The sequence below is a fragment of the Anopheles arabiensis genome, chromosome 2 (assembly GCF_016920715.1).
Source record: "Anopheles arabiensis isolate DONGOLA chromosome 2, AaraD3, whole genome shotgun sequence".
NCBI lineage: Eukaryota > Metazoa > Arthropoda > Insecta > Diptera > Culicidae > Anopheles > Anopheles arabiensis.
In genome coordinates this window covers 63,142,866-63,212,524 of record NC_053517.1, presented here as the reverse complement: position 1 = coordinate 63,212,524, position 69,659 = coordinate 63,142,866, and the positions used below count along the sequence as shown (strand labels likewise).

The window sequence follows — 69,659 nt, the reverse complement described above, 5'->3', positions numbered from 1 at the left end:
AATATCACGTTTTCCGCCAAGATCAATTTGACGAATAGATTTTGATCAAGTTTAGTGCGTATATACACCTTAACTTTTATTTTACCCATTAAAGGGCTGTGATTTTGTTCTCCGTTTCGATTCAATTGTCGCGGAGGAGATGAAGGGAGATAAAACATTGATACATTTTGTACACTATCTTTAATGAAAAGCTACGGTGTGTAAAATAAGTAAAAATTAGTTTCTTTCATTTACGTTTTGCCAGTATCTGATTATGGATTTATACATTTTCTGCAAACTTTAGGCTGGAAATAGACGAACCGAGATCGTCGCGGTACCGCGAAATTCGCGCATTGTTTATAACAGTTGTATAACAGTAGAGCTGTCAAATCTTCCGCGCCTCCAATCACGCCTGCTGTTTCGCAGAGATACCCAACTTCGGTATTGCTGAGATTTTCGCGGTAGCGCAAACCGATTATTTTTACTTTTTCTGGCGATTTGTGTGAAAACTCGTGTCGAGAAATGAGTTTTGTATTTTATTTTGCATAAACTATGTGAAATAAATAATTAGATTCGCAAATTGATAGAAAAATATTTGCTCTTGGCACATTCAATCGTCACCAGACCTCGGATGGTTCCATACACGAACCGCGATTATCTCGCCTATCTGTCAGATGTTATAACAGAATTGACAGCTCAAGTCATACGCGATTTTCGCGGTACCGCGATGATCTCGGTTCGTCTATTTCCAGCCTTAGAACTGTCAAAAGGCTTTTGAGTGGTTTATAAATTTTGGCGAAAAAGCATTTTATTTTGCATTTGACAATTCTTGAAAAAAAAAACTACTTATTTGACACACGAACTTTCATTTAAAAAAACACGTATCTTCGAATTCGCATAAGTCGAAAACCTCTTAACTCAGGAACAAACAGTATACAGTTTGATCTCACTGGTTAATTTTCGATTACTTGCCAACTATTAAATTTTTGCTTTTTAATTGGCACGTTTTTCCATATAATAAACCGATTTTTTTCTAAACAGGCAATGAGATTATTGATGAAATTTTCAAAATCCGGCTTTTCATACAAACGTACGCTTTTTAATTTTTAACTGTCAGCCAACTTAAACATGCCAAATAAAAAGCGTTCAACTATTGAATTCTGACTGTAGCTAAATTAAAATTAGAAAGACATAATCAGAATTCAATAGTTGAACGCTTTTTACTTGGCATACATTTTAGTGTAACCGCAACGCCAGACGAGGTGAAATATACAGTGAAATGAACTATTTGACGTGTGAAATGTCTGTCAGATAACGCATCACAGCAACCAGCTAATGTGCCATGTAAACAAATAACGTGTACAAAACGCAACTAAATCCATGAAAAAACTTCAATATCAGCTATTTCATTAATTTTCAGTCAATAGTTCATCATTTTTTCCCATTTGTAAATGTTCCACATAAGAAGATACTCTTTTTAAGTGATTTTCGAAAGCGGAAATTGTATCTCTCTCAACCCTTCAGCTTTATCTGTCAAATATTTCGCCTGTCAAATATTTCATTTCGCTTTGATTTCATCTCGTCTGGCCACGGTAACGCTCCTCAAGCGCCACAGAGTAAACTTAACCGTTATGTATACGACCGCCTACCCGTGTAAGTTTCGCATCTTTATTCCAAAAAACTTTGCATTAAGAAGTCGTACTAAATTCAAATTTAAAAAATGCCACAGAAAAGATGTTTTCTAACCATGTGCAAAAAATAAAAAATATCAATAAATTTTTTATTTCATTTACGTTTCATTTCATTTCATTTTCATTTCATTCAATTATTTCAGTTTAAATACCCATCAGATGAGCAACATACATTTTATATGGAAGTACAGTGGAGCGCCGTTTATCCGGGCTTCTCGGGACTTGACCTCGACCGGATAAGCGAATAACACGGATAATGAGTCAAATGATATATTTTATCATAAATTTCTGATTAGTTTTTTATAAAATCCTATTTTTGATAAAAATAACCTAGTTTTTATTGACTTCATGTTTTCCCATGAGAATATTTGAAATTTGCCATGAATTATAGTGTTTTTTGTTATGATAATGTGCTCTTATAACCGCTTTTTTAAATATCCTCCTCATAACGCAATGTCACCTTTGTATTGAACTGTCATTTCTCAACAGCACGGATGAACGGAAAACCGGATAATAGGTACCCGGATAAACGGCGCTCCACTGTATGATGTTCTTTGTGCATAAAAGCGTATATACTTGTTAGATTTGATTGAAAACTGTCTTATATCCAAATAGCCAGCTCGTACTCTATAGCTGATTTAGGGCTGTTTAACGAAAAATCGTTCCGATGTCGTACTTTGTGGCTGATTAAGAGATAGACGGTACTTTGCGGAACTATGGAGCTTTTTAACAGGCACATGGTACTCTTTGGAACTTTGCGGCTGATTAGCACTATGTGTAGGGTTCATGATGGAACTTGAAGGCTTGTTAAGAAAGTGTACTGAACTTGGTGGAACTTTATAGCTTTTTAATGCATGCCATCGGTACAAGGCGGCTCTTGTCAAAGTGTCAAAGACGGACGCCGGCAATAATCTCATTACTGCTGCACAAGTTAGATTCGTTAATTGAAGAATGAATATTGAGTGAAGTGATTGTGAATTATCAGTAAATTGTGTAAAATTTTGTGTAATTCATCAATACACAGGATTTAAAAATATACATATGTGTTTAAACGAAACAAATCTTGTTGATTATTTCATCGATGACGCTTGCTTGAAAATAAAACACAAAGAAAAATAATCCCTGGCATCGTGGCATAAGGAATCTGCTTAGGCGCTGTTTGAATGACCCACATAGAACTTTGATGCTGTTTATCTACTGCAAAAGGCGAATTAGAGCAGCGATCTTTAGCGTGCCAAAATGAGCTGCTTAAGCAATTCTGGCTATTTGGGTAAGATCATTATCATGTTGTTACGTCCGGTGTTGGGGTGATATAGGACGGAGGCCGATTAAAAACTCCGGACACAACGTTTAAACTTTTACAAACATATATTAAAAAACTGCTTAAAGCTAACACGCTAAAACGCTGTCCGCGGCACGTCTATGTTCCCTCGCTGCTGAACCCCGAAGAAGGCACGATCGGCTTTCGCGCACGATCGCAGCCTCCCGACCCACCGGTCACCAGCACTCAGAGATCCGCTGAGATTGAAGCTGGCTTTGAAGCTGAGTTGGCGAAATTATTCAACCGATCCGTCGGGTCCCGAAGCCGAAGCAAACCCGAAGCCGAAGCAAAACCCGAATGGGGTTCGGCACGACCCTTCGTTAAAATAGCCCCCTCCCCCTTTTTGCCAGATTTTCTTTCCAAAATGAAACAGTGTCACACACATGTAGTAGAACAATTTGATTTATTTAAGAAAATAAATCGGTTTAATGAGACGTACTAACAACTATTTCACACACGGTCAACATATCGCAAATTACACAAATTATGGCACATTATATTAAAAACACTTTTATCAACTGTTCCGTGAATAAAACGCAACATTTTCACCGTACTTTCTGCACTCCACCGCTGTTGATCATGGTTGTCATCTTTCCACTGTACCCGTCATTTGCACCAACATTTGCACATCACAAACACAGGTTTTGTTGTCTTCGTTCGCCGTGAAACACACATGAAATGGAAGAAAAATTATATTAATTAGAAGGGGGGATGTTGGTTGATAATTTTAATCTCTTTTACTTACCTCCAATTAAACAAAACTCCATTTTTACGGGGTTTATCCGCTGACCACCAAGAGCTGAAACACCACACAAGCACCAACCTCACTGGACTGAAAGTAAAGCCTACTGCGTGAATGCGCTTCTGCCAAGCCAACCGCGCCGTACTGCGTGTGTAGCCAAGTGCGTGTGTGTGTATATTTGCACCACTGGACACAGAACACAAATCTCACCGCACAGCAGAGCGTGTGTCGCCAAGTGTATGCATGTGTGTATTTGCACCACTGAATTCTGAACGTCCACCACACAGCGTGTATCGCCAAGTGTGTGGCTGTGTGTAGTATCACCGTGGACTGCAGAAAACTACATGCACTAGAACAGAGCGCTGGTGTGGCCAAATGTGTGCATGTGTGTACTTGCTCCACTGAAAGCCGGTATCGCACCAGATTTCGGGTGTCGCCTTATGCGTGCGTGTGTGTTATTGTCACAGCACACTCGTTCATAATTTTTTTTTTTCGTTTTTTCGCTTGAGCCACTCGATTTCGTTCTTCGCTGATTTTGGCAGCGCACGAGGGGGTTTCGGCTTCAACTTCCAACAACAACAACCACACGAGGAGGCTCGCGGTCACTCATCAGGGGAAAATCGCTCAAATTAGAGCGAGAGACAGATAGAAAAAGTGAAAGGCCAATATAAAATCTTCGGCTTTTGACCGTTGGGGATCGCTGACACCGAAACGTCTGACAGTTGTCGCACGGTCACGACAACCCAGAGTACCAATGTCGTGCGGCGCTGCAACATCTCCCCTTTAGGATACGAGTCAAACCTTCGTGGAACTCTTCTAGGCCTAGAGGAGCGGCGAGGTGGCGGTATCTGTTCTGCTGTACTCTGCTCTGGAGCGATGAAGTTGTCCTGGTGCTGATGACGAATCTCTACTGTCTGTTCTGGCATCTATGATGATGATGATGATGACTCTGCCGACAGCCAAGAAGCAGGCGAGGATGTAGATGACGAAGACGATGACTTAAGTGACGAAGACGATGACTTAGGTGACGAAGATGATGATGGTACAGGCAATGATGTGGATAGACCCCAAGTATCCAGGACGTTTAATGGCATGCGACTCGCCAACGTGCCTACTGCTTGACGAGCCCCAGCTATGACCCTTTTACGCATCTGATTTACATGGCTTCTTAATACTCTTTGTTGCGTATTGGTTTTGACTAAATACATAAGGCTGGAAATAGACGAACCGAGATCATCGCGGTACCGCGAAAATCGCGTATGACTTGAGCTGTCAATTCTGTTATAACATCTGACAGATAGGCGAGATAATCGCGGTTCGTGTATGGAACCATCCGAGGTCTGGTGACGATTGAATGTGCCTAGAAGAAATATTTTTCTATCAATTTGCGAATCAAATTATTTATTTCACATAGTTTATGCAAAATAAAATACAAAACTCATTTCTCGACACGAGTTTTCACACAAATCCGCCAGAAAAAGTAAAAATAATTGGTTCGCGCTACCGCGAAAATCTCAGCAATACCGAAGTTGGGCATCTCTGCGAAACAGCAGGCGCGATTGGAGGCGCGGAAGATTTGACAGCTCAACTGTTCTACAACTGTTATAAACAAGGCGCGAATTTCGCGGTACCGCGACGATCTCGGTTCGTCTATTTCCAGCCTAACGTTTCCGCATCGTTTGATAATTACTGCTGGAGTCCAACTCCACGAATTCCGCTGGTACACCTTTACATACACTGGATCGTTAATTGCAAATGCTCTTAGCTCTGTATCGAATGATCTGTACTGGGATTTTGTTGGTGGGCGCAACAGTTCGAAACTTGTTCTTAATCTTCTTCCAAAACATTGCTTCTGCTGGCGTTTTGCATTCTTGTAATTGTGCGTTTGGTGTGGTTCTATAAGACAATAAGAATATATCAATTGCTTCTTGCAGAGACGTGTCTCCGTTCCTGATTCACTAGTGCTCTCTTGAATGTATCGAAAAAAGCTCGGCTTGACCGTTCCATTGCGGATGAAAGGGTGCTGTTCTTATATGATGTACTCCATGCGCTGTGCAAAAATCATGAAATGTTTCGTTTGTAAATTGTGTTCCGTTATCTGTGACTAATGTAGTTGGCATTCCAAACCTAGCGAATAAACCTCTTAGTATAGTTACCGTTGCTGCAGTTGTGATACTATTTGTTTTAACTATGTCATTTTGAGTGAGCATCCACAACAATTAGAAAATGATCCCCGTCAATGGGACCTGCGTAGTCCACATGGACTCTCTGCCATGGTACTATTGTTTTCTCCCAAGGGTCGGCTGACTAGGCTGCAGTTGCACAAGATGAGCAAGTACCCACACATTCAGCAATGTCTATATCTAAGGTGGGCCAATATACATAACTGCGTGCCAACGCCTTCATTCGGTGCACTCCCGGATGCCCTTGGTGAAACTGCTCTAAACATCTCTTCTGCAGATTCTGTGGAATAACAAGCCTTTCACCAAATAAAATACTTCCATCCACTATGGAGAGTGCATCTTTTCTGCTATAATATCGAGCAAACTCCACCCCAAAAGTATTATTTTCTGGCCAACCTTGCTGAATATACTGATATAATTTTCGTAGTAATTTGTCTGTTTGAGTGGCGTTTGCAACATCTCTGAAGTTTAACGGAAGCGTACATAACGAGCTCACGGCAACTGATCGTATATCTTTTTCCAACTCAATACTTGCTACGATATACTCCTCCTCCGGCTGAGTTCGCTTTTTGATTAATCTTGATAATAAATCAGCATCTCCAAAATGATCAGTGCGAACGTAATCAATATCGAAATCATATAGTTGTAATGTAAGGGAAAATCTTTGTAATCTGTTAGCTGTGTACACTGGGATTCCCTTCTTTGAACCAAAAATTTGGAGTAATGGTCTATGATCTGTTTGTAACTTGAAATGACGCCCATATATCATTTTGTGAAACTTTGTCACTGCAAATACTATCGCTAGTCCTTCGCGATCTATCTGACTGTACTTCTTTTCTATCTCTGTCAATGCCCTTGATGCATGCTGAACGACTTTGACGCTGCCGTCTTGAAACTTGTGGCTTAATGTGGCGCCTAGACCAACTGATGACGCGTCGGCTGAGACTATGATGTCTGCCTTAGGATCATAATGCGTGGGTAATAGGTCTGAAGAGAGAGTTTTCTTAAATGGTTGAAAACTTTCCTCGCATTGCTTTGACCATTGAAAATGCTTACCATGCTTGAGTAGACTGTCTAAAGGGTAGCGGAGGTCTCTCATTTTTGGCACAAATTTGCCGTAATAATTAATAGCTCCTGTTCAGGCTTAGGCACGGAAGCCCTGCCAATTGATCCGTGTTTAACAAATCACGAAGATCATTCGTTGAGTTCGGAGCGTTCGGGCACGATCGATTAGTTTATAAGTATAAGTGAATTGCGTGAAATAAACTCTCTTCTAATTGTGCAATACAAGGAACAACACCCGGTAATTATAAAACGCTAGAAAAAGTTACACCGAAACGCGAAAGAACATTATCCAAAATCGTAAGATTGATCATTGGTGCCGTGACCAGGATAACGACGGATTCTGGTTGAAATAGTTTTACGGATTCTCGCGATATTTGTGATTATTGTGCGTGTAACTTTGCTTTAGTCGCAACACCGTCGACCGAGCTCACTGTGTTCGTGAAATTTAGCGTCATCCTAAAACCGAACTATGGCAACCCTAACAACGCATCCTATCGTCCAGAAGGACAGCGTTGCTAGCGATGTTACCGGATTACGAAAAGTTTCTCATAGACTTTTACCTAGAACGGGATGCAATGCAGATCGACCCTCTCATTGCAAAAATCGAACAGCTTTCCATCGACTTGGAAACTGTGCAATGCCAATTAGAAGACGCATCGTTTGATACGCATAGAAGCCGTGTTAAAATCAAAGAAAATGCGTTTGCCGTGAAATGAAAGCGCAGGCATAATTTCTTTGGCAGGAACAAAACAGCCCACCATCGCGCTTCCCGGGTTAGCTTGTGGTTACACTCGTGTAAACAATACCGCGGCGAAACCTAGCGGACAAATGTCCTACCAGCATAAAAAAGCTAAACCTTTACGCGAAGCTAATTCTCCGGCTACGACTTACGCACACACGCACATGCCCTATATGCTATTCGCAACACTCTATAGCGAAATGCCCGCAATTCATGCTCATGAATTCGGATGAACGATATCATAACGCAAATACACTCAAGCTCTGCCTAAATTGCTTGCACGACAATCACCATACGCGTGATTGCTCGTCGCAACACAAGTGTAAGCACTGTAGTTCAGCACACCACACACTGATACACACACCGCACTACACCAGCACATTTGCCACTGCACCGAAGCCAGCTGCGCCAAATGCTCCTGCGTGTAATACACAAAACACCGACACATTTTCCACTGCACCGACGCCAGCTGCGCAAAATGTTCCCGCGTGTTACACACATAAAATCGGTGCATTTTCCACTGCAACCAAGCCAGCTGCGCAAAATGCTGACACACACACACACAACACTGACGATCACACGGCAAGCACTCAAACAAACAGCGAGGCAGCACTGAGACAAACTTCTGAGAAAGTTCTGTCTCAAACTGCGGTTATGCATGCTAGCGATGCACATAGTATAATGCATCCGGCAAGCGCACAGTTAGATGGTGTAGCTCAGCTTATGCCAATCATCGATCGATTCGCTTATACATCAAATACAAAACATATTTCGATCGACATCACTCTGACTGGTGCGGATCAATTTTCCATCCCGGTGCAAAACACGGTGCTTGCGAAGTTTGCGTCCAAAGCCACCCACTACGAGCTGGATGTTGATGTTTTGATGATCCCCAAACTGTTCGAAATCTTTCACATGCCATCGGTAGCATGCATGGCATCACGAAATGAATCCACCGAGCGATTCTGTAAAGAAGAAGCACAAGTTAATGATAGATATTCACTCAAAGTACGAAAGCACGAAAAGTTTCACGAAGTGACAAAACACCAAGCTGTTCACTTACCTATTGAGCTACATTTAGATAAAACGTATGACGTATCCAATTCACTTAATGTGATCGCCGCTTTATATGCTGAACAGATCGAGACACGCTCGGCGCGAAAGTTTTTACTATACGAGGAGCACCTTTCGCTCCAGCGATCGTGGAAGCATTTATCCTGCGCGTATTATCCTGCAGATTTCGTTTCTCACGGTATGTCAGCAGAATTCCTGAAAAGTAAGCTGCGGAGCTTCGGTCCGGATTGGTTTTGTCTACCCGCTTCCATCTGGCCCAACTCTAACCCTGAACCAACCGAAGAAACGAATCTTGAGATTCGTATGGTGAGTGCTGCCGTAATGATAACGCCTACTAATTTTCCTTTGTTTACGTGTTACAGCTACAAGCGATTGTCGCGTATCGTTGCATACTGCATTCACTGCGCACGTAACACTAAGGAAAGGTCACGCACTCAACGAACAGCAGCACACCACCACGCACCTTCAATCATCACTACAGAGCGCATGAAAACTGCAAACACTATGCTACACCATACAGCGCAACTGGATGCATTTTCAATGGATCTCGGACAGCCCGAAAAAGGCAACGTGGTGACGAAACAAACACCCTGGCGAAATCTAGCTTCACTCCTAGACGCTCTAGGAATCATTCGAGTAGGAGAAATATTACGGCATACTCAGCTGCCCTACCATGCAAAGCATCCTGTCCTGCCTCCTAAAATACAGCCGTTTAAGCACATGATCGACAAGTGCCGTTACACGGAGCATCAGCGAGAAGGAAGATCATTGCTCACGACGGTACGGGCTGAGCATTGGCCGTTAGATGGAAGGCTAATTTTGTATTGGTCAGATGAGATAATTTTTTGTCGATGCACACGACAGCAACCGACAGTTTAACAACTACAACTTTTATCACTACCACGATTGACTGCGCGACGCGGTTTACCAGCACACAACGTGAGTGCTGCAAGCGAGCTTCATGAGCTAGTTAATCTGTTCCGTGGCGAACAACTATACTTATTCGTTACAGATTGCAACCGAATTTGCACTTGGCACTTTCCTCTACCCACACCACCACCCTTTTGCGGATTGTGGAAGGCAGCAGCGAAGACCGTCAAGCGATAACCACCTACACTGCAGCTTTCATCTGCACTACCGGTCTAAACTTAATCGAGGCAGCGACGCGTTCGCGTCCTCTTCTATCGATGCCTGATGACCTATCAATTAGTCGTCACTTACACTTAGCGCATATCCTAGTCGGCACATAGGTTCAGCATTTGTCGACGGCTTGCCTACAAGAAGTACAACGCGTTTATTCTATGGCGATGATGAACAACAGCTTAGCTTACCTGGCAGACAGATTATCCCGGAGATCGGTTTGCTCCTTCGCAACACCACACGGCATGCGCACACCGAAGACGATAAGCTGGCAAGGGTAGTAAAGCTGAAAATAACGAAAGGTATCGTAACATGCCCCTCATAAGAATTTGTATCTTACCTGCATCTGAACGCGAAGGCACATACTTTTAACTTCCGTTATCTTTATTTGTTATTGTTTTGATTATTGACTTGCGTCAAGGGGGGGAGGATGTTCAGGCTTAGGCACGGAAGCCCTGCCAGTTGATCCGTGTTTAACAAAACACGAAGATCATTCGTTGAGTTCGGAGCGTTCGGGCACGATAGATTAGTTTATAAGTGTAAGTGAATTGCGTGAAATAAACTCTCTTCTAATTGTGCAATACAAGGAACAACACCCGGTAATTATAAAACGCTAGAAAAAGTTACACCGAAACGCGAAAGAACATTATCCGAAATCGTAAGATTGATCAGCCAATAAACGAACGAAGCCCTGATATATCTGTTGGCGGTGGTAGGTTTAAAATTGCTTCGATCTTTGCCGGGTCTGGACGAATACCTTTTCCATCTATAATGTGACCAAGATATCGGATTTGCTTCATGCCAAATACACATTTATCCGCTCGGATTGTGAATCCGTATTCCTTAATGCGGCTTAAAACTTCTTTCACATTCGTGTCGTGTTCTTCTTGTGTCACACCTCCAACTATCAAATCATCCATGTACCCGCATACCTTTATGTTGTGGCTGCGAGTTGTACTCCCCTGGCTCATGATCGGTGTCGGACCATGATGCTAGAAAGGCGGCTAATTAGGTGTAATTGTGTAATGAGAGCGTATTGATTAGGATTGGAATTCGGAGAGCTGTGCAGGGCTTCGGAGATGGACAGATCGGTCTCTCTTGATCTCTCTTGATCGGGCTTGGTTGCGAGCAGACGTGTCGTGATAGTTGATTTCATTGTTAATATATAAGTTTTAATTATATTAATTGTGTTCGCGTCACATATGCAAATCCGAACACAACACTTTACCATGCCTGCTATCATTGTATCTATAAGCTGTTGGAATATTGCAGGGGCTACTTTTATTCCTGGCGGAAGGCGGTTGTATTGGTATAAGCCACGATGTGTATTTATGCTCAGTACTGGCCTATATTGTTCTTCTACTGAGACTTGTGCAAAAGCATCAAAAAGGTCTATGGTTGTAAAAATATTGCATTGTGCCAGTTTGGTAAAAATTTCCTCCGGAATTGGAAGGGGATACTCGTGTGTTTGAAGTGACTGATTTAAACCTGTCGAGTAATCACCGCATATACGTATCTTTCATATACGTATCCGTTAGATTTGCGCGCAACCACAACAGGTGCTGCCCAGTCTGAATAGTTAATGGGAGTAATCACACCGTTTTGCTCAAGTCTATCAAATTCCTTTTCGATTAATTCTCTCATAGCATAGGCCACTGACCTTTTGCGTCGAAAAACAGGGGTAATATCATCTCGAAGCTTTAATTGCACCTGAACTTTTTTACATACTCATGTTCCATTGAAAACTTCTGGAAACTGCCTTTGGAGACTTATCATCGCCATCTTTGCTGAATTATTACTGATATTGTTGCAAAACACATTCATTGGCACGGACCACAACTCGAAAAGTTCGATAACATCTGCATCTAACAGCTTTACGTCTGCTTTTGCCTCCCGAATTACTGAAAAACGTTCAACACCATGAATTATGATATTCGCCGAGAACTCTCCGATCAATTCAAAATTCGTGCCTGCTGCTGTTAGTGCCTTCACTGTTGGCCTATTCAATTGCGGTTCGCCTATCTGTCTCCAGGACTGCTGTCCTATTACCGTTATATCAGAAGCAGTATCAAATTGTAACTGTAACGACCTTCCGTTCACGCACACTGTCACGTATTTTCTTTTTTTCGTTATGCAACACGCATTCACACGTACCACCCTTACGTGTGCATTAGAATAAATTGTTTTCTGAGGGCTCTTTCGATTTCTGCAAAATCCTTCCTTGTGACCTACTGTTCCGCATTGCTTGCACTTGTGATACTTGAATGTACAATCACGCACCCAGTGCTGTATACCACAATACCAGCATGGGGTTTTTGGTTTGATGCCTGATGGACCTCCTCCATTTTGCAAACGTTGCTGACTACCATTTTGAAAACGTTGCTGAGTACCATTTTGGATTTTGAAATCGTTGCTGATTGCCATTTGCTTTTGGCAGAAATTTCGAGTTTGCTGACGGCCATCTTCTTATCGCGGCTACCTTTCTATTTGCACTATCTTCAATCATTGCGCTATCTGCGTGCAAATTAATTATGCCTTGACATTCGGTAGATAATTGTTCCAGGGAAATTTCTTCGTGCTTTTCGATCATATTTAATAACCGCGTTCGGTACTCTAAATCATTTTCGTTCTTGAGACCACACACGATTACTAATGCCTTTAGTTGATTTTCCGTCATAGCTTTCAATTCAAAATCTTCACACGCACGGTTAACCCTACACGCATGCGACATAAAGTCTTCCGCTTGAGTTTTCACTATTTTCAGACACTTGTAACGCTTGCTTAAAATTGTCTCTTTCGCACTAATTAACGCCTTTAGTTTGGTCACTGTTTCCGCAAACGAAAAATCTCCGGGATGCTTGGGAAGCACAAAGTTCATGTAACGCTCGTGTTCACTTGTACTAAGCTTCCTCAGAAGCACCCTAACCTTAGCTGCATCCTCTATGTGTAAAGCATCTTTTTTCAAAAAGCTCCTCATAACGTGCGTACCACGCGGTAAACGTTCTGTTTTCTTCGGATTCATATTTGTACTCTCTGATTTGTCGCGCTGATTTGTACACTCCTGAGGCAGCCCCGGTACCAAAATCCATGCGACTTTTCGCTAACGGATTGATTCTAATCAATTGATTCTAATCATCTCCACACTCAGGGTACGACATCTTCCCTGTTGCTGTTCTGGACTCAGACAAAATTTGTGTTTCTACACTTATTGTTAAAAAAAGTAGTAGCTCCTAGGATCTAAATTTACAAACAAATATCAAAATGTTATGTTCTGCTAATGATATTGCACTAAATTTAATTGCACTACATTAAGTTTTTACATATCTTTCGTAAAAGTTCGTCAGAGTATGAAAATGTCGATTCAATTTGTCATGAATAACTTGAATTTTAAGATTTTCGCGCATAAAATTATGACGCGCGCTGTCTGTGCGGCGGCGTAAGTCGCTACTCGTATAGCCGTCTCGCTTCTTCTTGTGTGTGCTTTACCGTTGCTCACCGCTTCAAGAACATTGCTGCTCACACACACGTCAGTCTGTGGCAAACAATTGGAGGGGGAGGATGTGTCGGTTTGCTCCAGAAATCGTGTGTGATTTTGTTGCTGGATTTGGTTCCATCGCTGTTTGTTTTGGTGAAATTGAAAAGGTAAGAATCATCAACCGATGTAAAAGTGTGAGAGTAAGATGATGCTGATGGTGACTGATGCTTTTCTTTGTTTTTTTTCGGCTTTTATCCACTGATGGCGTCGAGCATCGCCGAGGATGTGATCGAATGCGGAATATCCTAAACGAGGAGCTTCATTCCGGATTTTGTTTGCAATAAGGTAAGTTATGATAACACACAAAGCATACGAAAAAAGAGTGAGTAATCTTATTCTTAACTTTCATTTCTTCAACAGCGCTGAACTCATCCTCCAGCTTACAACGAACGGTCAACGGATGAGGAAGGAGAGGAGGGACGGCAAAGGTACACGCACAAACGTGCACACATCAGCCTTGTCGGAGAACGAGAACACGGGAGGGGGAGACCGGCAACGTATAGAACCCGCAGTGCAAGTGACAGCGATTTGCGAGGGCGCGCGAGGGCTCGCACGCCATACAAGTTCACTGCTCCAGAGCCCTCGCATTAAAGAGCTTGCGAGCCTTGGAAGTGTCATATGAGCGAGACAGCTGTATGTCAAGTGTATGGCTATCTCTTTCTGGCAAGAAAAAAGCTCCGAAATGCAACGGTGTTGGTGGACAAAATTTAAATGGCCAAAAATTTTGACCACACACACTCTCTCCCGGTGCCTTCCCCTGTCCTCTCTTCCTTCAGGCCCCTTCCTCTTATTTGCGCGCGCCGCTCGCTTGTGTGCGATAGCTCATCAGCTGGTACTGGTATATGGTAGGGTTGTAGTTGTATCTTGAATGGGCGATTGGTTCATATATATATAGTGTATTTGGTTTTACCTGTGACCTTGACGATGCGAGAGCCGATCAATTCTGGTGTTGAAGCAATATTTGTGCTATGCTGGTGGTTGCTGTTCCGTGCCGTTTCCGATGTGGCCATTTGATCGCCATGTCGATCAACGGTTATGAAGCCAATTTCAAACGAGCGAAAGTGAAGGAATAATTACGTACCGGAAATTTGATTTTTTATCAAGTGTGATACTCCAATGTTGATCTCAACCCGATGTAAGCTGGTTTTAACGGCCATATGAGATAATGTACTCATGTGTAAAAAAATGTCGCATTTTTTTCTTTCCTGATATTCCCGAAAATTGACTCATAATTCAATACGATTTGACTATTTTCATTGATTCCTCATACAACGCATGGAAAGAGGTAAACTGGCTTCGCCAATTCATTCATCTCCGCTCCCAACCATTCATCATCCGAACCACCCACAACCTCATCATTCCATCCACATGCAACGACATTTCCCTCTTCTTTAACAGCAAAGGTCTCAACCGAAGCTTCTACTAACTGCTTCTTTCCATTTTCCCTTTTCTTCTTCTTCTATTTGTCGTATCCATCTATCTGGTCATGCTAGCCAATGCAAGCTTTAGCGACTTTTTTAGTATCACACACTCGGCTGGCCAGTCCTTACTACGAGGGGACCGTCTATATGAGGCTTAAACCTATGACGGGCATGATATTATCATCCTTTATGTATCCAGAGGTGGATCTAACGGTAGGCGGACTAGGCGGTCGCCTGGGGCCCCGCCGATTAAGGGGCCCCGTAGATCGTCATTCTATAGTATGCCGTATGGACAGAGTACCAGCGACAAGGGCCCCCGGAAGGATGGACGTTGGGGCCCCGAGGCTGGCGAATCAATTTTAGAGCCTGTGACTGATGATCGTAGGGCCCCCGACGGCGTTCAAACTCTCAACAGCCAGTTTAATGCCGCTAAACCCCCCCCTCCTCCCGGACCACCATTTACCATTTACAGGGCGCCTCAACTCGTCTTACCGCCAAGGGCCCCCGATACCCTTAATCCGCCACTGTATGTATCCTGACCACTCTGACCACTCTCGGTTCTGTGTCAAGATCCTCATTGAGGACATCACACGCTGACAGCGCCTTTTTCAACGGTGAGCCCTCAGGATCGGGCCGTGATCTGTGCACATCCATTTGAACGTGTCACCAACTGATAATAAAACGTTAGAAACGGACTCTCTCACCCGCAGATACCCATATTCTACCATCTACTACACATTATTTGACACACCATGAACAGCTTCCTTTTGTCTGTCCTTGCGAACGACGAAGGGCTGGATCGTTCAGTACCAGGGGTATGACATAGCCTACCCATCGCGAGTATGGTGCGCTACAAGTTGGTGGATCTGGTACCAGCTTAATTCAATGTAATGATGGCAGCATCCTTGCTGTTGGGGTTTGTAAAACACAAGACGAGGCAAAGCAACATGCGCAATCGAACTGCAGTCCGCAAAAATCCAGACAAAATCAAAAAGTGAACGTGCATACCAACCTTCTAACAAACTAAATATATGTCATCATGTTCATTCCCCTTTTCAAAATGCGTAGTGTTTTATGAGAATATAAACTATATTTATTTATCTTAAATGTTGTATAAAACCCGCACATACGAGTGGAGGCAGTCTCATAAATGTAGGTTTACAAGCACAAATGTAAATTTTACTAGCGAGCGAGGGGTGGGTTCCATTTTTGGGGCCCCCCAGACCACGGGGCCCTACGCGGCCGCTTAGTTTGCTTAGCGCTCATTTCGACCCTTCGCACACACGCGCATTTCATAACGCTTAACCTAAAATTAGGCATATCGATGTATGGCTTAAAGCGCACTTAAGATATAATCTTAACTCATTAACGTAATTTATTTACAATTTACACAATAACACTATTATCATGATGTCGTGTAGATGTGCGGATTGATGTTAACAATTTGCCGCTGGAGATGAGTGCTTGTCGCCTTTCCGGGGTTATTCAGTGGCATGTTGGTGCCGTCAGCGAGCGGCCGTCGATGAAATCGATACACCTGAGGGAATATAAAACATTTGCTTTAGAGGGAAGATACAACAACAGATCTAGATGTAGCGATAGTGCATCTAGAAGGAATTCACTTGTGGGGTTTTTTCTCCTGCCAGGAAATTTGACCGCAATCAGTAGTGCGGTCGGTTCGGTCCTGTTGCTGCTGCAGCTATTGTGAGGCAGAGGATAATGATCCGAAGGGTTGAATTCCTGCCCCGAACGTTGTTAACGAGCGCGCTCGACACCGTCTCACGGCGCAATCGGGGCACCCGGTGCCGGCTGGGCCTCTAGCGTGTTGTGCTGGTAGAGCCCGACTCGTCGCCGTACAGCTTCCGGAGGATGTTCTTAAATTGTTCCTCGTAAGCCCACGTTCCAGGATAGAGGAAAATTGGCTGCAAAAAAAGGAAAAAACACCATGATTAGCATCCTAATGCCTAGCTTCGCCAAACAATCTTCTTCTTCTTTCGTGGTCCGCTTACATACCGAACATACCGCATCACATATACAATGCAACGTACAGTGGCAAACACCCGCGGCAGGCCCATATCGTTTCTGCATTTTATCTGCAAGTTAAAAGAGGGCATAGTCTATTAAAAAAGTGTTTCTTTATCATGATAATCGCTGGATAACACTTACCCGCTGTCCTGTGCTGTGTTGTCCACCACACCACTTTTCTATGCCGGTACATGCACGTACCGCTACGTGCCGCTTCCGACGGAGCCAGCACGCATTGGGGAGGACTTCAACTACTTACTTTTGCTAAAATGGCACTTACTTACGTAAAATTAAGAACTTAATTATTAAAAAAAACTTACCGCACTTGATCAGCCAACAACACTGTTTACGTTTTTTTACACACACACAACCTAACTTCTACAGTGACAGCAGCCGCAGAGCACCAACACAACTAAAGGTGTCAGGCGAGACGTCAGACGATCTTAGGCGAGGGGTAGGAAGGAGATCGGTGGTGAGGGACGTGAAAGCTCAGCACGACAGAATCGCTATAGGAGGAAGCGAGGCAACTAGACTAGACTAGAGAAATTAGAGCGAGAGGTACCTCACCAACCCTCGCATTGTTTGCCGGGAACCTTTAAGCTCCCTCGTGCGTTCGTGCGTGCGTGCGCGCGTCTATGTGTGTGTATGTGTGTGCATGCCTGCGTTCGTGGCTGTGTGTGTTTTTGCCTCTTCGCATAACGAGATCCTACGGGATCACCTTGCGAAAAACACCAAGAGAGGGGGAGGGGTAGGTGTATGTGTATGTGTGTGTGTATGTGTGCTTGCATGCGTGCGTGGCTGTGTGCGTGTTTTTTGCTGTTTCGCGATCTCCTACGGAATCACCTTGCGAAAACACGAGGGGGGGGGAGGAGTGGGGTGTGTGTGTGCTTGCCTGCGTACTTTGTGTGTGTGTTTTTGCGTTCACGTTCTACGGGATCACTTTGCGAAAAACACCAAGGGGAGGAGGAGGTGTGTGTGTGTGTATGTGTTTTTTTTCTTTGCCGATTCGCACTCTCTCGCGGATCTAGTTGTGTGCGTTAGTTTTTTTTAGTTTCTTCGAAAAATCTTCGAAAAATACCTGGGGGGGGATGTGTGTATGAAAGAATGTACTTCAGAAAAGAAAGTGAAAAAAAAACGAATATAAAATATGTTAAACGAAGTTTTAAGTGTGTATGAACTCATTGCAATCCGAAAGGAAGCGAGGGGGGCTCTTAAAATGTAGTACACATGTATGCAACATGTATCGTGTCGCCGCGACGGTGTATCTCGCTCAATCCGTTAAGCCTGAAAAGTGCTTCTATCGGATCGTCTAATCGGGCGCCATTTAATCAATCCGTTAGCGAAAAGTCGCATGGGATGCCGGTACCGATTAATGCGATTTTTCTTTTGCCGACAAGAATCGTCGCGGCGACACGATACATGTTGCATACATGTACTACATTTCAAGAGCCCCTCGTTTTTTCGGATAGCAATGAGTTCAAACACACTTACGAATCCGTTGTTCAATATTTTTTTATTTTCTACTTTCTTTTTCTAAGCACATTCTTTCATTCATACACACACCCTCCCCACTGGTATTTTTCGAAGTATTTTTTTTTCTTCTTGAAAAACAAAAAAACTAACGCACACAAGGAGACCCACGGGAGAGTGCGAAACGACAAAGAAGAGAAAACACACACACACACCTTCTCCTCCCCATGGTGTTTTTCGCAAGGTGATCCCGTAGGAGAACGCGAACGCAAAAACACACACACACAAAAACCACACACGCATGCAGGCTAGCACACAAATACACACCTCACTCCTCCCCCGTGTTTCCCCCCCACCCCCTTTTGATTCCGTAGGAGATCGCGAAACAGCAAAAAACACACTCACAACCACGTACGCATGCAAGCACACATACACACACATACACATATACCTACCTCCCCCCTCTTGGTGTTTTTCACAAGGTGATCCCGTAGGATCTCGTTAAACGAAGCGGCAAAAACACACACAGCCACGCACGCAGGCATGCACACACATACACACACACAGACGCGCGCGTGCACGCACGCACGAACGCACAAGGGAGCGTAAATGAAGAACGTATAGAACCTACGTTGCCGGTCTCCCCCTCCCGTGTTCTCGTTCTCCGACAAGGCTGAGGTGTGCACGTTTGTGCGTGTACCTTTGCCGTCCCTCCTCTCCTTCCTCATCCGTTGACCGTTCGTTGTAAGCTGGAGGATGAGTTCAGCGCTGTTGAAGAAATGAAAGTTAAGAATAAGATTACTCACTCTTTTTTGGTATGCTTTGTGTGTTATCATAACTTACCTTATTGCAAACAAAATCCGGAATGAAGCTCCTCGTTTAGGATATTCCGCATTCGATCACATCCTCGGCGATGCTCGACGCCATCAGTGGATGAAAGCAGGAAAAGAAACAAAGAAAATAATCCGTCACCATCAGCATCATCTTACTCTCCCAGTTTTACATCGGTTGATGATTCTTACCTTTTCAATTCCACCAAAACAAACAGCGATGGAACCAAATCCAGAACACCAAAATCACACACGATTTCTGGAGCAAACCGACACATCCTCCCCCTCCAATTGTTTGCCACAGACTGACGTGTGTGTGAGCAGCAATGTTCTTGAAGCGGTGAGCAACGGTAAAGCACACACAAGAAGAAGCGAGACGACTATACGAGTAGCGACTTACGCCGCCGCACAGACAGCGCGCGTCATAATTTTATGAGCGAAAATCTTAAAATTCAAGTTATTCATGACAAATTGAATCGACATTTTCATACTCTGACGAACTTTTACGAAAGATATGTAAAAACTTAATGTAGTGCAATTAAATTTAGTGCAATATCATTAGCAGAACATAACATTTTGATATTTGTTTGTAAATTCAGATCCTAAGAACTACTACTTTTTTGAACAATAAGTGTAGAAACACAAATTTTGTCTGAGTCCAGAACAGCAACAGGGAAGATGTCGTACCCTGAGTGTGGAGATGTGTGTGTGTATGTGGTGAACGTTGCCGCGTCAAGCGTGCTGTAGGATACAATGCGTGTAGGAGGGGGTAAAATCGCTTGGCTCATTAAAAATACAGGCAAAGTTGGCGCGAAGAAAACGCAACACTGCGGATTGTATGGAAAATGTTGCGCGTTCAATCCGATTGCCATGCGATTGTCCTGGGGGAAGACTCGCACACCACAACATTTTTGTCGGTACATTTCACTTTCAGCCCAGAAACCATTTCATTCCGAATCAATTGCTCAATACTGCGCACGTTTAAGTGACCAAGACGCTTATGCCATAATTCCAGCTCTTTAGACACTCGACCTGTCGTCATCATCGAATATTCACCACGCTTCACATAACTAAAATCTAGTTGATATAATTTTCCAACCCGTGAACCACACGCGACAATTTCCGAACCACGATAAATCTGTACCGCTCCGTTTGCATATACCACTTTCATACCAGCAGCATCAACACGCATTACTGAGAAAAGATTACAACGCAAATCAGGCACATATAAAACATTTCGCACCACGCACTCAATTTGCTTTCCGAACACATTGCTGATGATCTTCACGTTTCCAGAATATTCCGCACGAATCGTCACATCATCCTTAGCAATCGCAATTTCATTCAGATTTTCCAATAGCCACATTTCATCGAAAAACTCTTTGTTATTCACCAGATGATCGGAACAGCCCGAATCTATATACCACTCCATTTTGTTAAAACATCCCGCATTTACACCAACAAAACTTACACTTGCTTCACCGACGTGTGCCTTCGATGTATTGGTGTCACTTTGCCTTTTGTTCGGACACTCAGATAACTTATGTCCGATAACCTTGCAGCCAAAACACCTAACCTTACTTTTCTGCTGCCAATTTGGCCTCGTGCCAGAGAATGCAGCTTCATTTTCCGGTGCGCGAAGATCTACACTCTTTCTTTTTGTTTCTTCGTCAAGCAACCTACATTTAACGAATTCGACGGACAGACTCTCCTCGGGCATTGTTTCCAATGCTGTTGTTAGAAACTAAGGCGCTCTAACCAAAAAATAAGAGAACAAAGAGAATTTGTTAGGTAAGCACTGAGGGTGCACCAAAAAAATAGTTTATTTCTCTATTCTCCGTTATCTTCGCTCTTGGGTGTTTTTATAGCAATGTTTTCACAAAATACACGCGTATATTGTGCTTTTATTGGTAGACGGTGCATCGTTGATAACCCTAAATCACACCGCCGCTGTCATTTCCTCCCCGCTAGGCGTTATTGTTCGTCCAGCTTAGTTAAGTATATGTACCTTCCACTCGCTGCTACAGCTAAAACGAAATTATTTTAGTTTTAGATTTAACAACATTTCATACCATGGGGTGGACTTGAGCTTCTTATCATCTCATGTTTGCGTTTGATGGCTCCGGTCCACATGCAGGGATTCCGAGCTTCCTCCAAAGACGACACATACTAGCACAGAAGCTAAAATAACATCGCTCGCTACCTGCTCTGATTGAACCATTAGCGGATCCGTTGCGTTACAGTAAGCCGGATGCGCCGCTTCGCCTGCTTCGCTTGTACAAGCTGCTGAATTTGGGGCTGAATCCGAAGTAGCTGGCTCGCCTCTGAATTCACTGCTATACTGCTCGATCTAATGTAGCTTCTTCTGTTGAGGAATAAGTTCCTTTGTGCCATCGGATTGCACCGGGATGGGAGCCAAGCCGGTATCACTAAGCAGACCATTAACCAGCTCAAACGTCCATCGATCAACACCTTCGATGAGATTGTCCTTGTTTTCATCCAATCAAAGCATATTGGTCGAGACATCATCGTCATACACCCGTCCCCGATGCTAGCCATTTGTAAAGACTGTGTGGGGAGCCTTGAGTGTGAAGTGTATTTCAAGTGTACCGCGGACTGGTGCTTATTTTTCCTCGTGCGTGATACGTGTGCGGAATGTGCTTTTTTTCTCCGGTGTGAGTTTTATCTCGAGCGTGTCACGTTCCGAATTTCACATTCGTGGTCAGTGGAATAATCGGTGTGCAACATGTGTTGCGATTGTGTTGCGTTCTCCAGATGAATCGCACTTCCCCCAGGACAATCGCATGGCAATCGGATTGAACGCGCAACATTTTCCATACAATCCGTAGTGTTGCGTTTTCTTCGCGCCAACTTTGCCTGTATTTTCAATGAGCCAAGCGATTTTACCCCCTCCTACACGCATTGTATCCTACAGCACGCTTGACGCGGCAACGTTCACCACATACACACACACATCTCCACACTCAGGGTACGACATCTTCCCTGTTGCTGTTCTGGACTCAGACAAAATTTGTGTTTCTACACTTATTGTTCAAAAAAGTAGTAGTTCTTAGGATCTGAATTTACAAACAAATATCAAAATGTTATGTTCTGCTAATGATATTGCACTAAATTTAATTGCACTACATTAAGTTTTTACATATCTTTCGTAAAAGTTCGTCAGAGTATGAAAATGTCGATTCAATTTGTCATGAATAACTTGAATTTTAAGATTTTCGCTCATAAAATTATGACGCGCGCTGTCTGTGCGGCGGCGTAAGTCGCTACTCGTATAGTCGTCTCGCTTCTTCTTGTGTGTGCTTTACCGTTGCTCACCGCTTCAAGAACATTGCTGCTCACACACACGTCAGTCTGTGGCAAACAATTGGAGGGGGAGGATGTGTCGGTTTGCTCCAGAAATCGTGTGTGATTTTGTTGCTGGATTTGGTTCCATCGCTGTTTGTTTTGGTGAAATTGAAAAGGTAAGAATCATCAACCGATGTAAACATGTAAAGTGTGAGAGTAAGATGATGCTGATGGTGACTGATGCTTTTCTTTGTTTCTTTTCCTGCTTTCATCCACTGATGGCGTCGAGCATCGCCGAGGATGTGATCGAATGCGGAATATTCTAAACGAGGAGCTTCATTCCGGATTTTGTTTGCAATAAGGTAAGTTATGATAACACACAAAGCATACGGAAAAAGAGTGAGTAATCTTATTCTTAACTTTCATTTCTTCAACAGCGCTGAACTCATCCTCCAGCTTACAACGAACGGTCAACGGATGAGGAAGGAGAGGAGGGACGGCAAGGTACACGCACAAACGTGCACACCTCAGCCTTGTCGGAGAACGAGAACACGGGAGGGGAGACCGGCAACGTAGGTTCTATACGTTCTTCATTTACGCTCCCTCGTGCGTTCGTGCGTGCGTGCACGCGCGCGTCTGTGTGTGTGTATGTGTGTGCATGCCTGCGTGCGTGGCTGTGTGTGTTTTTGCCGCTTCGTTTAACGAGATCCTACGGGATCACCTTGTGAAAAACACCAAGAGAGGGGGAGGGGTAGGTATATGTGTATGTGTGTGTATGTGTGCTTGCATGCGTACGTGGTTGTGAGTGTGTTTTTTGCTGTTTCGCGATCTCCTACGGAATCAAAAGGGGTGGGGGAAACACGAGGGGAGGAGTGAGGTGTGTGTTTGTGTGCTAGCCTGCATGCGTGCGTGGCTTTGTCTGTGTGTGTTTTTGCGTTCGCGTTCTCCTACGGGATCACCTTGCGAAAAACACCATGGGGAGGAGAAGGTGTGTGTGTGTTTTCTCTTCTTTGTCGTTTCGCACTCTCCCGTGGGTCTCCTTGTGTGCGTTAGTTTTTGTTTTTCAAGAAGAAAAAAAATACTTCGAAAAATACCAGTGGTGAGGGTGTGTGTATGAATGAAAGAATGTGCTTAGAAAAAGAAAGTAGAAAAAAAAATTGAACAACGGATTCGTAAGTGTGTTTGAACTCATTGCTATCCGAAAAAAAGCGAGGGGGGGGCTCTTGAAATGTAGTACACATGTATGCAACATGTATCGTGTCGCCGCGACGGTGTATCTCGCTCAATCCGTTAAGCCTGAAAAGTGCTTCTATCGGATCGTCTAATCGGGCGCCATTTAATCAATCCGTTAGCGAAAAGTCGCATGGATTTTGGTACCGGGGTTGTTTAACCGGGAAGCAAACACGGAATCCGTTTCCATCGCGTAATGAAAAACGATCGTCGCGAGTGTTAAAGCTCATTCATTCGGATGTTTGTGGTCCAGTTACTCCAGTTGGTAACGGTGGTGTGAAATACTTCGTGTCTTTCGTAGACGACTGGAGCCATTTTTGTATGGTTTTTCTGATTCAGTTTTTTGAAGGATGAGGTGTTCAAGCGTTTCTGTGAGTACGAGGCTATTTGTTATTTTTTATTTATTAATTGAAATTCAACGGACCGCAAGTGGCTCACTTGAAGCGAATTCATTTACATTCATTCATTATAACATAGTCACATTTCGGTCATTCATTTGTCACGCTTAGTCTTAAGTAACATAATTAACATGTAAAAGGTCGCACGACACGAATACTATTTAACAATACGGTGCGCGACATGTCAGGTTGATGACGATCACAAATAACATTAAACTCACGGCACATACGAATAAACGGATCAGAGGAGCCAAAGCGAGTGCGGCGTTCCTCCACGTCAAGTAGCGATCTAGCTCGGAGCGATCTAGGCAGGACATACATGTTGAGCCTCGAAAGAAGCGCGGGCGAGTCGATCCGATTGTCAAGAAGTCCCGCGACAAACAGCCTCTGAGCGTTGCAGTTCCGCTGCTTCAGCGTCTCGATGCCAAGCAACGCACAGCGTCCCTCATAGTCAAGTTGGACACTCCAGGAGCGCAAAGCGAATAGCGTGAATTTGCGCTGGATCGACTCTAAACGAGCTAGGGGGTGAGCAGCTGTAGGCCACCATACTACTGAAGCGTATTCTAACACTCGTCGCACCAAAGCACAGTATAGCGTCTTGATGCAAATCGGGTCAGTGATGTCTCGTGCTATTTGTTTTAGTAAGCCGATCAATTGGTTACCCTTAGTGACAACGTGCTCTAGCTGGTCGTGGAAGCTCAACTTTTCGTCAAGGAGCACTCCTAGATCCGTGACACAGCTTTTGCGACCAATGGTAGATCCATTTAACGCATAGTCATACACTAAGGGGCACCGCTTTCTTGCAAACGTAACGACAACACACTTCTCGACGCACAATTCAAGACCATTCAAAGAGCACCATGACTGGAAGGCACTTAGAGTGGCTTGAAGGCGGAGTTGGTCTGACCGGTCACGGATAGGCAGGAACAGCTTCGCGTCGTCTGCATACAGTAGGTGGCCGTCAGGAGGGAGCAACCGTGTTACATCATTCAGGAAAATGACAAACAGCAGCGGTCCAAGGTTACTCCCCTGCGGCACCCCCGAAGAAGCATCGATACGGCGCGACGTATGGGGTCCCATCTTCACGCAGTATGTGCGACCAGCAAGATAGGAGCGCATCCAGGCCAGCAGCTGCACAGGCAGACCAAGCGTTTCGAGCTTTGCGAGCAGCAAGGCGTGCAGAACGCTATCGAAGGCAGCCTTGATGTCTGTGTAGACTGCGTCGATCTGCGAGCCGGCATCGATGGTCCTGTGGCAGAGGCTAACGAACTCAACCAGGTTGGTGGTGGTTGAACGCTGAGGGACAAATCCATGTTGAGCTGCGCTAATGTAGTTCGAGGCAGCTGCGAGGAGAGGTTCGTACACCAGGAGCTCGAAGACCTTAGCGCAGGCACAAAGCGATGTAATGCCACGGTAATCACATGCATTTGATTTGTCCCCCTTTTTGTGCACTGGAACAAGCCACGAAGTTTTCCACCAGGCAGGATAGATGCCCGAACGCAGTGAGTCGCGAAAAATCGAGGCCAGGATAGGCGCGATGGTGGTGCCACAACGCTTAAGCGTGGAAGCCGGGATCCCGTCAGGCCCTGGAGCAAACGAAGATTTCAGCCTGTCAATCGCTTTCGAGACTGAATACTCATCGATGATCGGCAAGTTTGGGGCCATAGCACCCACCGGTACGTTTGATAATGCGTCGGCTATATGCCTCTCATCAGTTACAGCTGGAAGGAAGGTGGCGGCAAAGCGCGAGGCAAAAATATCACATACAGCAGACGGATTGTTGCCGTTGCGCCCGTTGTAACTGACGGAGCTAGGAAAACCGGAGGATTTCCGACGATTGTTTGCGAAGTTCCACAGTACACGTGAATTGCCGCGGCAGCGCAAAACCGTACGCCGTACGTGCCCCAGGTAGCGGAACCTGTTATAGCGCCGATAGAGAGAGTGCGCAGTATTATAGTTGCGCAATGCTGCGGGACACCTACGCAAAAAATAATCGCGATACGCGGCAGCTTTAGCCGTTTTGAGCCTGCGCAGCGTTCTGTCACCCCAAGGGGGGCCTCGTTTAGGTCGTTTCACCGGCGTGCATTCATTCAGGGCTTGCAACATGAACCGCTCAAAATCTTTCACAGCGAGGTCAAGAGTGGTGTAACGGGAACAATCGAAGACATTTGCGAACGAGGCGATCTTCGGCAGGAGCCTGTTAAAGTCCGTCCGCGCGTAGTCAAGGCGTGATGTTAGCGCAGGAACGGCTGATTCCTCTCGTGGTAGCGGGATGGCCAACTCAAGCGCAAGGTGATAGGTGTCAATTGCTAACAGCGGCGTGAGGCAAAGTTCAAGCGGAAGGCAAACAGAAGCAACAGCATTATTTGCAAACACCAGGTCTAAGACGCGTCCGCTGGTGTTAAGATGACCATTGATCTGGAAAAGTCCGCTATGATGCATCTCGTCCATAAACAGAGCGGAGAGAGCCGATCACGTACGTGGCTCATAATGCAGAAATGGCAAATCCGGATCATGCTGAGCGGCTGACCAGGAGACGAGAGGTTCATTGAAGTCTCCTAACAGGAGTAAACCGTCTCCGGGATGCATAGTTGAGCATAATGAGCGAATGCAGTTTTCGATTTCACGGAGCGTGGCAGCATTTGCGGCAAGTCTAGGCGGGAGGTATGGAGCAATGATGAATAGTCGGGAATTGCCTAGTTGTATTACAGCGCACACTAGCTCAAGCGATGGATGCACCGTTGTGTGTTCCCGTGACGTCAGAGACTGAGAGCACGCAATCAACACACCTCCACCGCGGGAACATGTACTGTTGTCAACACTACGATCGCATCGGTAGACTCGGAAGCTATCGTCAAACAGCAAAGCCGAAGGTAGACTAGGATCGAGCCAGGTTTCCGTAAGCACTATTACATCGAAATTGGATTCCAACACCGACAGGCGAAACTCATCGACCTTCGTGCGCAGTCCCCGCACGTTTTGATAGTAAACAGAGGCAGTGGAACGGGCAGTGCGAAGCGCATTAGCAGCAGGAACAAAACAGGTAGGTGTTTGTGCAGACTTAACAGAGGTTCGTCTATTCGTGAAAGAAACGGTCAAGTGTGGTCTGTTGTAAGTTGGTGTTGGAAGTGCGGCGAATTAAAAGCGGGCCGTCAATGAATGTTGAATTAGGACCATGAGTGGTGTCGTTCAGCGTGTGTTCTCCCAATTGTGGTGATGTTAGTGTTTGAGCCAGTGATGTTGATGCGTGTGCCGGTGCGTGATAGACAGTGGATGTTGGTGTGCGAGGCATCGATCGGCGATCGATGACAACAGGTGTGCGTGTGGGAGAACGGTGTTTGATGGTGATTGGTGACGATGAGTGTCCATGCTCTCGTTGACGGGATTGTACAAATTCACGTACTCCAATACCGACAGGCCAGGACGATGGGGCGAGTGCTGCGTCACGAAGGGCGGCCGGTACTCTCACTTTGAAAGAAAGCCAGTTTACGCTGTCAACACTGACTCCCTTCCTCAGCAAGCAGTATGCTAGGACGTCATCGGTGGCTAAACGGCGTTTCACAGAAGCGACCACTTGCTCCACGGTGACGGCAGTGGACAAGCGAGATAGTCGGATCCATATTCTGTCTGTGGCCGGCTGGGGAATCGCTGCTCGAAGCGGTGACGATAGCGAATCGGTTCCCATGAGTTCTTCCGGTAGCGTAGACGGGGGTGGGATGCCGACGGTAGTGTTAGTGTACGCGCTTGGCGATGACGCTGCATACATGTTATTTTGACGAGTGTTTACGTTTTTGTTGACATCAGGGGACATAGAATCCTCGATGATACGCCGCCGCTTTCTACCCGTAACGGGCCGAGGATCGGTATTGCAAAGCTGAGGTATGGGTGCATTTTGCAGTAGAGTAAATCCGCTGCGCACCTCGGCGATAATCGGTTCAATAAGCTTCCCCACAGCCGCAACAGTTGAGGTGAGAGCAGCTTGAAAACCGACCTGAGCCCCGATCTCTTTGACTGATCGACATCGCGGATTTTTCAGGATATTGGTGCACCCAGTGCAGCTCCAATGCAGATCGATGTGAGTCAGGACCGCATCAATCAGCTCGGAAGGCAGCCTGCAAAAACCGCGGTGAAAAGTAGCCTCACAGTACGCACAGCCGACGATACAGTCGGCAGCATCCAGTGGCACAGCACACGCGAAACAGATAGCCGCCATCGCGAAATTATGCGCGGTTTTGATCACACCACCGTTAACCCGGATTAAAAACGTTAATACACAGTCGTGGGTCAATGAAATAACACACTAACGCGCAACAGTAACAGGAAGCAGTTTGATAGTCAATTGAACGAGTATTAACTGGGTACGTTAGAAAATACACTTAAATATTTTTGGAAAAACGCGGAGCACAGCGATATGCGACCGAGCAGTTAGACGTCAGACGTCGAATCTGTTACCGCAAAGTTTGGTCAACAGATCAGCCGTTTACGTTGTGACAATGGCGGTGAATACCGAAGCAAGCAGTTTGAGCAATTCCTGAAGCAGAGTGGTATCGTTGTGGAGTGGACAGTTCCACATACACCTCAGCAAAACGGGGTTAGCGAGCGGATGAACCGTACCTTGGTTGACAAGGCCAGAACAATGCTGCAGGATTCCGCCCCACGAATGCGATCGATGGCAACAAGACTCCATACGAAAGATGGGAAGGTAAGAAACCTGATTTGGCAAAGCTCAGAATTTTTGAATGTGATGTGTACGTTCACATTCCGAAAGAACAACGTGCTAAGCTGGATGCCAAAGCTTGGAAAGGAGTTTTAGTAGGATACTCTGTGAATGGGTATAGGGTTTGGAACCCGGAGCAGCATGAAATTGTGCACGTGCGTGATGTTGTATTTTTGGAAGGCTATGTCACACGACGATTTCTTTTTGACACCAATGAATAGAGAAAGTTCATCAGATGATGTTGAGTTAGACGATGAAGCAAGTAACAATGACCATGACATCGAATCTGCGGAAGGGTATGACACGGCTCCTAGCCTGATTTCTGATGTTGAAGTGGTTCCTGATGATGAAACTTCAAAACGACAACGGACGGTTCCTGTGTGGCACAAAGACTATGCGGTGGAATATGCAGCATACGCATTGAATGTCGCAAGTTATGTTGAGAATCTACCGACCTCACTAGCAGAAGCTCGTCAGCGCGATGATTGGAACGAATGGAAAAAGGCTGTTGCTGAAGAGATGCAGTCCTTGGAAAGGAATAAGACATGGGAGTTAGTAAAGCTACCGGAGAATAGGACACCTATTTCATGCAAATGGGTGTTTGCAATGAAGCGGAGCATGGATAACCAACCTTGTCGTTATAAAGCCCGCTTGGTGGCTAGAGGTTTTAGCCAGCGTTACGGTTTCGATTACAATGAAACATATTCTCCGGTTGCTAAATTGGATACTCTGCGCATAGTCTTGGCTTATGCTAAGGAAGCAAAGATGATAGTGTTGGACACCGAGAACAGCTAGCATGCGACTACACAGTTTTATTGAAAGTCATTTTATTAAAGGGTAGGAGTTTAGTTAGTACTTTATAGTAGTGGTTCGTGCGAGACACAGCGAGATTCCGCTTTACAACGCTTATGTTGAAAAAGTATGCTTTTTGGCAGTTAATTGGTTGATATACTTGGTAATTTAGTGTTGAAATTGAAATAGAAATCGATTTTTTTTTACATTACTATATACATAATTCATAAAGATGACAAAAGTTGTCGCAACAACGGTGATTCAGCAGTGCTCGAGCTTCTGGGCTTTGCAAGAGCATGTGACGCTATGTCGTCAATAGGCATTGTGTTTGCCATTTTGTAAACTTGTCTGGATCTCGTTCTATAATCTACATCTAATATCATCCACAAAACTTTGTTTAACTTGCCCTGGAGTTTTTTTTCCGATTTGATACAGCACAGCTAATCCAAACCGGTATACCGTAAGTTATTGTAGGTAAAATAATGGTTTTGTAGATTGCCAGTTTGTTGACCTAATGCCATTTGGATCTCCTTTTAATAAGGGAATATAAGCTTTTAACTAATATCTGGCATTTATGCATACAATGGTTTACGTGATCTCGAAAGTTAATCTTTTGATCAAAGATAACACCAAGGTATTTTGCAGTACGAGACCAGTTAATAGTGCTGCCTAAAATAATGATTCTATGTCTGCCAGAAGGGCTCAGTAGTGATCTACGCATTCTGTGTGGAAAGATTATTGCCTGAGTTTTATCCTGATTAATTTTAAGTTTCCATGCTTGTACATACTTTACGATGATGTCAACACATTTTTGAGCTCTAAAGCGTAGTTCATGAGGTTTGCGTCCCTTAACGGCTACAGCTGTATCATCCGCAAAGAGGAACAATTCACACCCTTGTGGTAGCGAAGGTATGTCAGCCAGGAAGATACAGAATAGAAGTGGTCCGAGTATACTACCTTGGGGAACTCCCGCCGAGATGCTGATACTATCTGATATTGTGGATCCTAAAGCGACACGGAACGATCGATCCTGAAGGTAACTCCGAATCATTTTGATGAGAAACTTAGGTAGCCCCTTGATTGACATCTTGTGAAGCAGGCCATCATGCCAAACGTTGTCGAATGCCTTTTCAAAGTCCAGCATGACAACGGCTGTGGACTTCGACAGACGTTTGTTGTTCAGGATGGTATTATGCAGTCTCAGCAGCTGATGGGTAGCAGAGTGTCCAGCGCGGAATCCAAATAGTTCAGGTGGCAAGAGGTTTAGTTCAAAGACAGCATCACGCAACCTTCAGTAAATTACCTTCTCAAATAGCTTGCTCAACGCTGCAAGAAGGCTGATAGGTCTGAAGCTTGCTGGAAGTTTCGGGTCCTTCCCAGGTTTGAGAACTTAGTTCAGGTGGCAAGAGGTTTAGTTCAAAGACAGCATCACGCAACCTTCAGTAAATTACCTTCTCAAATAGCTTGCTCAACGCTGCAAGAAGGCTGATAGGTCTGAAGCTTGCTGGAAGTTTCGGGTCCTTCCCAGGTTTGAGAACAGGAATGACCTTGGCACACTTCCAGCATGACGGGAAGTAGCCTAACTCAAAGCACTTTGAGAAGATGTTGGCGAGTAGCTGAAGTGCTCGAGAGGGCAATCGTTTCAACAGCAGATTGAGTATCGCATCGAAGCCTGGTGCTTTCATGTTGGCCAAGGTGGTCATAGCACCTTTAACCTCATCACTCGAAACACGAGCTTCGGGTGGTGTTGGTGCTGGTGATTAAGTTGGTGTAGGGAGGCTGCTACATCAGCTTCAGGACTGTTGATACTGGATCCGAGTTGATGGGTTTGGACGAACTGATACTCAAGTGCAGATGGTTTTTCCGGGGCTGTGATAATATCATCGTCGTTAAATTTGAGAGAAGGAACAGGTCACGGTTTCTTCCTCAGAATCTTGGCGAGTTTCCAGAATGGATGTGCTCTCGGGTCCAATCTTTTGACCATGTTTGCAAAATTAATATTGCGAATCATTTCGACGCGATCTGCAAATAGTCTTCCCAACATGGACGACCGTTGTTTCAGCGCGGGATTACCAGTTCTTTGATGTTGACGCCTCAGCCTCGGCGATTAGACCCTTAGTCAGAGGATCCAGGGTGAGCACAGCAGTCTTTTTTGTCACCAAAGGGACGCATTCATCTTCAGCAACTTTGATAGCATCTTCCAGTTTGTAAATGGCAACGTCAATATCATTTGCAGTGTCAATATCTGTGTGAAGTATGTGGAGATCGATTATTTGGCCGTATCTATCCCAGTTGACGAGCTTACAGTTCCGTCGAGTGGAGGGAGGTAAACGTGGAGAATTAAGCTCGATTTCCGTAATGACTGGAAAATGATCGGAGTTTAGACCGTCAAAAGCTACTGGTTTACTAATAGTTGTGTTGGTCCAAAACAAGTCCAGCTTTGATGGAATGCCGTTATGAGATATAAAAGTTGCTTGGTCAGGAAACTTAAAGGTGATGCTGCCATTTAGAAGGTGTTCTGCAAGATGGAGACCGTTGGTGTTGTTACGATGATTGCCCCACATCTGGAGACGAGCATTGAAATCAGCACCGATAACAATTCGATGATTTGACCGCGTTATTTTGCGCAGGTCCTCGTTAAAGACAGTTGCCAGATTGTTGGCTGTTGAACACTGTCTGGGACAGTAGGCTGCCAGGAGTACAAGGGGGCCAGCTGCTGATGAAAATTGCACGCCAATGGCTTCAATTATGTTAGTTGCGAAGTGTGGGAGCAGCACATGTTGTAGATTCGCTTTGATCGCTGGCCACTCCTCCAGATCTGTGCGCAGTAACTCGATCCAGTCGATGAACAATATAACCATTAATGTGGAAACTCATCTGCGGACTAAGATGAGTCTCCACAAGTAGAACCACATCAATATGGTGTTGACGAAGAAAGTCTTGAAGGACGATAGCTTTAGGTTTGACCGAATTAGCGTTCCAAAGCATGATAGTGAGCTTATCCATACTGAATGATGAGTTCACCTAGTACGGAGATTTGGTCAGCCTTAGTACGGCAATGGCAGAGCTTTGAGCTCATTTCCCGAAAGATCTTCATGAGGGTAGTGGCATCATGAATCTCGTCGGAGGCCTCAGGCTCAGGGACCGAGGCTTGGGCGTTGGCCAGGCGCTGGGCAAGGTTATATTCGAAGCCAGCAGGAATTGGTGGCTTCGGAGTTTTACGGGACCATGCGGTATTGCGCGAAGCAGGGGGCGGCATGCTCGAGGGGCCTGGGGGAAAAGTTCTAAGGAGTTAAGAGCGGGCGCAGGGTTCTTACGACTCGTGAGTTGGCTCTTTTTGTGCGTTCGCTAGCCCACTTCCGTACTTCTATGTACTTAGCACGTTGTAAGCATTCTTTGTCTCCAGCACTATGGTTGTTGCCACAGTTGATGCATTTTACTGCAGGATCTCCAACGTTGCTGGAGTTGCATTCATCAGTGAGATGCATTTGTGCGCATACTGCACAGCGAGGTTGAATGTGGCAGTTTCTTGTGCCATGGCCGAAGCCCTGGCAGCGTAGGCACTGAGTTGGGCCTTTGCGTCCTCCGCGATAGGGCTCCCATCGGATGATGATCGAATGGAGGGCACGAATGGCCTCGAGTTTGGCCATGGAACACGTACCACGCTTGAAATGTGCTAAGTAGAGTTGCTGATGGTAGCTGATGCTCTCTTCATTGCGACGCTTGATTCGATGAACTTCTAGAACATCAAGTTTGTGTTTAACCTTGAGTTCATCAACAAGGTCGTTTGTGTCTAGAAGTGGTAGTCCACGTATGATCACCTTGAAAGGACGTTCTTCCTTGAGGTCGTGAGTATAATACTCCGCCTTTTGATGGTCAAGAAAGTTCATGACTTTCTTTCGGTCTTCCGCTGAGCGTACGAAGATGTTTGTGCCCAAACCACTCAGCTGGTATTCAACGTTTACTCCTCCGGCTTGGAGCGTAGGACGGAGGACGAAGAAGGGTATTGATTTCACCACAATTGCTGGAATCCGTCCTTTGGACGTGGGGTGCCGGTTTACGGCCGAAGATGAGGAAGGAGCTGCGGAAGAAGCTGTTGAGGGGCCAGGAGCAGCACTATTTAAATCTGCTGCAGAAACTTTCTTGGATGATTTTTTCTTGGATGAGTTTTGTGACGACATACATCAGGAGGTGTACGAGAGCGGCTACAGCCTCTATCTCTTTTGCTACCACGCACGGACATTACCGCACGCAGCAGACGCTACAAAACTGATCACGCAAGAGTAAATTACAATAATCACAAAAAAAAACCGCCACGATCAAGCGGCAGTGTTATCTTCACTCGACTACTTACACAGTTTTATTGAAATCAGAGTGTACACAGAAAACTTTTTTTTACTGAACTTCAGTAAAATTTTACCGAATTTTTTTTAACTGATGTTTCAGTAATCCTTTCAGTAACAAAAATGTTTACCGAATCATTCAATAATGTCCGGTGCTCACCAAAATGACAGCTCGTTTACTAAAATCCCAGTAAAGCCATTCTCATATTACTGATTTTTCAGTAGTTGGTAGCGATTAAAAAATTACGAAATATTTATTTTAAATTAAGTTTTTATTGATGCGCAGATATTGCCAGTCCCTCAGTTCATATTCATACATGTTTTGTGTTGTTTTATACAGTTTTTATACTGTATTTTGCCGCCGCAAGTGTAGATGGTGTGGAATAATGGTTTACCACTGTCAGGCGTGATGCTACCTGGCATGAATATAATGTTAAGTGACAGGAGGTAGGGTATAAAGTAAGTTGCTATGTTGAATAAAATCTCTCTCTGCGTTCTGAACTCTACACCTCAAGTGTGCTGCGTTAATTCATTGCGATTCTGTTAACAGATGGTTCAGTAAGCGCTCACAGACACCACGCAATTTCAGCAAGCACAGTGGATTGTAGCAAACATTTTACACACCAACACGGTGCCAATTGTTTTAAGTAGGTACAAGTAGGTACCGCATTGTTTTGTTTTGATGTTCTGACTGACAGGTCAATTTGACAGAATGAATTGCTGCATTTTCAGTAATTTGTTTTACTGATATCCAGTGAAACGACTAATTTGACACTTATTTTACTGATTTTCAGTAAAATGCGCATTACTGAAATGAATTCAATAAATTATTTTGCTGAAAGTCAGTAAAAACATGACATTCGTGCTGAAAATCAGTAAAATATTCTATTACTGAACCGTTTCAGTAAAAAACTTTACTGAAGCAGGATGAAAAAATTTGCTGTGTATACAGGCGGTCCCCGAGATACGCGGTACCTCTTATACGTGGATTCGGAGATACGCGGTTTTCTAAATTCGACAATTCTTCGAGCAAATTGTACTGATTTGACACATCAATTGCAAATTGCCAAATAATTTCCGTTTTGATCGAATGTTTAAAACTATTTCAAAAGGTTTAAAACAGTTATATTCATTTAGTATCATATCAAATAATTCATAAAGTGACTAAAACCGCCCCCTACTTGCAAAATTACACGAAAATTTGTGATATTTTAGCTGGAAATCACGAGATTCGACTTACGCGGAAATTCGAGATACGCGGTATTTTGCGGCCGTTTTCGGTCCCCATTAACCGTGTATCTCGGGGACCGCCTGTATATACAAAGTTCATGAGGCCGCGTTTACACATACAGTGGAGCGCCGTTTATCCGGGCTTCTCGAGACTTGGCCTCGCCCGGATAAGCGAATAACACGGATTAATAAATTCGACACAAGCCGGAATTTTGGTAGTTCTTGTTTAGTTCTATTTCGTCTCAAGCGTTGTACCCCAATCATCGTTCAGTGGCCAAACGTCACATGAATCGCGCCCCGCATTGGGGTGCCATAAGCCCCCTATACACTGTTGTGCATATCTGTCATAACCCTTGTGACAAGATGATGGAATGTGACATCTCCCTGGTTTAAGACAGCACGTAGGGCTGGAATCGCGCTGGTAGGCGAATTGTGCGACCATGTGATGACCGTTGTCGTACTGGAATCTGACTCGGTGCCGGTTGAGCTGCCGTAACCCCTGTTGCCGGTCGTTGGGAAGTAGCCTCCGAATCAGCTTGAGTGTCAGGGCCTCGATCCAGTTTGGGAAGGTTGAACTCATCGAGTAGAACATCCAGTGATAGTTGATCTTGACGTCCTTCATCGATATCACCTTCGTCTGATGTAGATTCGTGTCGAGCTCGAAGTTGGTTTAGGTGCGATCTGATGAGTATTCCTTTTTGATCTAAAAATACATTGTAATTAACTGTACCAACCCGTTCAATTACTCGACCCGATTTCCAATGCCAAGAGTTCCCCTTGTATACTTTTGCGTATACATTGTCGTTGGGACAAAATTGTCGCTTCTGCTTGTTGTGCTGCGGTTTGTCTGTTTCAGGACTCTTGTAAGGACGCAGTAGGTCGAGTGTAGTCCGCATGTTCCAAGAAAACATCATTTCACTTGGTGTTCTTTGTCCTATTGTAGCGTTTGGTGTCGACCGATACGATGCCAAGAATGTGTCCAATGTTTCCTGCATAGGCTCTCCCTTGTTAATTTTCTTTAGGGCTCTCTTCATGGTGTCTACAAACCGTTCCACTTGTCCATTGGATTGTGGATGATAGGGAGCGGTTCGTATGTGAATGATGCCGTTGGACTTGCAGAAATTATTGAATTCATCTCCCGTGAATGCCCTCGCATTGTCGGAGACAATCACATTCGGTAATCCAAACCGCGCAAAGCAACCTCTAAGGAATTGTATTGTGACCGTCGCTGTTGTGGTTGATGTTGTGTAGATTTCTGGCCAACGAAAATAAGCATCAACTACGAGGAAAAAGTATTGACCTTGAAATGGTCCAGCATAGTCTATATGGACCCTTTGCCACGGACCAGTTGGTGTTGGCCAAGACTCTGGTGGAGCGTGTGGTGGAGATTTAGATGCTGATGCACAACTCTTACACTGTTTTACTTCATCCTCAATCTGCTTGTCAATGTTGGGCCAGTAAACAATACTTCTTGCGAGACTTTTCATTCTGACAATGCCTGGATGCCCTTGATGTAGCATTTTCAGAACACGCTTTTGGAAGACTGATGGTATAACCACGCGTTCTCCAAACAGAATGCATCCTTGAGTTAGAGTCAGCCCTTCTTTGCGTTGATAGAAAGCTGAATCTCCTGGATGTTCGCATTCTTTTGCGCTAGTTGGCCAACCATTGAGAATGTATTCAATGATACGGTTTAACATTTCATCGTGTTGTGTGGCTTTAGCGATCATATTTGATGTGATTGGCATTTTGTCGGCCGAATCTTGCAGAACAGCTGTCATCTCCTCTTCCAATTGCACTGATGCAATTATGTACTCCTCTTCTACCTTGTTTGCTGTATTGATGAGTCTGGAGAGGAAATCAGCATAGCCAAATTTTGTTGTTGAAATGTATCGCAGTTCGAAATCATAACACATTAGTGTTAATCCAAACCGCTGCAATCTGTTCGATGTGTGTGTTGGGATGCCTTTATGCGAGCCGAAAATGCGAAGTAGCGGTTGGTGATCTGTTTCCAACACAAACCGTCTGCCAAGAATCATGCGGTGAAATTTAGTCACTGCATAAACCAGAGCCAATGCTTCTTTGTCAATTTGACCATATTTTTGTTCCGCTGGTGTTAATGATCGTGATGCGTGCTGAATTACCTTTTCACTGTTGTCAGGGAACCTGTGTCTAATTGTAGCACCGATACCACTGTTGGATGCGTCTACGGCTACAATTATTTCTAGCTCTGGATTGAAGTGTGTAAGCATAAGGTCTGACTGTAGAAGCTCTTTGAATCGATCAAACGATTTTTGGCAGTTGTCGTTCCAGTTCCATGCTACATTTTGTTTCAGCAGTTCATCTAGTGGTTTGCGCAATGTATGCATTTCCCGAATGAATCTTGCATAGTAATTCACTGCTCCTAGAAATGATCGTAGCTCTGATATGTTCTTCGGAACTGGCATCTTTGCTATGGCTGCTACTTTCTCCGGATCTGTTGACACACCTTTCCCGCTGATAATATGGCCTAGGTATTTGACTTGTGTCATTCGGAATTTGCTTTTCTCTGCCTTCAATTTGAACCCGTACTCTTGGATTTTTGTTAGTGTTTGTTCCAAGTTTCTGTCATGCTCTATACGTGTTCGTCCAAATACGAAAATATCATCAAGGAAGGATTGGGCACCTTCTAAGTCGCTGAGCATGTTGTCAACTACCTTTTGGAAGGCCCCTGGAGCTGATTTTACGCCAGGTGGGAGACGCTTGTACTTGAACAGTCCTTTGTGTGTGTTTATTGTGAGGACTTTTTGTGATTGTTCTTCCACCTCGATCTGCAAATAGGCGTCGGATAAGTCAATTGTACTGAAATATTGACTTCCTGCTAGTTTAGCAAAGATCTCATCTGGTGTGGGTAGCGAATATTTGTTTGCTTCTAGCCTTTCATTCAACCCTGTCGAATAGTCTGCACATATGCGTACTACAGGATCGCCGTCAGCATCTGTTTGCGCCTTTCGCACAACCACGATTGGTGCAGCCCAGTCTGAATATTCGATTGGCTCGATTACATTCAAACGTTGAAGTCTTAGCAACTCCTTCTCTACCAGTCTTTGTGAGTGATACGGAACTGGTCGCTTGGGTTTGAAAACAGGAGTCGCTCCGTCTACCAAAAACAGTTTCACCTTTGTTTTGATGCATCGTCCCAATCCATCTTCAAATAAAGTTGGAAATTTTCCTACCAGGTTGTTAATGGTCGTAGTTTCTGATGGTCCGGTAACTTGTTTACAATATTCATTGATTGGAAAATCAAATAGACCGAACGCTTCCATTAGTTCGCTACCTAATACATTGAATCCAAGCACCGGCGTTACGTAACATGTACCGGTTACCGTTATGTCTCGAAAAGAGATATCGCAGGAAAATTCGGACACTAAGGGGAGAGGTTTACCTGAGGCGGTTTTGACTTGCAATGCCGTTGCATGTGTTTCGGGGTTGCCAAGAAGGGTTAGTGTGTCCTTTGATACAATTGTGTAATCTGAACCACAATCTAGCTGCAGTTCGATACTATTGTTGTTGATGTGAACTTCCACGTATTTGCGTCTAGCAACAACGCCTTCTTTGTTTACCGCAAAAACTCCTCTCTGCTGTCCCTCTTTTTTAGCTTTGTTTTTGTTGAAAGGTTTCTTACCGTTTTGTGTAGCTGACTGTGATGATGACGGTGTTGAATTTGTGTTGTCACCTGCGTTGGATTGTTTTGAAAAACAGGCACAATAGCCCTCCTTGTGGCCTACACGATTGCATTGTTGACACTGATGTTTTAAAAATGGACAATCGCGAACGTAGTGCATCTGACCGCATTGCCAGCAAGGAGTACGGGGTGTTTTCTGATCCGGCTTCGGGAAGTGTTGTTGACGATTGTTTACCTTAGCAGTAACTGCGTACACCGATGGTTTCGAGTTTGACTGGTGCTCGATTACCAATCGATGTAAGATACCAATGCTTGCAGCTTATCAAATCAGACGCAGAGGATATCATCACATACGGAGGGAAAGTAAACCGTGCTTGCGAAGATTTTGATTTTAAAAACATGAAAATCGACCAATTCAAATGCTTAGTTTTTATTTGCGGTCTCAAGGGTCATAGCTACGCGGATGTTCGAGCTAGGCTGCTCTCCCGGATCGAGAACGAATCAGCAGACGCACCCATCACCTTGCAGAATCTGATTGATGAGTACCAGCGACTCATTAATCTGAAAACAGACACAAAAAAATATGGAAGTGTCTGTTTTCAGATTAATGAGTCGCTGGTACTCATCAATCAGATTCTGCAAGGTGATGGGTGCGTCTGCTGATTCGTTCTCGATCCGGGAGAGCAGCCTAGCTCGAACATCCGCGTAGCTATGACCCTTGAGACCGCAAATAAAAACTAAGCATTTGAATTGGTCGATTTTCATGTTTTTAAAATCAAAATCTTCGCAAGCACGGTTTACTTTCCCTCCGTATGTGATGATATCCTCTGCGTCTGATTTGATAAGCTGCAAGCATTGGTATCTTTTGTTGAAGATGGAAGTCTGCTCACCGAAGATTTTACCTAGTGTTTCAATGGTGTCCGTGAAGTTGATGTCCTTAGGAAGTTTTGGTAAAATGTAATTTGCATACCGGGTGTGCGATGATGTGTCCAGCTTCCTCATGAGCAAGCGCACTTTGGCCGCATCGTCCAAGCTTCCTGCGTCTGAATCGAAAAGGTCTGTGTATCTGGAAAACCACTTTTCGAATGTAATGCCTTTATCCGGGTCGAACGAAAACTCGCTTATGTTAGTTGCCAAAGCTTCAAGAGTCTTCTCCGGGTTGGAAGGTGCTGGAGTTGGTTGCGCAAGCTGCAAAATTTGCGTCATTTGAAGAATCGCTTGCTGGATACTTTCTTGTGCCATTTTCCTTCCTTTAGTTTAATCCTCGTCGCCACTAATAAATTCGACACAAGCCGGAAGTTTGGTAGTTCTTGTTTAGTTCTATTTCGTCTCAAGCGTTGTACCCCAATCATCGTTCAGTGGCCAAACGTCACATGAATCGCGCCCCGCATTGGGGTGCCATAAGCCCCCTATACACTGTTGTGCATATCTGTCATAACCCTTGTGACAAGATGATGGAATGTGACACGGATAATGAGTCAAATGATATATTTTATCAAAGTGGGTAGAAAGGAGGTGTCGTCACGTAGAACAATTGGGCATCGAGGCTTTAGAAAAAAGCACAAAACCAGGATCGACGGCAGTTGTCAAATGCGACGAATGTTGCTGGTATTTGGATATGATATATTAATTGTTTTCGTTTAATAAACATTGTTTTAGGATTAAAAATTCGTATTTTACATCCACACTCCATAAATCGACATTTTACACTTTATAATGCAGCTGCTGCCTGTAAACAAATAACGACGGCTATTGTCAAACTGAATCTCAAAATGGCAACATGCCAAACGCTAAGAAGACACCTCCTCTATATTCCACCTTGATATTTTATCACCTATTCCTGATTAAATTTTGGAAAATTACAGTCTGTTCCCGAGTTACGCGGTTTCTGCGTTCCCGACGAATCCGCGTAACTCGAATATCCGCGTAAGTCGAATTATACGTTTTTTGACTAAAATACTATTGATTACTCGAAGTATTTTATTTAATTTAGTACTTTTATACACTTTATCATTTATTTGATATGATTCCTGCAGAAAGTTCTAGTATTTGTGGCTTTTAAGCGGTTTCAATTTGTTAGCAAAAATGCAATTTATACCGAACTTGAAGCAAATTGTACTGATTTGACATTTGATCTGTCAAATTTAGATAACCGTGTATCTCCGAATCCGCGTATGTCGAGAACCGTGTAACTCGGGAACAGACTGTATCTTATTTTTTGATAAAAAGGACCCAGTTTTTATTAACTTGATGTTTTTCCAATAGGAATGTTTGAAATTTGCCTTGTATTATCGTGTCTTTTGTTATGACAATGTGCTCTTTTAACCGATTTTTAAAATATCCTCCTCATAACGCAATGTCACCTTTGTATGAAACTGTCATTTCTCAACAGCACGGATAAATGGAGAGCCGGATAAAAGGTACCCGGATAAACAGCGCTCTACTGTAGTTGTTGTGTTTACGTATGGATAGTTCGATACTTGAATTGATACCTTAACACCCCCACACAATTCTACTATCTACTAATTCTACTATCTACTTCTACTATACTATCAACTATCCTAACCAAATACCAAAATATAATTCAAACAATCTTATTGATTTACTCCCTCTCCAATCCTAACTTAATACAGAAACCTTTGAAGAGGTTTGGCGATAGACCCTTTGTCATGATATCGGCTTGTCGCATCGATGATGACATGTATATGATTTCAATCCGTTTTTGTTGTACAAGTTCCCTAATGTTGTGGGCAGCCGTGCGTGCCGACCCCTGGACTTGCCGTGGCAGTTGCGCTGCCACCGGTCAACGTCCAGGGGGACGACAGTGCGTACACGCACACTGTCGCACACACTAAGCGCGCAAGGCTTAGTGTGTGCCGAGCGCCGAGCAGAGTGTGTTTGCGAGCCGATCGAGCAGGAGCTCTCGGCAGGGGCGCTCGGTGCGACTGGCGCGCGGCCTACGTTTTAAAGTGTTGTACGTTTCATCAGTATTTATTATGTATGTTTTAATATGTGTGAATAAAGTAATAAGTGTTTAAGTAAAGTGCAAAGAACACAGTTCACAACAGTGGCGACGAGGATGGGATCCTCCTGCGTAAGGGGGATCCCAGTACGAACCCGCGGACGCCATCGCGATTGGGCACGTCTTTCGCTGCATCATCGTAGCGGCCATCGCGATGGCAAAGGTCCGGGATTCCGTGGAAGGATTGGGCCGCCGCCACCGCCAAGACCGAGGCCCCCGGCTGCCGTCCCATCAAGGGGACCGAATGGGCAGCGGTGCCCACTCTCGGCGACGTGCGAAGGTCGCCGGGCTGCAGTCCAAGCAACGCCGACAGCGTCATCGGCGAGGAAGCTTTCCGCCTTGCTGCCGGGCTATGGGCGAGAGCGTCATCCGCCAGGCTGCAGCCCCAACTTCAGCGGGCGAGGGTCAATGCCGCCCTGCAGTTACAACAGCAGTCGTGCCACTGTGTCCTAAGGGGGCGAGGAATCTATGCCGCCCTGGATGCAGTGTTGAAAAGGGACGAGGACTCATGCCGTCCCGGGTGCTGCCCTGTACTATGGGGGCGAGGGTGGCATGCCGCCCCGGGGGCAGCCACAGTGTCCAAAGAGGGCGAAAGTGTCATGCCGCCCTGGATCCAGCACCACGAGCAACAGTAACGTGTGAAGGAAGAGCGAGGGTCCATGCCGCCCAGCATCAGCATCAGTAGCAGAGCGCAGCAGCAACAGCAACAGGAACGTGTAAATGTAGGGCGAGGGTCCATGCCGCCCAGGATCAACAACAGCAGCATCGCAGGTTGGAATGGGGGCGAGGTGGTCATGCCGCCCCGGCTACAGCTTCGTTCGTGAGAAGGGCGAGAGTCTATGCCGCCCGTGGTTCATCTTCAGCACCGCCGCTACAAGATCGTCATCGCCGACCTGGAGCAAAGGGACGATAGCGGGGCAGAGAAAGGCGCAGGTACACGCAGCATCACCGCCGCCGCAAGTAATCGTAGCCGATGATGATCGAGCGCGATTAAAGGTGATGGCGGGGCGGAAAAGGGGTGCCGGTAGCCGTAGGGCAAGCAGAAGCGTCCGCGCCACAGCATCCACCGAATACACCAGCATCGGCCGGGGGTGTCACCACACCGGTATTCCCTCAGTGGAATATCCCGTGTCGTTTCGACCCCTCCGGATAAATAAAGGGGGAGATGTTGTGGGCAGCCGTGCGTGCCGACCCCTGGACTTGCCATGGCAGTTGCGCTGCCACCGGTCAACGTCCAGGGGGACGACAGTGTGTACACGCACACTGTCGCACACACTAAGCGCGCAAGGTTTAGTGTGTGCCGAGCGCCGAGCAGAGTGTGTTTGCGAGCCGATCGAGCAGGAGCTCTCGGCAGGGGCGCTCGGTGCGGCTGGCGCGCGGCCTACGTTTTAAAGTGTTGTACGTTTCATCAGTATTTATTATTGTAAGTTTATTAGTGTAATAAAGTAGTGCAAGGTCAAAACACAACACCTAACAAAATGATATTTTGATCTACATGCTGATATTGATATTGATCTACATGCTTGAGCCGCTTTATGTCTTTATGTCTTTAGAATCTTCCGCCATTTTCATGGTCGATTGATTGTCCTCATAAAGAGGTACGGGATCTGTTATGGACAACCATAAATCTTCTAATACGCGCAACACCCAAATGGTGTGACATGCTCCAGTGCACAAAGCGTTCAACTCTGCTTCCTTTGATGATAATGAAACACTTTGCTGTTTTCTTGTCAACCAACCTAAAGTATTTCCGAAAAGTTTCACAATGTACCCAGAAATTTAACGACGATCGGATACGTTGTTTGCCCAATCCGCATCACAATAAATTTGCAAAATCGGTTCATTCCTGTCAGCCCTATATACCATCCTAACATCCAAACTACCTTTATGTACCTTAAAATGCGTTTTAAATGAATCCAATGTTCCTCGTTAGGACATGATTGAAATTGGCTAAAGAAATTTACTGCCGCTGAAAGATCGGGCCCAAGGTGGTGTAATATGTTTAATGATTGTTACGGTCGCCATGTGGTATGTTTTGAGATAGTCACGGTATGTTCGATTTTGGGACGGTTGCCATGTAGTAACTTTGAACTCGCGTTGGTCAGGGTGGCCTTCGTCATCGTTTGCCGAATTAAGTAGAACTGAGGTGGATACTGCTTCGAAGCGGACGTTCGACACTTGATCGTCCAGGCGATCATAGAAACCTTTAGGAGGTTTCCCTTACTGGAAACGTTGGAGTTTAGAGGCCTTACCTTGGGTAGGGGGACATAACTAAACTCTTTAAATGAGAAGTCGATAGATGTTGGATGTGCATAGTCCTATCCTGACAGTCCGAACGAATCTGACTTGCCATGATCGGAGTTAGTTTTATTTATACTTAAATGAAGTTAAGGGTTTCTCACATTTGGTTCCAGGTTGTATGTTGGAAAGTTATTGTTTTCACTAAGCTAGTTACGTTTGTCTTTTGTTGACAAGAACGATGGTTCTTGTCACTAAGTTCCTGTTTTGGGTTTAATGCTTCTACTGTTCCTGCTTTGGGTTATAAAGCATAAACTGTTCCTGCTTATGTTGTACGTTTCGGTTGGTTCTGTTAAGTGTGTCACAATTGTTTTTATATGAACGGTGTGGCCTGAGCTCTTCCGGGTGTGTATGGTATGATCTGATTTATTGAATGTGTTATAATGAATGTGTTACAATGGTGTGACTTGGCTTTCCAAAGTGTGTTACTATGTGCCTATGGCTGATAGTGCGTATTACAATATGTTCTGTATAGCAGATATGCTACAGTGGATTTAAAAATATCAGGTGGTGGACTCTAGTGCATTTTGACAATTCGTCACTTGACGTAAGGTCCCCAGGATTCAAACTTTGTTTACATTTATTAAATTTGTTCATATAATTAATCTACCCCATTTTTTCGATTAAACATTCTTTAAAAATATATTTTGAACTTCGCGAGTGCTTATTTAACATTAAAACATGGATTAAAGTGTGTTATTTTGTGTTATTCCGTGAATTTATTCTATAATTCATTGTGTTTTCGACATTTTTGAGGATAAAAATTAAGAAAGCATTATTTTATTCAATTTTCACATTAACTCCTCAATATCTACGAGCCGCATGGACAATTTACGTGAGATTAGAACTGTTACTCACATGATTTTAAATTTCGTGCATAAACAAATCATCAAATCTTTTGTTAATATATCTCATTTTTTCGATAAAACCAATAGATACACAAAAATGCACATAATAACAAAGAAATCTGTTCTATTTGCTAAGCTTTGTGTGCGGAAACCAATCCCAAATAGCCAGAATTGCTTAAGCAGCTCATTTTGGCACGCTAAAGATCGCTGCTCTAATTCGCCTTTTGCAGTAGATAAACAGCATCAAAGTTCTATGTGGGTCTTTCAAACAGCGCCTAAGCAGCTTCCTTATGCCACGATGCCAGGGATTATTTTTCTTTGTGTTTTATTTTCAAGCAAGCGTCATCGATGAAATAATCAACAAGATTTGTTTCGTTTAAACACATATGTATATTTTTAAATCCTGTGTATTGATGAATTACACAAAATTTTACACAATTTACTGATAATTCACAATCACTTCACTCAATATTCATTCTTCAATTAACGAATCTAAATTGTGCAGCAGCAATGAGATTATTGCCGGCGTCCGTCTTTGACACTTTGACAAGAGCCGCCTTGTACCGATGGCATGCATTAAAAAGCTATAAAGTTCCACCAAGTTCAGTACACTTTCTCAACAAGCCTTCAAGTCCCATCATGAACCCTACACATAGTGCTAATCAGCCGCAAAGTTCCAAAGAGTACCATGTGCCTGTTAAAAAGCTCCATAGTTCCGCAAAGTACCGTCTATCTCTTAATCAGCCACAAAGTACGATATCGGAACGATTTTTCGTTAAACAGCCCTAATTCAGCTATAAAGTACGAGCTGGCTATTTGGGTAGGTTAACGGTTTTAAAATGACGTAGAGTCCCTCAACTATGGCGACCCCCCCCCCCCCCAAAGGCCCTTATCCACCACCTGATATTTTTAATCCAACTTGGATATGCTACAGTGGATTTAAAAATATCCACCACACCTGGATATATTTTTAATCCACCTTGTATTATACCAACTTAAATAGCTGCTCGAAAACTGCTATACAATGCAAACAGCTGACAGGCTGAAATTTTAGCCTACGAACTTAAAACAGAAAGGACCCCAGATATGGGAAAACAATTTCGAACAAATGTAACATGGGAAGTGATAACCATACAGCGACGCTCTGGGACCAACCGAACGAGAGAAACAAACACGACCCAAGTGCCACAAATCCACTAAACGACCACTAAATGGCTTCTAAACGACTCAAGTTCTCTACCTAAACGGAATATAGAAAGACTTCGTTTAGCAGACGGCAAACGACTCATGCATTCTAAAAATAGCAAAGAAGCTGGTGGCGCCATCTGTTTGTGGGATACCCAACCAGTTGAGCTTCCTCGCTTGGAGGAGAGCTTTCTCATTTCCTCTGTACTGTTGTATGGTTTCGCATTGAAGTTATGCATCGCTAGAACTAGAACGGCGATACGATTGTTTAAATACTAAACTCCAAAGTGTACCATCAGGACTGAAGCAAGTGAGATTTGAGTAATGGTCGTTTGTGTTGATACCCACGTATCTGACCACACGACCATTCATATAGATTTTTGCTCAGAAAGTTAGAAGGCTATATAGGTCATGATAGGTGGAGCTTTCATTTTTTTTCTATGGATATTCAATTTTCCAGTCGTTTAAGCTTAATCTGTGGCGCTTGGGGACACTGTTCGATAGGTGTTCTGTCAGCTGTTCGATCTCTTATAAACCTGTCATGATGCACTGCAATACGCCTATCTTTTCATCTCGAAAATGATGCATTTTCAAATAACCTTATTAATACACGATGCGCAATCTCAGATTGCGCATATATTCGTTTTATCAAAACATAAGTCATTTCGCGTAGCCAACCCTGAGCTATAAACGTCATTTCCATACATTTTCAGATTGCGCCAAGATTGCGCATAAATTTTCAAGATTATATGTCGGAGATATATAATTTTTTTTTTTGACAGATAAATATATCAAACCCAAGGATAATGTATTTAGAAGGTTGATTTTTATCGCTTTTGCTGGGCGACATCTGTCACTCTCTGCATACAAATTTCATTACCCCGCACCAGCCCTCCCCGATTTTTATACCGGAGCCCCCGGAAGAGAAATGTCAAGTCGAGAAATGTCATTGGCTTCATTCGTTCTCAAGGGAATCACTGAGCGTCAGATGCAAAGCTGAACGGTGAGCAAAACCGTCATGCGAATTTACATGACACGGCGCTTAAAGTGTTAAATGAACATCCATCTGCAGGAGGAAGATTCAACATATAATTTACTAGTTATTCATATCAATAATAATATCAAAATCATTCAAATTTAATATGGAAAAATGTAAACAAACATCCATGCCAAAACACATACAGTGCATACTTATGCATTGTGCACACGTAGTCGTTTCATACGTTTCAAACCTCTATATTTGATGCTATAATTGATTGTCAAGCATTGCAAATATTATTGATAGCTATTTTAAATATTTTGCACGCAATTTTAAGAAGAAAAAGAGACAAACTATATTAAAAGAACTTGACAATGTCCCACATTGAATTCTATCTACTGTAGCTGTGAAGCGTTTGACAGCCAAGGTACTCACGGCACAGGTGGATATCGAACATCACAGACTGAATCCAAGGTGTGTTTATTAAGAAGATGAATTATTAGCGAGTTTTTCGGGCGCCAACCATTAGTATTGTTATGTCAAATCGCATACAATTCTCTATACCCCCCTCCAGCCCTTCCCGATTTTAATAATGGAGCCACCAGTATTGTTATGTCAAGTCGTGAAATGACAATTTGCTCTTATACGGACGTCACACGAAGCGTGAACTCAAAAAATTTACGCTTGATTTGTATGGGAGAGCGTAAACTTCCTGTCAAAAGATTATAGGGTTGCATGGCTGAAATCCAGTTTACGCCAAAGTTTACGAATCGTGTGACGTCCGTATTAAGCTCTTCACCTCCTAATATCCATACAACTTGGACTGAATCAACTGACATGTTCGACTCGAGGTTTGTCATGTCTGTTTTTTGTGTCTGACAGTGCACCTCCATATTACGGACGTCACACGAAGCGTAAACTTTGGCGTAAACTGGATTTCAGCCATACAACCCAAGGTGTTATAAATGACAAGGTGAAGTTGTTCAGAGCAAAATGACATTTCTCGACTTGACATTTCTCTTCCGGGGGCTCCGGTATAAAAATCGGGAAGGGCTTGTTGCGGGGTAATGAAATTTTTATGCAGAGAGTGACAGATGTCCCCCACAATGTCGCCCAGCAAAAGCGGTAAAAATCAACCTTCTAAATACATTATCCTTGATACAACCCTGAAATCTTTTGACAGGAAGTTTACGCTCTCCCACACAAATCAAGCGTAAACTTTTTGAGTTTACGCCTCGTGTGACGTCCGTATATGATTATATGGGTTTGTTCGTGTCTTATGTCGTATTCGATTGCTGCTAGAGCGCCTCTTGACATGTTCGACTCGAAGTTTGTCTTGTCTGTTTGTTCGACCTAAGGCGGCGCTCTGGCACCTATCGAATAATATTTTATTAAGTATATCTTATTTTATTCTGTATTGTGCTTGTTGAAAGAGTTCCCTTTTTCACTATTTCGTCGGCTTTGTCATTTCCATTGATTTCCACTTGTGATGGGATCCAAAAAATGTCTACTTGTATTTTAGCTGCTATTTTTAGTATGTTGTACAAGATTTGTTCTACAGCGGAGCGCCGTTTATCCGGGCTTCTCGGGACTCGGATAAGCGAATAACACGGATAATGAGTCAAATGATATATTTTATCACCTTTTTTTTATTATTGAAATTTTTATTATTTTGTGATAAAAATAACCCAGTTTTTATTAAATTCATGTTTTTTCTGTATCTGTAAAGTCTATAAACTTTGGAAGTAACTGTCAAACCAAGACTTCTTATACTTACTTTCATTTGTCAATTCCTTAGGCACTAGTCTAATCTTGTTGCGCGCATCATTGTTGCTGGCAAAATGTATGGATGTTGACAGCTAGCGCAACTTTGTTGCCGGCCAAATTCAAACCAATTTGATTTTTGTCTGGCAACATTTTGTATATACCTTGGTCCTGGTAATCGGGTGTATGAAATGACACAGCAGCAGTTTACGTTTTGTTGACATTCGCTAAATTTGGATTTTAAGCATTTATAATACATTTTTTGGTGTATATTTTGTTTTTTCAACACTTCATTCAATAAGTGAATGATACAAAATAAACTCTGAGCTGTTAATTGGCAATTTTTTTACGCTAAACAATGTCAAAGCGAAATGTTGCCAGCAACATTCATAGACCAATTCACAGCGATATGTTTCAGAGCAACAATGTTGCGCGCAACAAGATTAGACCGCTGCCTTAGGCATGCATCGATATGTGTCCTTTATGGACTTTTGAATGATTCAGCAAACATTATTTTTACTTAAAGGATTACTGATTCTTCAACTCAAAAAACCAGAAAAATGTTACTGAAGTTCAGTGAAAAAAGTTTTCAGTGCAGGTTACCGAGCGCCTTTCGAACAAAATGGTAGTTGTTTGGCTTGTTCGATTGGTGCCAGAGCGCCGCTTTACGGGAATTCCTCGGGAGCACGTAAATCGCGTATCTCGGAAACAAACTGTACCGTATATCTCGGGTACTACCTGTACATTGCAATGGAATCGTTGCTTTGTTTATTACTAATTACAATGTTCGATGTATGTCCGAATTGGTGAATCTCCTAAAATCAAGCACAAAAATATTCGGTCTTCGTTTGATACTGAGAATTGTATTGTTTTCATACGTTGGAAGCTACCAAGGCAATAATGGGTCTTCGATGCAGCATCATGGTTCAATTATAATTATTGATAATTCAATGTTTGTGTTGCAGAACATGATTAGAAAACATGTTATTGAATGCGATAAATTAAGCACCGCATGACATAGCGATCTAAAAAATTGGGCGAATGTGCCCATTGACAATTAGTGCGGAAAGTTAAGTGAATAATGTGATTAGATAATATAAAATAAAAAAAAAACGCCCTTTAAAAGAAAGCCATGTTATAATCCAGTTTCTATTGGGTTAATTATGTATCCTTCAGTGAGTTTAAAATCGACTGAAAACTCGGTCTGGTTACCAACTGGAGTGTGCTTAACCGTGCTAAAGGTGAAAGTTAGCTGGCGCGTCCTCTTTAGATGCAGCACCATGCAAATGTAATGAAGAAGAAGTATAATCGATATTGGATAAGTGATTAGACATACTAAATAAATATCGGTGTTTGCTTGTGTAAACATGCTAGATAGCTTGAGAGTCGTGATAAAATATCAACCATCCTAAAATATGGAATGGTGTAAATGATGCTGTAACATAATCAAACCAATCTTACAGACAGATTGTAGAGATCCTGTACAACGGTCTATTTAACTAGTGAATATAGTTGTGCATTCTATTGTAAATGTGTGTTAAGTGTTAAAAGATATAACTTCGTCATTTTCGAATATCGAGTGTATGTAATTGGAGCAACAATTATAATAAAATGCAGGTCGCAAGTAAGTAATGTTCTATTCGTTTCAAAATGCACGAAACTGTACTTCTGACATACAAAATGTTTATGCATTACAAAAACTTGACAGTTTGTGGCGAAACAAAATCCATTACATAAAGCTATTTTTATCAGGTCTTGAAATGATTCACACCCATTTTGGACCGGCTTCCGTCGACAATTACCAGCCACAAACGCTCTATCAGCAGCAACAAAAGCGAAAGCAACAGGAGCAACAACATCAACCCTCACAACAACAGCAGCAGAAACAACAAGATCAGCTGCATCCGCAGCAGGAGGAGCAGCAACAGCAGGAGCAGCAGCAACAACAGGAGCAGCAGCAACAGCATGAGCAGCAGCAGCAGCAACAGCAACAGCAGAAGCAGCAACAACAGGAGGAAGAACACCACCATAGTCAGCAGCAGCAGCAGCAACAAAAACAACAAGAAGAAGAACAACAACAACACATTTCTACAATTATTTGCAACCCCCCACCATCAATAATTAGTACTTCAAATGGAACAACAATGTGCGTTGCCAAACTTATGATTGGGCTGGATCATGCGCCACCAGCATTTAATGTACGATCGCGCGTCCTGGGTGATGGAGGCACAAATTTAAACTACATACGTACTGAAACTGGTGCTATAGTAACACTAAGAGGTCGGGGATCATTGAATCTTGAACCACAAACTATGCAGGAAGCTCCAGAACCACTGCATTTGTTTATTGAACATCCGTTGTGAGTTTATCTTGACAAGCTTTGTATTGTATGATGTTAAATAATTTTTTTATATTTTTAGGTTGGATGGTTTGCAGAATGCTAAGCAGTTGGCAAAAAATTTGATCGAAACTTTGCAAGAAGAGCTCAGCTTTTTTCAGGAGAACACTATACCTAAAGCTAATTTTCGGTTAATGCCCCAGCCAAGCATAGTTCAAACAAACCAAGTTGCACAAATGCCTCCAATCATAAGAACGCAACATGTTACACAACCCAATGGTATTATTCATCAACCACCACCAACAGTTCTTGGTCCGCCACTACCAAGCTTTGTGCAGCATCCTCCTGCTTTGCAGCAAAGTCAACCCCCTCCACCGCAAATAATTCAGCAGCCTCCAACAATTATACAATCACATGTGCCATTACAAATTCATCAGCAGCCGAGTAATGTAGTAATCTCACAAATCCAGACCACAGCGCCCCAGTCACAAATTCCAAATGTAAGCAACCCACCTCCGGGGACGCAAATACGACCTATTGTGCAGATAAAAAACACCCCTGCTGGCACTCATTTGACCCAACCACCTCCAAGCATACAAATTCAACAGGCACCTCCTGAGGCTGCGCAGCAAATAATAGTAAACCCTGCCCCACCATACCAAGTACAATACATACAGCAGAATCCATCCCTTCAAACTGCCAGTGGTCCTCATTCGAGTGGACAGGTCACGATTCAGCATCTCATTCAGCCCCAGTCACAGCCTGTCCAAGGCATTGTACAGACAACAATACCACCGCCTCAATTTGATCACTTTCAAAGACCACCACAAACCCAACAGATAATCACCGTCCAAGGAAGTACAGCGTTCATGGTTCCGCCGCCAAATATTATTCATCAGACAGCACCACAAACACCAAACCAAATAATTTTTCAAACACAGCAACCAATTCTAACGCATCCTCCACCGGAGTTGACTCCACTGGGACCACAAGCAGGAATAATTTTAAATGGGGCTGAAGCGAAAAAAGTTGTTGGCTCTACTGAGATAAAAATCAAGCCAGAACCGATGAAGCTCGATGACGGTCCTTCGACCGGAGCCATCCTTCAGCAAATTCCAACCAATAGCCAACTAGCAAAAACAACTGTGATTCCCGTATCTTCAATAGCGGGTATACCAATTAGCCAGCCGCCACCACCAATCATGTCTGTGCCTCCTCCTACTGTGCAACATATAGTCGGCAATACAATCATTACTTCGCAGCCGAATCCACCAATTAGTCATGGCGGGATATCGCAACAAATATTTAGTCAAATTCCGGTATCGATTCAATCTTTTACTCCCGCGACACCCCCACAACAATTGCAAGTTAGCGGGTCCCATTTTGTTGTAAGTGCTCCACAAGCATGGCCTGTGGTAACTGCTTCGGCAGCAGGACAACAAATACAGCAATTACCAGTCAGTACGGTGCCTAGTATTCAAATTACTACACAACCCATGCGAAACCCTAATGAAATTCATATCATAAGTCAACCTACGATTATAAGTGCAGCAGAATATCGCCCGCCTGCATCTCAACAACAGCAAATAATAGCTAACAGTTCATTTAACCCTCAAATACAGCCACCTCAGGGTGAGTATAACTTTTGAAGAATAAATTGTATAAAAGCCATTACAAGGTTTTAATCACATAATATAAATTTTCAATCAGATATACCCTTACCGGTTTTCCAAGTCAATTTCGAATGTAAACGTTGCTATTAACCGCGTGGATGTTGTTAGTCCACATCAATCTGACATTTCATTTTCATCTTGATAATTTTTAATTTCGTCAATATGATTATATGATGTGATATGATATGATGAACGATTCATTTATTCCAACACATGATTTTCAATACACAACAAAGAACTATTAAACTGTTGAAAAGCCGTGTTGAAAATCATGCTGAAGAAATGAAAAATCATTATGATGCAAAGAAATGTCAGATCGATGTGGAATAACAATTTGCACGAGGTGAATAACAATGTTTACGTAGGAAAGTAACTTGGAAAACCCTGTAAATTATTAATGCTTTGTTTTCTATTCTATTTCTATTTCAATATTGTAATACAGTCTGAATTCAATAGCTGAGCGCTTTTTAGTTGGCATGCTTTTTAGTTGAACGCTCGATAGTTGGCTGACAGTTCAATTAAAAAGCATGCGTTTCTATGGAAAAACCGGTTTTTGAAAAATTTACAAAAATCTCATGGCCTGCCGAGAAAAATTTTGTTTTATAAAGTTTTTGTATGGAGAAACGTGCCAACTAAAAAGCACATATTCAATCGAATCGATGTTCAACCAGTGAGTTCAGACTGTATATGATTGTTACTCCAACTCAGAGTCTCATTCACTTGCAATGTGCGCTCTGCTCTGTTTATCAACTGCTTCGAAGCAATTGGTAATTGTATCGATCGATATAGTCAATTTTTGTCGTTCGCGATACAAATTACCGATTTTTTTAACGACTGCTCGACTTTTTACCCACTATTTGCTATGGCAATCATGACAGTTGCTTCCACCGTTTTACCTGTTGACAAATTTGCCGCTTCGCGATATCTACCTATCATATTTTTTATTATATTGGTCGATATATTTAACGACTGGCGATAGGTGTCATGAATCGAAAAAGCATTTGACATTACGTGTGATAAAATCGCATGCGATGAAGCACATACACGGACCTTAAAGGACCTATTACGCTCGAAATCACGGAACGAAATTTTATGTAAGGCTGGAAATAGACGAACCGAGATCGTCGCGGTACCGCGAAATTCGCGCCTTGTTTATAACAGTTGTAGAATAGTTGAACTGTCAAATCTTCCGCGCCTCCAATACCCAAGAGATACCCAACTTCGGTATTGCTGAGATTTTCGCGGTAGCGCGAACCGATTATTTTTACTTTTTCTGGCGGATTTGTGTGAAAACTCGTGTCGAGAAATGAGTTTTGTATTTTATTTTGCATACACTATGTGAAATAAATAATTTGATTCGCAAATTGATAGAAAAATATTTCTTCTTGGCACATTCAATCGTCACCAGACCTCGGATGGTTCCATACACGAACCGCGATTATCTCGCCTATCTGTCAGATTTTATAACATAATTGACAGCTCAAGTCATACGCGATTTTCGCGGTACCGCGATGATCTCGGATCGTCTATTTCCAGCCTAAAAGATATCTTTCTATTTACTTTTCTTTTGCCATAGGAGTTGTTTAACAAAGCCACTTTCTAAACCGCTTTATGTGTTGGAAAAAACGCCGTTTTACACCTTGACGGTGGAATTCTCCTTCTTGATAGAACTTACATTGGTCTGAACTAATTCATTTTTCCTGGCGAGGTAAAACGGTCAAACGCTATTTGACTACCAATTCCATTCAAAATTTCTCAATGTTATAGGGCCTTAATAAGCTTATTAGACGATAGAAAATTCTGATATCCTCGATTCATATTTTTCTGTCAAACCCAGACTTCGACACAAAAAACCTGCCGTACGTTTTATAAGTCATGAGAATTGTTCTATCAGTTTTAAATATTTTTTTTCATTTATTTTGATTTCTTGAGCTTCATTACAAGCAATCAAGATTTTTTTATCATTTACATTGTTTTTATCAAACACCATCTATAAATTCGAATACTTCTATTGACTTTGACAGAAAAATCCTCTCCAGAGCAAATTGGAAGTGAGCATGTCGAATTCCGATTTGCAGACCATTAGTTATCTGTCAACTGTGATATGACAGAAAAATACCAAATGAAGATTACAGTATTTTCTATCGTCTAATAAACGCTTATCACTCATGGCTAAATACTGTCATACACTCGTTTTCTATTTCCTGCCAACAGGCTGAAATTTCAGTCCGTCAGTGGAAAAAAGTTCGCGTGTTGTATTGATTTGACAGTTACAGTACCGACAAACCGACGTGACACTGGCGTTACAAAAGTGACCCACACGAAAGTACTGTCATTTACCAGTGAGGCGATCACTTCTGTCAAATTAAGCTGTGTTCACTGCTGCTTCGATGTAAACAACTTTTCTAAATACAAATAGCGAAGGAAGTGTCAGGCAATATTTTGTGAGAATTATTGGAAAAGTTTCCAAATCAATGCAAAAGATGTGAGCAGTACATAAAACAATACCCATTGGAATTTGCGAAGTAAAACAAAAAGGGGATTTAGCAGTTTCTTCTCTGTGTCAGTGTAGTAAGCGAATCATTATAGAGATGGCGCTAGTGTTTAACGTATTTTCATTTGAAATAAGGAGACAACTTTTGAAGCTCATTTTGTTCGAAGTGTCACGTCGGTTTGTCGGTGGTTACAGTCCACCATGTCGGATTCAATGAAAGATGCATAAAAAATGTTTTCTTTTCTTTCTTTTCTGGTTTGAAATGAGTTACAGTATTATTATTAAGCTTAAAGTCCTTTTATTAACTTGAAAAAAAATTAAGCTTACAAAGAAAGGGCGATACCAAGGACCGTAAAGATATCAGGTCAAGTTATAAGCCCGTTTTGACAGCTAGGTGGAAGAAGAATCGACGAAGAAAACTGACAGTTAGTTTTCCGCTTTTGGCGAACGCTTCAAGTTCTCGAAGAAAAATTTCCATTTTAAATCACGGACTGTGTTCTAATAAACTAAAATATTCACCCAAATTGATCTCCACCAAATATTGACCATGCAAAACGTAAATAATCCATCAATACATATACAAGCGGAAAACCATCTGTCAAAATCGGAGCCCAGGGGGGGGATCGCCAAAAGCGCTATAACTACACCTCATTATACATTCCACCTTGGGCGATACACAATTTTTAACTTTATATTTATCCTTCAGCAAAAAATCAATCCTTTATGAGGCGCCCGCGACCTCCCGGCGTTTATTCTTGTATATCATTTATTCAAGTGGTAATCCGCATCAATTAATCCATAGATAAATGGTGGAGGCATGTAATAATGTAAGAATAATTTGTGTTTTGTGGCATATTCAAAGTACTATTCAGTAAACTGCTTAAAATTCCCATTTTGCCCCTCTTTCCCCATACACTTGAGACTCGTACCCTACACAGAACAACTTTTTCCATACAAACGGGCATAATTTGGTTCCAATTATGTTCCCACCTTGTGAGGCAGAACAGAAGTGGAACAAGGTAGCTTAGGTGAGAGTCACCCACTTTTGCAGGGTGCTCCTATCATTTTCAGTGAGAGTAAATGAAGCAGAGCACATTCAAATTGATTTGCTCTCCCTCTTCTGTTAATGTAGGTATAGGAAACTTTATGTGTATGGAACGTTTTACAATTGTATCAGTCTCCATTCAGCCATACCGGTGAACTCGTTCGTTCCCAGGAACGTTCGCCGCAACCCTCATTTTCGTAGCTCTCTAGATAAAAAATTAGAAAATCGTAGAGGTTTTGTACTGCCCAACCCACTTCACAATGGGCATTAGCCGGGATGAAATTAAAAAAATCAACACTGTAATAACGCAATTCCAAAGAATAGGTTTTAATACTTAGGGTTAAACTAAAAAAATAAAAAAATATGAGCTCTTTATAATTTCTGGATCTCTAGAATAGACCCCTCAAAGTCGAGCCTTGTTAAAAAACGCATACAAATCTTCACTTTTTTGAAAACTTTGAACCTTTGTAACATTTCCAAATATGAACCAATTTTGATAATTTTAGGCATTTTAAAAAGGATATTTAGTCAGCTTTATAAATAGATTTTCAGTTAAGTTAATGCTAAAATATACGATAACAACTAAAGAAAACTCCTGAAAATTTTCATCCCTATAATTTTTGGCCTGATGCCATTATGAAAGTGGCGTTGTCTCATATGACATATGTCACATAATAGCGTAATTTATACAATCAATCTGTGAAGAAATATTCTGCAAAAGTTTGCGAACGCGAATTTTATTCAAGTTTTTTATATCAAATTTTTCTAAAAACATACACATGCGTAACTAGGCGGCTCCATAGGTGCCCAGTGTAGCGTATTTCGTGTATTCTACGTGTTTTTGATCACCTTTCATTTCCATTACGAAGCTGTGTATCTTAGTTTTAGTTCATGTACTTATCTTAATATATTGTCTTATTCAAAATTATTGTGTTTTGTTGATATATTACGGAACATTACAGTATATTTACTATTTATTTCTACACAGTATTTATACTATTAAAAACAAAAAATAAAAAAAACATACAAAATTAATAAAACTAATCAAAGTTCCATTAAAACACTATTTTATGTAGCGCCACCTGGTGGTATAGATGCTAACTACACTTAAAATGTAATTTACTATCATAATACTTGACTACAAACGATAAAAACTAACAAAAGGGCCTTCACGATTCTAGTTAGTTTTTTGTATGGAGTTTGACAGTTGGAGACTGAAATCATGTAAACACTTCATACAAAACCACACAAAAAACTAGCCAACAATTTTCAGTCTAGATTATTCTAGCCACAAAGCTAGAATTAGATTCGAATACCTGCTCGAAAAAACGGTGTTGTTTACATTTATCCCAAGGTGCATTAAAGAGATCACGTGGTGGAATCTAGAATCAATGTGTATGTAGTCCAGGTGGTCTCATAGCATTTTTTTATAACCAAATTTGAATATCACTTTTTGACAGAACGAGTGAAAACTTTTGCTCCAACGAGCTTTCTGGAGGCTTGACGAATACTCAAAACACTCTTAAAATCTTCATTCAGAAGCAGAAGCGATAAAAATTAGCCTTGTAAATTCATACACCTTGGAATAATCCCATCTCAATATTCCTATAATTATTCAAACACAAAAAACTAGAGATATGTGTGCTGTCCACCTAGGCAGGTGACAAGAGACTAAAAACTATTATTGAGGCTATTTTGCCCTTTAATTTAAATTTAAATTCCCTTTCCCAGGCTCTCCTCTCTCGGCGATCCGTCATAGTGTCGTCCATTGAAGTACGTCATCTTCAGCAGGTTTCTGGTAGCTAGCTACGTTTTGGCTTACTGCAGTCAGTAGAACGTCGGTGTTGACATCGGATGTAAACTGCACCTTCGGCAGTTTCATAAATGCAACATTGATGGTTCGATTGATCAGTCGGGAACGGTGGCGCTTCGATCGGTCGACCTACTGAGGGTCTAACTAGAACTTATTTCCTACTACGGTTGTATCGTCGTCAGCACTTTTACTCTTGGAACATAGATGGCTCGCTGGCTTGGTCAATGTTGTGTAACATTGCGCTTCGTCAGCGGGTTTATCTAGGGAAGTGATAGGCAAAGTGCGACTCGCGAGCCGCATGCGCCCAGTGGGACAAACGTAGATATCCCTGAGCAAAATAATCGTTTTTCTCCCTCTATCCTCTCTACCGCGCTTGCTTACACTCATGCGCGAGCGCTGGAGTATATTCTCTCAGAACTGAGTATTCGCAGTTCAAATCGTGCAGTCAGAATGTATGTGTTTATGTGCAGCGAAATTTGTCTCAGTGACACCTATCGCCAACGACGTTAACAACCAGTCGATAAATATATCGACCAATATAATAATAAATATGGCGTATTGGTATCGCGAAGCGGCAAATTTGTCAACCGATAAAACGGTGGAAGCAACTGTCATGGCTGCCATAGCAAATAGTGGGTAAAAAGTCGTGCTTACTTACTTACTTATCCGGCGCTATAACCGCTTTGCGGTCTTGGTCTGCTTTAGGAGTGTCCGAAACCGATCACGGTCTCGCGCCGTCGTCTGCCAGTCCGTTATCCCGGCCTTAATGGCGGACGCCTTCACATCATCTTGCCACCTCAATTTGGCCCTATTCGTCAGATTTGGAGAGTGTCCATGTCTCAAAGGCGTAGCTTCGTCCGTCGCGACAGGTTCTTTGAGGTGAACTGATTTTTCAGGCTGTAGAATGACCAGTTGTCAGCCAGCATACTTGCGCGCAACTCAGCTTCCATACTGTTGTCGTTGCTGACCTTTCACCCAAAATAGGTGAGTTGTGGGACAATTTCAAAAGTGCGTCCACCTACCTGTATGTTACGCCTACGTAGATTCTGATTATTTATTGGTAGGCCCACTGATGTTAACACCATCAGTTTGGTCTTTACCTCGTTTATCTGCAATCCGAGGTTCTCTGCTGCCTGCTCGATCCCTTGGTAGGCTTCTGCTACATAGGAGAGCGGCACACCAATGATGTCTATATCATCAGCGTATGCCAGGATCTGGGTTGACTTATAGAAGATGGTTCCCGTAGTCTCCAACCTCGGGTCGCGGACAGCCCTCTCTAGCGCCGGGTTGAATAGGAGACAGGCAAGCCCGTCCCCCTGGCGCAGACCCTTGGTGGTAGCAAAAGGTCCTGAGAGTTTTCCATCCACTCTCACCTGGCAAGTGACGTTTGTCATAGTCATTCTAACTAGCCTTATCAGTTTGGCCGGGATTCCAAAAAAGCTCATAGCGTCGTACAGTTTTACCCTTTTTTTTAATGCTATCATATGCGGCTTTGAAGTCTATGAAGAGATGGTATGTGTTGTGTCTGTATTCAGCCATCTTCTCCAAGATCTGCCGCATCGACGTGAGGGACAAGGCGATCGTGAAGGATCAGGGAGAATGTTAGGCGGTATTCAACACCGTAATACCCCTGTAGTTGTTGCAGTCCAACCTGTATCCCGTCTTGTACATGGGGTAACAGTGTTCCATTTATTTGAATTTTCATATTTTATCTCTTTTTCATTGATCATGTTAGACATGCTACCTTTGAGAACTTTAAACAACCTATCGAGTTTTTTCTCTATTTCTTTTTTCGATTTTTCTATGTCTGACAACGTTTCGAACTGAATCTGATTAAGGATTAAGCTACGCCCGCAGATCTTCCCTGACCACATCACATGTCTGTTCTACTTTTGGTATAATAACCATTGATTTATGTTCCTGTGGTTTTAGTTTATTTTCTGGAAAATTATCCTTTTCATATAGTTGTCTAGTTTTTGGGGTAATTTCTGGTGTGAAAAATATAGCATTTGGACTGTTAGCACGCTTTCTTTTGTTTCTAACTGTAACCCATACCGAATCACTCATTACTGATTGCTTGCAGGAACATGCAGGCAATATGGCAATATTTGTGAATTCTTAGTTTGCCTACAAGGATCAATTAATTTATCCGAGACAAAATTATTCACCGTCTCTCTTTGGATATTAGCAGGTATCGCGAATAAATGAACTCTTTTTAACAGTCGTTTAAAGTTCATTTTGGTTTAACTGAGTTCATTTGTTGTTCATTCCTGTTAAAAAAACGACCGTCAAAACAGTTAACGACTGCTCGATATCGCATATAGGCACACATGGGGGAAAATTCGAGCAGTACAATTAAACGGCTGTTAATTTGTATCGCATACGCTCTTGCCAGTCGTTTGTTTAACGACGGCATAGGACCAGTCGTTAAAATTAACAAATGAACTCAATGCGTTCGCGATGCCAAATTATAGCAATTTTCTATCGCGATGCCAGCTATTGTCTCCCTTCTTGATCTTATCACTACAATCACACACAGGAGTTTTTAATTTCAACTCAATTAGCTTACACATATCAGACTTCACTTTTTCAACGGTAATAGTGAACTTTTTTTTAATTAGCCTCGTTCTCGCGATCCATTCGCCGCTTAGTCGCTCAATTAAGTTCATTTTCACGTCATTTGGCACTCATTTTCAAAACTCTGTTTAAGTTAGCGGTTACAAAGAAAATGAACCGTTATATTCAGGGACGTTCGTTCCCGCTTGTATAAAATGAAATCCCCGATGTTTTGAGTCGCGGATCCATTCAGAAAAAAAGTTGTTTATCGCTTATATCTACCATTTTAGCTGAAAATACAATTCGTAAAGGGCATATGTTGAATTTATTCTTTGGTTAGCTAATTGCAACTTAAAATAAACATTTTAGACAATTTAATCGTACAATTAAAGGTAATGAACAATGAACGATTTGCTGTGCCTGATTCTCAATCAGGATAGGTGCCCCGGTGTTGATGAAATAAACCCAGAAGGAAAAAAAATCACCTATCGTATAGAATGGGTGGGAGCGGCCGAATATTGTGGGCACAGGGAAGCGCAAGGTTCATTTATGTGTATTTGTATTTAAGACCATTTCTTCTAATTATTGGCGTAGCAGCCTACGCTATCCTTCAACAATAGTTTCTCTTCTGGCTCGTCATTATCAATTACAAATTGAATTTAATTTTTTTATAATTTGTTTTTAGTGATAAAATCACACAACACGAAATACAACAATCTGGCATCTTTTGCAAAAACATTCAGAGAAATCGACAGAATTCATTTACATGCAGTGTCCCAGTGAATCGTTGAAAAAATTTGCATGCTTGCTCGAAAATCACGAATCTGCTGGTCAATCGACTTCGTCGTTACTTGGTTGCAAACGGAGTCGAGAGGAACTGACCACGGCTCGAACAACTCAATCCAGTCTTAGGTGGGCAACCTCCTAGGAGGTTGAGGTTGGCAGTCGTCATGACGAAACATCTGCCTTGAGCAGTTTTCCGTTGATGCTGACGTCGCACTGGAACTCACCCATCAGACGAAGTGGTTTGCCCGACGCGTTGATTTCTTGGATCGTCGGTTTGATGATCGAAGGGTTAGTCAAGTTATTCCAGGTTTGGTTTGATATCACTGTAATATCGCTTGCTGTGTCCAGTTGGACTCTGGTAACCACGTGTAGATCAAAATAGACATGTACTTACGGTTACTGGAATGGTTAGCGATGTGGTTCACGATGTATACTCCTCTAGCGTTGACTTTCCGATGGTTGTTTTGTCTATTTCCTGGCAGATTAGATTGCTGATTTGATGACTGATTTGATGTCTTCTTCTCCCCTCCGGCTGGAACTGTTTGTCGTTTGGAAAAAAAACAGCTACAATATCCTTCCTTGTGGCTGATTCGGTTGCACTGTTTGCACTTGTATTCCTAATATGGACAGTTCCGGACAAAATACATATGTCCGCATTGCCAACAAGAGGTGCGAGGCAGTTTACATTCCGTTTGACCGGCATGACCCTGAAGGCCACTCACAAACTCACAAATATTTGTAAAATTGAAATCTTCGCATGAACGATTCACCTTAGTTCCATAGGTGATGACGTCCTCTGCTTCAGATTTTACCAGCTGGAGGCGAACATTCGCGAAAGTATCTTGACGGTGCCAGCAAATTCGACATCTTTGGGAAGCTTCGGCAAGATGAACGTACCTGACTTGGGATGGTGTGTCCAACTTCCTCAGCAGTAGGCACACCTTGGCGGAATCGTCGAGGTTCTTGGCATCCGATTCGAAAAGATACGGTATACCGGCTGTACTACTTCTCGAAGGTGATTCCGTTTTCCGGGTCGAACTAAAATTCAATTATGTTGGTTGCAAAGGACTCTAGAGCTTGCTCCGTATTGTTAGGCTGTGCTAGCTTCCGCAGGAGTTCCGTCATCAATAGGATTGCTTCCTGTTGTTCTGCCATCGCTTCTTTCGTTGTGCTTCAAAATTTCAAAATCTTCGTCACAAATTGATATGTCCGTACTGCTTTGGACTATTACACATAGGTTCTAGTTTTAAAGAGATCTATTTGAAAGTAATCTTAAGAGTGAGAGTGTTGCGCTAATGAGCTGATTTTATAACGTATGATTGCTATAGGTTGCCTTTTGACTTCCATTATCACTGCGGTAACTGGGATCCAACAGAATTGTATGCGGTTTTGGCAAATTTTAGTTTTTTTCGTTTTTCATAGAATAATTCATTGATACCATTGATAAATGGTCGGAAATCGAGAATATAAATACAAAATCATAATTTGGTTCGTCCAGTGTAATCCAGACCTGGACAAATCTTCATTTGACAGTCGGAGAGTGCCAGGTGTCATACAAATCCTTCGTAACCGTTACTCCTGTCCTGCCAATATCCGTAAAAATCCTAACTCATTATGACCATCAAAAACAAAATCATAAGCTCATCTGTTTTTTTTCTAATCACATTGATCTTGGATAGGATGCCTCATGGAAAGTTTGTGATCGTTTGTACAGCCTATCAAAAGTAATACGTGTTTGTGATGACATCTGATTTCATACGTTTTCTAAACGTTTTGCAGAAATAAAATGTTCTAAGCTGCATTGATACCTAAAAAGGACTTCGATCTTTCCCAAAACAAAATCTAAGAGCTTGCGTTTTCAATTCCTGTTGCCTGAGTGATTTTGTTAATTTTTCCAAGTCTTTTTCTTATAGAAATTACTTTTTTTCACCAAGTACCTTGAGTATTACCTTGCTTAAAAATGAAAATAAGTCATGTTCCAAAACCACATACAGATGGGTACTTCCGGACATTCCGGGTTTTATATTTGCACATATTTGCACAAAAATGCTTCTACAGATAAATGTTGGCTCAAGCGGTCGCGGGCCTCATCAAAAGACCTCGCGGGCCACATTTGGCCCGCGGGCCACTAGTTTGACATCTCTGCATTAAACTGTTGTTTTTGCGATTAAATTATAGAAAAAAACAACAAAAATCAACCAAAGTTGAATAAAGACTAATTATTTTCTTCATCTTTTTGTTTGTTTATATTAAGTAACACTTCCCCGGAGGACATGGCTATCATATATGATGTATAATGTAAATGTAAAAAAAGTGCTTGGCATCCAGGATAACATAATCAAAAGTGGTCTGGCACTCAAAATGTTAATTCACACTTTTTTAACTCTTGAAACTTTGAAGTGAAATACAAAAAATACCTTTTGTTTAATCTTTATTTTTACTTCTCGTAAATTTATCATAACATACTGTAAGTTTATATCATAAGTACTATTTTACCAACTTTCATAGATTTTCAGATAGATATGTGATATTCCTGGGCTGTCCCATGATACAGTCGTCAATTCGAATTACTCAATAACAACATGAGTGTTCATCAGTTTTGAAAAATTATATTAAAAACATCACATATATCGGAATTTAAATATACATACAAATATCTATAACAATAAAGTTATATAAATAAATAAATAAATATATATATATAAATATATAAAAAATAAATATATATGTATAATAAATATATAAATATATATATATATATATATATATATATATATATATATATATATATATATATATATATATATATATTTATATATATATATATATATATATATATATATATATATATATATATATATATATATATATATATATATATATATATTCAAAGATATTTGAATATTCATGTAAAGGTCAAATTTAATGTTTTTCATATATATCGCAAAACATGTTCACCATGTAAATAACGTTTATAACTCTTTAAAATAAAATCAATCAGTATTTTTATACATTTTTATAAAGTAAATCCAATCCTGTCGTCCCTCGTATTTGAAATATGTTAAATTTAAATTTCAAGAAAGTGAGTAAAGCTGTCTTATTATTTATAACAAATCATCCAATAATGATGTAACGAATGAAATCCAATACCAACGGCAAAAAAAATCAAAATTCAAAACTTTACCATCCTTGAATCCTAGATATAAACGTCTTCAAACGCATGACAGTTGTATCTCATGATTCTCATTCTCTCATGAGCGTCGAACGGATTTCGTCATTCGAAGCCGGTATTCGCCCCGAATGTGAATATAATTAACGAAAAATGATTTTGACCCGCCGCTCACTGCGAATGTCATCAAAAATGTCAACAATAAACAACACTGATAGTGAGATAATAAAATTCATTCTTTGTACGTTTTTCCTTTTCATTATATATTTCCCAGGAGTACAAGTACAATTTCACACGGTTCCGCCTCCTCCTCAGCAAATCATTACCAGCCTGGGCAATGCACAAATTCAACATCCACCGCAAGCACCACAGTCGCAGCTGATAGAAAACCAACGCGCACCTCAGCATCAAATTATTATAAATGCCTCTATTCCTCCGCAGCCACCTCCACCACCACCTTTCACAGCTGTACAATACTCTGCGCAAGAAGTTTCAAAGGTATTTCCCGAATGCTCTAAATATTGTTTATTTTGTAAATTCTGATCAATACTTTGAATGCTGTATAAGTTTCAATTACTGGATTTCGAACAAAGTGAATATACATATCTTGTGGGATTCTTCTTCTTTTGGCTCAACAACCGTTCTTGGTCAAGGCCTGCCTGTACCCACTTGTGGGCTTGGCTTTCAGTGACTTATTGATTTCCCTCCATAGCAGGATAGTCAGTCCTACGTATGGTGGCACGGTCTTCTTCATCTTCTTCTTCTTCTTGTGATATGTGACAGGTTTCAGCCCCCTATGACGTTGCTGTCATAATCAGGGACATGCTGTCATTGAGGATTAGACCTATATCTATTTCCCTCTTTTATGTTGCCGGGTTTCCCAGATCGTTATCACCGGTATACTTTTACCCTATTTACTCTTTAGTTTTTCCATTTGGTGTTCTTTTTTTCATCTTTCCTATTTTTTCCTTCATTTCTTCTTTTTGCAATCGCATTTGTCCAATAACTTTTCAATTCTTTGTTATACATTATGTATTGTGGTGATTATTTTCTGATTTAAAAGTCGGTTGGTATCTCCAATCGCTCACCGGTCTGTATTGCTAGTTGTTTGTATTGTTGTTCTGTCTATTTTTTAATTTTATTTTTTTATTACTTTTACTATAACAAATTATTACTATTTTTTATGATGTCAAAAACGAGGAGCGAGAAAGCCCTCGTTTTGTTTTAAAAATCCCGAAGAGGCTTTCTAGTTTCATCTTTTTTTTAAATATATCTTAATATATTATATCCCAAAAGTCCATTTCTTCTCTAGAAAGAGGTTTTGAGATAAGACTCTGCCCATATCTTGCACCCATGACGGACATTTTGTTTAGTCGTACGAGTTGACGACTGTACTACGAGACCAGCTTAGGTGGGATTATCCAGTGCAATTTGACGTCTAAAATGATGACAGGTCCATACAAAACCAATCTGTTTTGCGTGTGAACCGTATTAATACGCAATCTCAGATTGCGCATATATTCGTTTTATCAAAACATAAGTCATTTCGCGTAGCCAACCCTGAGCTATAAACGTCATTACAGAGCAAATGAGCCGAGGGTTCCCAACTTAATTTCACATGGTGCCAGAAACTCTTTGTTTTTCAAGGGGATTCAATTGTACAACAGATTACCCGGAGAAATCAAGAATGCGAGTAACTTGCCAGACTTCAAACGTAGGTGTGCGGCATATGTTAAACAAACTGTGTAATGTCATATTTGTGTAGAAGTCCTATGTCACTATGTTATGTACAACTGCACATGTCATCATGAGCTTGATGATGATGATAAGACTTTCTTGATATATGAAATCAAATTAGAAAAAATATATAAGAAAGAGACAACATAAGTTTGAGACACGCGCGCGTACAAGTGGACAATCGGATTTAGTTTGGGAGAGCTTGCTGTCTGCATGTCTGGGAGGTCACAGCGAGATTCACTCATTGATGATTGTAAGTGGCCAATTCCAGATACATTAGGTTCTCCTGCATCGGAAGGTAGTGCCCTGGTGCCATCGTTGGTACCAGCGGAACTGGCCATATGCATGTTGCAGTGTGCCCTGATAATTTCCAATACATTAGGTTCTGCTGCTTCGGAAGGTAGTGCCCTGGAGCCGGTGTGGCACCAGTGGAACTGGCCATATGCATGTCGCAGTTATGTCCTGATGTGTTCGATGGAGTTGACCCGTTTTTTCTTGATGAAACTACGTCGGTCGTCTTGGGTGTGTGTATGACTTGGTGATTTCTTTTGAATGACGTCCGATGCCACCACTTGCTCGTAAATTTTTATTTTATTCAAAAACTACCTTAGAGTAATATTATCGTAAAGATACTTCCGCCCTTCTCAAACCTGTGTTGGGGTAAGAGGTGGGACTTATCATCATAATCATCATCATTTCCATACATTTTTAGATTGCGCCAAGATTGCGCATAAATTTTCAAGATTATATGTCGGAGATATATAAATTAGTTTTGACAGATAAATATATCAAACCGACCCGTTTGACAGATAAATATATGCGCAATCTGAGATTGCGCATCGTCTATTGCTACGGTGAAAATTTTAGCATTTCATCGAATGTCATCGCACCATATACAGGGTGTTCGAGATAAATTTGACAGTTTCTGAGGGAATAGGAAAGGAATTTTTATCAAATTTATGTTAAATATTAAAAAAAAATATTTTTCTACAAAGTTTAGCTTACCATGTTTGCCGCATTTTCTTATTCGAAATACCGCCCCCTCCCTCGGCGTCGATGGCCGCCTGCACCGGCTTCCGGAACCGCCCGCAAGCTCGGACAACCATGTCTCTGGGGATGGCCGCAAACACGGCCTTTATTCTGGCCACCAGCTCCGCTTTGGTATTGCAGGACGCCCTGTTGGTGTCCCGCTCAACTGTGCCTCACACAAAGTAATCCATAGGATTAAGGTTAGGGGAGCTGGGTGGCCAAAAACAATTCGGTGCTGGTGTATCGGTCGAAATTGGCAGTGAGCCATTGGCGTGTTTTTACGGCCGTATGGCATGGTGAAGAATCCTGCTGCCAAACGTACGGCCGCCCATTGGCCACCGTATTGTTTTTACGGTGTTCAGCGAACACATCGCCGCCTTCCGAATTTCGGCATTCGTGTGGCCGGCACGAACCATCATAACACACGTTACGCGCTTGTACAGTTCGGACGGGTTCCACATATTTACGGAGCTAGACATTTTTTACACTTGTTCGCACAACTTTTAGCAATCGAATGACATATCAATCATTTCAATACGTCAACTCAACCCTGAGATATAAACCCAAAGGCCAGGTGTCAAATTTAGCCCGCACACCCTGTAGTATGACAGCTGGCGGCCACCTAAAGTCGGACACTTTATATTTTCACCTATTATCTGACTTTGCTCCACCATGGACAGTTCCATAGACCGCTTATCGGAAAACTTTCTTCACATGTCTTTGAGGACACTCTTTAGCTATGCACATGCAAAAAATCAGACCGATATCTTTTAATATATCGGAACACCATTCATAAATGTGATAAAAGATATGAAATTTATGCGGATAATTGAAAGTCCGACAGTCTTCTTTTCATAGCAAAATGACCGATATCAGCTTATATGAGGCTAACATAATTTAATATACGTTATTGGGGCCCTTTACAATTCTAGTCAGCTGTTTTATATGTAGTTTGATAGTTGGAGGCTGAAATCATGTAAACACTCCATACAAAACCACACACAAATCTAGCCTGCGATTTTCAGCCTAGATTATTCTAGCCTCTGAGCTAGAATTAGATTAGACTACCTGTTCGAAAAAAATGCAAAACAAGGCGGTGTTTTCATTCATTCCAAGGTGCATTAAACAGATCAGGTGGTGGAATCTAGAATCAAAGTGTATGTTGTACGGGCGAAAACTTTTCTCAAACAGGCTTTGGTAGCTTGACGAATACACAAAACACTCTTAAAATCTTCTTCAGAAGCAGAAGCAATAAAAATCAGCCTTCAAAATACATTCACCTTGGGATAAGCCCAGGTGTGTACTATACCCACTTAGATAGCTGCTCGAAAACTGCTATACAATGCAAACAGCTGACAGGCTGAAATTTCAGCCTACGAACTTAAAACTGAAAAGGGCCCTAATTTAGAAAGCCGCATAAGAGTAAGTATAAGTATAAGAAACCGTGTATCTCTGGAAGTACCTGTATACATTCCATGGAATATATTTGTAGTTCATCGAAATTAACAGTAAGGCCGCAAATACACGACGCGCGTTTCCGCGGGCGCGTATAACAGTTCCACAGAGATATCCAGCATGAGCATCTCTGCGTTTCCGCGGTAGCGCGTTCGAATGACATTTCATTTCTATGACTGGATTGTTATACGCGTTTCCGCGGGCGCGGAAACGCGCGTCGTGTATTTGCGGCCTAAAATGAATAATGATATAATCGATAATTATTGTTTAGTTAATGTTATGAAGGATTATTATTTAATTGCCTGTTATCGTTGTAATAATCTTACATTTTCTCTTGCAGCCTAATGTTGAGCAATTGCAACGTCCGCCACCTACACCCCATCCTCCACATAAGCAACTGCGGCATAATATCAACACACAAACTAAACCACATGCAATGCTTCGACCTGGTCAGAAACGTAAAATATCGGACGAGGATGTTAATAAACTTATGCCTCCCAAAATCGGCTTGGGGTAAGTTTCGAACAATGTTTCGGTATTGTTACAGGGTTTTCCAAGTCAATTTCGAATGTA

At 42.5% G+C, this 69,659-nt stretch overlaps 2 protein-coding genes and 1 long non-coding RNA gene across 6 annotated transcripts in view; 1 reads left to right on the top strand and 2 right to left on the bottom strand.

Annotated features, from left to right (window-relative positions):
• Window positions 1–16,242: 16,242 nt before the first annotated feature.
• LOC120896446 lies at window positions 16,243–21,147 on the bottom strand. 4 transcript variants are annotated; one of them, XR_005738425.1, is made up of 7 exons: window positions 19,229–20,972; window positions 19,017–19,153; window positions 17,236–17,421; window positions 17,057–17,179; window positions 16,904–16,983; window positions 16,513–16,812; window positions 16,243–16,427 (listed from the first exon to the last, which is right to left on the bottom strand). It is a non-coding gene; the product is annotated as an uncharacterized LOC120896446 (long non-coding RNA). The 4 variants fall into 4 exon arrangements; XR_005738426.1 differs by having other exon boundaries at window positions 16,900–16,983; window positions 17,057–17,421; window positions 19,229–21,147; XR_005738424.1 differs by having other exon boundaries at window positions 17,057–17,452; window positions 19,229–20,979.
• A 6,078-nt stretch (window positions 21,148–27,225) lies between these two features.
• LOC120893394 lies at window positions 27,226–36,127 on the bottom strand. Its single transcript, XM_040295241.1, has 3 exons — window positions 35,978–36,127; window positions 35,704–35,868; window positions 27,226–28,449 (listed from the first exon to the last, which is right to left on the bottom strand). The coding sequence occupies exons 1-3, from the start codon at window positions 36,125–36,127 to the stop codon at window positions 27,226–27,228; spliced, it is 1,539 nt and encodes a 512-aa protein (XP_040151175.1).
• Window positions 36,128–49,705: 13,578 nt separating this feature from the next.
• The window catches only part of LOC120893387 (bromodomain-containing protein 4-like), a 22,023-nt gene continuing 2,069 nt past the window's right edge, over window positions 49,706–69,659 (top strand). Inside the window, exons 1-7 of the mRNA XM_040295228.1 lie at window positions 49,706–49,915; window positions 50,455–50,615; window positions 50,744–50,929; window positions 50,978–51,350; window positions 51,412–52,961; window positions 65,140–65,363; window positions 69,427–69,599. Coding sequence (XP_040151162.1) covers window positions 50,603–50,615; window positions 50,744–50,929; window positions 50,978–51,350; window positions 51,412–52,961; window positions 65,140–65,363; window positions 69,427–69,599 — 2,519 coding nt within the window. The 5' untranslated portion in view covers window positions 49,706–49,915; window positions 50,455–50,602. The remainder of the gene's footprint in view (window positions 49,916–50,454; window positions 50,616–50,743; window positions 50,930–50,977; window positions 51,351–51,411; window positions 52,962–65,139; window positions 65,364–69,426; window positions 69,600–69,659) is intronic.

What these genes read in the sequence shown, in the direction of transcription:
- LOC120893394 (XM_040295241.1), bottom strand. Translation starts at nt 36,127, where the DNA reads ATGCGGACTACACTCGACCTACTGCGTCCTTACAAGAGTCCTGAAACA. An exon ending in GGCATTGGAAATCGGGTCGA is followed by an intron (nt 35,869 to 35,977) that starts GTAATTGAACGG and finishes AATCTACATCAG; the next exon opens with ACGAAGGTGATATCGATGAA. An exon ending in GGCAGCTCAACCGGCACCGA is followed by an intron (nt 28,450 to 35,703) that starts GTCAGATTCCAG and finishes GTTGCGCGTTAG; the next exon opens with TGTGTTATTTCATTGACCCA.